A 72,089-nucleotide genomic window follows, 5' to 3' on the forward strand; every position below is an offset into this window, starting at 1 on the left:
ATTCGGAAGGCTGTCTTTTCACTTTGCTTATGTTTTCCTTTGTTGTGCAGAAGCTTTTAATTTTAATTAGATCCCATTTGTTTATTTTTGCTTTTATTTCCAGAATTCTGGGAGGTGGATCATAAAGGATCCTGCTGTGGTTTATGTAGGAGAGTGTTTTGCTTATGTTCTCCTCTAAGAGTTTTATAGTTTCTGGTCTTACATTTAGATCTTTAATCCATTTTGAGTTTATCTTTGTGTGCGGTGTTAGAAAGTGATCTAGTTTCATTCTTTTACAAGTGGTTGACCAGTTTTCCCAGCACCACTTGTTAAAGAGATTGTCTTTACTCCATTGTATATTCTTGCCTCCTTTGTCAAAGATAAGGTGTCCATATGTATGTGGATTTAACTCTGGGCTTTCTATTTTGTTCCATTGATCTATATGTCTGTCTTTGTGCCAATACCATACTGTCTTGATGACTGTGGCTTTGTAGTAGAGCCTGAAGTCAGGCAAATTGATTCCTCCATTTCCATTCTTATTCTTGCCACCTCTTCTTCATACCTTCTGCTTCTGTTAGGTCCATACCATTTCTGTCCTTTATCGAGCCCATCTTTGCATAAAATGTTCCCTTGATATCTCTAATTTTCTTGAAGTGATCTCTAGTCTTCCCCATTCTGTTGTTTTCCTGTATTTCTTTGTATTGATTGCTGAGGAAGGCTTTCTTATCTCTCCTTGCTATTCTTTGGAACTCTGCATTCAGACACTTATATCTTTCCTTTTCTCCTTTGCTTTTCACTTCTCTTCTTTTCACAGCTATTTGTAAGGCCTCTCCAGACAGCCATTTTGCTTTTTTTGCATTTCTTTTCCATGGGGATGATCTTGATCCTTGTTTCCTGTACAATGTCATGAAGCTCCATCCATAGTTCATCAGGCACTCTGTCTATCAGATCTAGTCCCTTAAATCTATTTCTCACTTCCACTGTATAATCATAAGCAATTTGATTTAGGTCATACCTGAATGGTCTAGTGGTTTTCCCTTCTTTCTTCAATTTCAGTCTGAATTTGCAATAAGAAGTTCATGATCTGAGCCACAGTCAGCTCCTGGTCTTGTTTTTGTTGACTGTATACAGCTTCTCCATCTTTGGCTGCAAAGAATATAATCAATCTGATTTTGGTGTTGACCATCTGGTGATGTCCATGTGTAGACTCTTCTCTTGTGTTGTTGGAAGAGGATGTTTGCTAAGACCAGTGCCATCTCTTGGCAAAACTCTATTAGCCTTTGCCCTGCTTCATTCCGTATTCCAAGGCCAAATTTGCCTGTTACCCCAGGTGTTTCTTGACTTCCTACTTTTGCATTTCAGTCCCCTATAATGAAAAGGACATCTTTTTTGGGTGTTAGTTCTAAAAGGTCTTGTAGGTCTTCATAGAACCGTTCAACTTCAGCTTCTTCAGCGTTACTGGTTAGGGCATAGACTTGGATTACTATGATATTGAATGGTTTGCCTTCAAAACGAACAGAGATCATTCTGTCGTTTTTGAGATACACACACACACATATATATATGAATACACACACACACACACACACACACACAGAGAAAAAGAGGGAGAAAGACAGAAAACTTTTAAAGCTGTACTTGATGAAGAAGGAAAATTATCCTAGACAGATCAGAGAGGGGTGCAAAAGCAGCTCTCCTGGCTCTAATTCCAGAAATTCTCAACATGAGTCACTTATTTGTGAAGATGTTGGCAATCACTGTTAATATATGAATGTGTAACTTGGGAGGGACTGTCTGTTAAACTGGGCCAATAGCTTTGTTCCATTTCTCAAGGTAACGAGAAACTTTGTGAGAGAATGATTGGTCCAACCCTGGACTGCTCCAACTGGACATCATGGGAAAGCACTGATTACCTTGAAAAAGGAAAGGACTTGGACTTCAGAAGGATGAGGTCACAGAGTGCACAAAGGAGCGACTCCCAAACCTAACTGTCTTCTTCATGGCTTTGCTAAAGGTTCTTGATTTCCCAACAGACTTTCTCCTGGAAGGGACACCTGGTTGATACTGTGATGGGTCTCCCATATGCTCCTACACTGACGGATATGCTGCCTTCCTCCTGGGGACCACTGTTGGCAGAGAATCTTCAGTTTATCTCCGCAGCCACCACCACACTTTCTGGAGTTTCATGGATCCATTATCATGCCCCTCCCAGGGCTGCTCATGCATGTTGATGACCCATATTGCCTTGTCGTTGTTTAGTCGAAAAGTTGTGTCTGACTCTTTGCAACCCCTAAACTGCAGCATGCCAGGCTTCCCTGTCTTCACTATCTCCCAGACTTTGCTCAAACTCATGTCCATTGAGTCGGAGATGCCATCCAACCATCTCATCCTCTGTCATCCCCTTCTCCTCCTGCCCTCAGTCTTTTCCAGCATCATGGTCTTTTCCAGTAAGTCCACTCTTTGCATCAAGTGGCCAAAATAGTGGAGCTTCAGCTTCATCATCAGCATATTGCCTGGTTCAGGGCAATTGTTATGGGCACTGGCCAAGATTGGCATTGGGCCTGCACTGCAGCTGGACCTGTCTCTCTCTGCCCAGTCTTGCTCTCTTCCCTTTAGCAAGAGTTGGTCCCTAGAATATTCTTGCACGGGATATTCAGAATTTCCTTCCTAGAGGACCAAATTTGCAATAGGGCTCAAGTATGGGGGAAAGAAATTATATTTGGAAGCCATTTCTTCCAAAAGAAAGATCAAAGCTCTTGACATTTCTGTAAGGGTACAGGAAGCGACTTAGCAGCAGCAGCAGCAGCAGCAGATGAAACCTCCCCTTCAGAGGTGCTATAACCCAAAGAAGTATAATAGGCTTTGAGAAAGGCTCTTTAAGTCAGAAAGTCCTTTGTCCTCATTCTTAGGCAAAGGTAGCTAAGCTAGCAGTGCCAGTTCCTGTAACGGGAGAGGGAAAGAGCCTGCCTCTGCTCACATCAGTCAATGATGTTAAGCTGGTTCTTTCTCAAAATTGCGCTGAGTATTCTGCCTCTGTAGCTGTACTTGAGATAAAAATAATCCCTAGCCCTTCTCCCAATTTTCCAAAAGCTGAAGCTATTCTGAGGTTAAGTGTTTCTGATTTATGTTGTACCATCTCCCATAAACAAGGCCAAGAATACCAGCTCCCAATCGTCAACATTGTTTTATGAAGGGATTAATGATACCTACTGAGGGTTAAGTCTGTCTCATCAGCCCCGAAGACCTAGCCTCTCTTGTTTACAACACAGTTCTCCCTAAGTGTACTTTTATTACAAAGGATAAGGCAGCTATTTTTCCCTTTAAAAGGTAATTTTTTTCCCAGAAAGAAGTGGGCAAAACTGGGCTTAGATAGAATGTTCTGAATGTTTGCATCTCCCTCAAATTTGTATGTTGAAACCCCAAACTCTAATGTGATGTTTTAGGAGGTGGGACTTCTGGGAGGTAATTAGGTCATGCGGGTGATATCTTCTTAAATGGAGTTAGTGCCTTCATAGTGGGAACCCCAGAGAGCTCTCTCACTCTCTTTCTGCCATGTGAGGTTATAAGAAATAAGTGATAGAAAGACAGGTGGAAGGAAGTTTTCTCACTGTACAAATTTTTTGTACTTGGAATTTTGACCCATGGGGATAAATAACCTATTTTTTAAATGAATAATTATGTCCCATTAGATCTAATTTAAAACTTCAATTGTATGCCTCGTTCAAAGCTTCCTCCGCCTTTCGGGTCTGGCATGAACTATGGACCCCCAGACTTCAGCTAGATGGAGTAAGGTCTCTTTTCTTCTCTATTTACTCCTCCCCCCTTCACTCCCTTGCTCTTGGCCTGCAGGGGTGGGGCGCAGTTTGGATAAAATCTCTTTGAATGTGCTGTTTGTGGTTCTCTCCTGATGGTCCACATGCTCTAGGTTTCTGGCTCTTTGTGGATTTTTCAGTAGCTCCTCTCCTTTCCTGACTAGGGAATTCCATCTGGACAGCATCCTGATGTGAGTTTTATGCTCTTTGGCTGAACTCCGGTAATTCCCTCTGCTCCCTCTTGCTCCTGGGGGTGGGGAGAGGGGGTTCTTCCATGGTCTTTTATCCTAAGGTTCTTTGTTCCTGTAGATCCTCTTAGGGGGAAGCTCAGCTTTCTTTCCTAACGTCCATTTCACCGATGGGACTTTTACGCATTTTGCCCCATCAGATACTTCCCTGCCTGCCAATGAGGGCTGCTCCAGCTGGCCTGTATGGAATTATCCAATCAGGAAGCAGACGTTAGTCTCTAGGTTGCTGCTGCTGCTAAGTCGCTTCAGTCTTGTCCGACTCTGTGCGACCCCATAGACGGCAGCTCACCAGGCTCCCCGGTCCCTGGGATTCTCCAGGCAAGAACACTGGAGTGGGTTGCCATTTCCTCCTCCAATGCATGAAAGTGAAAAGTGAAAGTGACGTCACTCAGTCGTGTCTGACTCTTAGCGACCCCATGGACTGCAGCCCACCAGGGTCCTCCATCCATGGGATTTTCCAGGCAAGAGTACTGGAGTGGGGTGCCACTGCCTTCTTCGTCTCAACAAAACTCAAGTTTTCCTGAGCATTCTTTGACCAGGTCTACTTTAAGGCACTGTGAAGGGCTCATGAGTTTCTGCCTTGGATTTAATGTCATATTTTTGTCTGTTTGCTTAGGAGCCCTCTCCCACTAATTTGTCTGGGAGTGGGGAAAAAATAAAACAAAACAAAACACACATCAAACTGACAACTCATGACTCAGAAGAATTCCCTCACTGAATGAATTCCTGTCCTTTGCTTATTGGAGCTGCTGGACAGTGACAGTGAAAATCCAAAGACAAGTTTGGCCACCTCTTACTGAAGTCAGGAGAGAGGTAGCCTCTAGGCTCCCTTCCTTAGAATGTGGAGGTACTTATGTCTTGTTATCAAATGAAATGTCCTGTTCCACATCCAGTTACTAATATTAGTAAAAACCTCACGATATTATCCTACCACGTGAAGAAGAAAGTTCCTATTTTTAATAACTACCATTTTTTGAAGGTTTACAAGGTACTAAAAACTTTACATACTAATACATTAACTGTTCATAACCTTATGATGAGTTAGGGAGTTTCATCCCCTTCTTGGTGAGAAAACCTGAGACCCAGAGGTCATATAGTCAGTGGCAGAGTTGGAATTTGAATCCAGATCTGTCTGACTCCAAAAACAATCTGCATACAAAGATAAACGGTATAGATCATGTCTAGTGTAGTAGCCTCTTATTAACGAGCTGTGGACTTGAGGTGGTGGTGTAGTTATTAGGAGGGGTTGAAATATCTTTAGGAACATCAACCACTGTGGGTGAACTCAATAAACAATGTAAATGGTATTTCTCTTACATGTTAAGTCAGTAAATAATGAGTTCTCTCTTTGTGCCTGGCATTGTTCTAGGTGCTGGAGAGACATCAGTTTAAAAAAAAAAACAACCACCCTTTCTTTGTGGAGATGAAAATTCATTAAAATCATACCAAAGTTATATATTTCATCATCATCATCCATTTTAGTAATTAAATGAAACAAAAATATAAGTATTATTATGTAAAACTTTGCTCTTTAAAATGAGTCTTTATTCTGGACCTATCTGGAAACTACTGGTAATATTTAAATGATAGCAAAGACATGATCCATTAGATGAGGGAGGAATTTGGGGTTCAAATCCAAGCAGGGACTTGTAATATCTGGGTCACAGAGCAAATACTGGGCAACCTCCATGGGTAATCCTACTCCTACTTTATACGTATCTCTGTATAAATTATGATGATTACTTAAGTAAGTTAGGGTTATAATTTCATTGATGATAAAGATGAGGACTAACAATCAAGGTCAAAGGCAGAGAGGTGGGTTACTTTATTTCTTGCTAACCCTTTGACTCTAAGACTCTATCTAGGAGGTCCCTTCTAAAGCTCTTACAGAGGAGTGAACGCTTTGTTCAAACAAGGCATGGTCTCATTTGATCTAGAGCTTCCCTAATGGCTCAGATCCCAAGAAAGGCAATGCTAAAGAATGCTCAAACTACCGCACAGTTGCACTCATCTCACATGCTAGTAAAGTAATGCTCAAAATTCTCCAAGCCAGGCTTCAGTAATACATGAACTGTGAACTTCCAGATGTTCAAGCTGGATTTAGAAAAGGCAGAGGAACCAGAGATTAAGTTGCCAACATCCACTGGATCATGGAAAAAGCAAGAGAGTTCCAGAAAAAAAACATCTATTTCTGCTTTATTGACTATGCCAAAGCCTTTGTGTGGATCACAATAAACTGTGGAAAATTCTGAAAGAGATGGGAAAACCAGACCATGTGACCTGCCTCTTGAAAACATGAATGCAGGTTAGGAAGCAAGAGTTAGAAGTGGACATGGAACAACAGACTGGTTCCAAATAGGAAAAGGAGTACGTTAAGGCTGTATATTGTCACCCTGCTTATTTAACTTATATGTAGAGTACATCATGGGAAATGCTGGGCTGGAGGAAGCACAAACTGGCATCAAGACTGCTGGGAGAAATATCAATAACCTCAGATATGCAGATGACACTACCCTTATTGCAGAAAGTGAAGAGGAACTAAAAAGCCTCTTGATGAAAGTAAAAGAGGAGAGTGAAAAGTTGGCTTAAAGCTCAACATTCAGAAAACGAAGATCATGGCATCTGGTCCCATCACTTCATGGGAAATAGATGGGGAAACAGTGGAAACAGTGACAGACTTTATTTTTTGGGCTCCAAAATCACTGCAGATGGTGATGCAGCCATGAAATTAAAAGATGCTTACTCCTTGGAAGAAAAGTTATGACCAACCTAGACAGCATATTCAAAAGCAGAGACATTACTTTGCCAACAAAAGTCCATCTAGTCAAGGCTATGGTTTTTCCAGTGGTCATGTATGGATGTGAGTTGGACTGTGAAGAAAGCTGAGCGTCGAAGAATTGATGCTTTTGAGCTGTGGTGTTGGAGAAGACTCTTGAGAGTTTTGAGAGTTCCTTGTACTGCAGGGAGATCCAACCAGTCCATCCTAAAGGAGACCGGTCCCGGGTGTTCATTGTAAGGACTGATACTAAAGCTGAAACTTCAATACTTTGGCCACCTCATGCGAAGAGTTGACTCATTGGAAAAGACTCTGATGCTAGGAGGGATTGGGGGCAGGAGAAGGGGACGACAGAGGATGAGATGGCTGGATGGCATCACCTACTCGATGGACATGAGTTTGAGTAAATTCTGGGAGTTGGTGATGGACAGGGAAGCCTGGCGTGCTGCAATTCATGGGGTCACAAAGAGTCGGACACGACTGAGCGACTGAACTGAACTGAATGGCTCCTAAAGAATCTGCCCACAACGCCGGAGACCCGGGTTTGATCCCTGGGTCGGGAAGATCCGCTGGAGAAGGAAATGCCAGTATTCTTGCCTGGAGAATCCCATGGGTTGGGGAGCCGGGCGGGCTACAGTCCATGGGGTCCTAAAGAGTCGAACACGGCTGAGTCACTTAGTTCGACTGAATGACTAACACTCATTTGATCTTTCACTTCAGTCCTCCGGGATCTCCAGGAGAGGCACTCTATAGGCTTCATAATAGCCTGTTTAACCAAAAGCTTCATATTCCAAGAAGTTAGGTGCCAGGAAGGTAGCGTTTGGTCTTTCTCGTCACATCGTCGTCTTCACTGCACGAGTTCAGATTCATCGTTCCCTTTGGTAACGATGGTCCTCGCAAGGGTAACACCCTCTCCATATGGTAGATGGGGAAATGAAGGAAGTCTGCACCTTGGCCTTGAAAGGGCCTGGAAAGGTTCTGCATTGCTCTTTGCACCTCGTTTCACTGTTTCCTCACTCCTTTTGACACCGTGCCGGTGGCTTTGACTCCCTCTTTTCTCTTTCGCTTCCCTTTCCGCAGGCCTCCACCCAAACTTCCCACAAACTGCGGCCATTGAACTACATTTCCCACAATGCCCCGCGCCGACCGGCATCGGTGGGGTGTCCCCTGAGCTGCCAGTTGTAATTATTGTCGGGCCAAAGCCACGTTTCCGGGGAAAAGCCAAGCTATTGGCCATTTTTCCGTTAAGAAGACTTTTTCTTCTCTACCTGCGAGGACCAATGTTGCGTGAAGAAGCCTCTGTGTAGGGAAATTCATACCGGCGAACGCTCTGGCCACCCGTTTCCTCCTTGCACCTCGGCCCCCGCCAGTTTCCCCGGGGGCCTGGGAGTGTCATTGGCGGATGACCGCAGCCCTCGCCGCTGCCCGTGCCGGTGCGACCATGGCCTCTGGCAGCAGCGGCCTCGCCGCCGCCCGCCTCCTGTCCCGCGCCTTCCTCTGTGAGTCCGCCCGGGACTCTGTCCTCCGAGCCTCCGCGAGTTCCCGGCCTCACCTGGCCCGGCGCCGCGGTCCAGGCCGCGGCTGGGCCCTCCGGGGCGGGATTTCGGGGGAGGGCCCAAGCTTGGGACCCCCGGGGACGGAGGAAGCTTTACTCGATATGTGGGGCGGGGACCTGTTGGTCTGCTGGCGAGTGGGGAAGTAGAGCGACTCAGCCAGGATTCGGGTCTGGGAGCCCTGCAGACGCGGTGTCTGGCTCTTGCACGCCCTTGATCCTCCGGCGATGAATGGGGGATGGGGGTGGCATCTGGACAGGCTCTTTAGGAAAGTGAGAAGTGATGTGGCCCAGGATGAAGTCTCTGGGAGGGTGAGTGGGTTGAGAAGTACGGGCAAGAAATCGGTAGGAAATTGGAGGATCAAGCTGAGCCTTGTACAGGACGGTCCTATAGTTTTAAATTGTCCTTTCCTTAGATTGTAAGGTGAATCTGCAGGAGGCTGTATTTAGAGTCAGCACAGCCCAGAAAACTGCATGCTTAGGGTTGGCTAGGACCTTAACCAACTTACTTGTAGTGTCTTCACCAGGCTGTGTGAATTCTTCAGTTCCTGAAAACTTAACACCCAAGGTTGCTAATAACGCTGACTGTTGAAAATTCTTGCTATGTTCAAAGTCTCTGTGTTTGTTAGATAGGTTGTGTAGGAAAAGACTTTGGAATCAGCCACATCAGAATTTGAAGTCTGCCTGGTTCTGTACAGTCTAGGTAATAACTCTGGGGGGTGTTTCTAAATCTGTTTCTCAATTTCTGTTCACATTCCATGAAATCATTACCATATTTTAATCAATCTGAGACACTTGTAAGATGTACTGCTGTTTTGTCTGCCACTAACAGTGGGAAATGATTGTTAATTAAAATTGTGACACACCATTAGTTGTCAGTCTCATCCTGATTTAAGAAATGTAAAAAAAAGAAAAATTGGAAAAAAAAAAAAGGGCATCCTAAAAATGATGAAGTCCAGGATTCACCATGCAGAATAAAGGGAACAATTTATATAAAGCACCTTGGATGAAATAGGTACTCAACCAAAGTTAATTTTTTCTATCTCCCTTTTTTCTGCTTTGCTGCTAGTTCTGCTGCTGGTACTGAATATTGGATGAGATGATTCATTTCTTGAGAAAATTACATTTTAAGAGTATACAACAATGATTGTACACTCTGTTGCTACACTTAGCTACCAGATCACCTGAGGACAAACTTTGGCAAGTAGGAAGAAGTTGGGTTTCTTTGGAAGAGTTTTCTGGAGATTTTTATTACATAATTTAAAGGATAATCAAGGGTGTTTTAGGCAGAAAGGAAAAAGGAATTAGTTATACCCATGTCTTTCTTGCTTTTCTGAATTTCTGAAAAATCCTTGCCTCAGATAGGTTTGCTATCTTAGGAGCAGAGTCTTTAAGAAGAAAGTGTCTGAAAGATTAAGAGCTTGAATCCACCCTTAGCGATACTTAACGATCCTGTTCTCACAGAACTTGAGCTTCTTTATTCTTTATTCCTAGACTTCAGGATCCTGAGGCCTTAAGAGGTCATCTAGTTTAGCTTCCTGTTGCTGGCATGGCCTGGAATTATCCTAGTCATGTGATTACCTTGTCACTAAAGGTCTGAGATCTAAACCACGGTATCTTTTATATTAGAGAGGTTACAAACAACAGGGTTGTTATTTCAGAGGTAGGAACCTCTGAATCTCCCACATCTTTTGCCCTGTCACATTCCTCTTACTAGAAAAATCACAGTCACAACAATAGCACCTTGCAAACTTTTGTTTAAAGACAGACACAAATTATTTAGGCTCTGAGGTTAGTAGTAGAACTAGAGTTACTGTGGAGTTTTGTCCCCTTTATTCTCTTAAGTTTTAATGCACGCTTTGTGCTGAAGGTCATAAGTGTTGCAATGTTGATTTGAGTTAGGAAAAAACTCCAAACGCTTGTCGATGCTGCTGAGAGACCTGTTGAGGGCAGCCTAGAATATTTAGAAATTCTTGAGCCAAAAGAACAGTCCTTAGGGAGAGAAAAAAGAACTCAGTTGAAGTGTGGAGAGAAAATAAAGTGAAAAATAAGGATTTCTCTCATGAGAATGCTTAAGGATTTTATTAGCACCTTTGAAATTGAAATAGTGAAAGCTTTCAAGAAGTATAAGGTAGTGCAAAATTGTTTTAAACACAAGCCAGTAGTTCCTATAAGTTGGGTCTTTGAGAAGTAAATAGGGAACAAGAGCTAGTATTTTTTTATCTTTATTATGGTATAATCAACACGAAACATTATGTTAGTTTTAGGTGTACAACCTAATGTTTTGATATTTGTATATATTGTGATGTCTGTCTACTGTGATATGTGTCTATCACCATGCATAATTTCCCATTTTTGTTTCTTGTGATGAGAACTTTTCAGCTACTTTCAAATGTGCAATATAGTATTATCAACTGTAGTCACCATGCTGTACATTACATAGCCATGACTTATTTTATAAGTGGAAATTTGTGTCTTTTGACCCCCTTTCCTCACTTGCCCTTTCACCTTCCAACTCTGGCAACCACCAGTCTGTTTACTCAGTCTGTTAGCTCAGGTTTTGTGTCTGCTTTTTTCTTTAAGATTGCGCATGTAATGAGATCATCTGGTATTTGTCTTTCTCTGTCTGACTTATTTTACTTTGTGTAATGCCCCCCAGTTTCATGTGTGTTGTCACAAATGGCAAGATTTTCTTTTTTAAGGCTGAATAGTATTACATGCTGTGTGTCTGTGTGCATATTAACATACAGACCACGTTTTCTTTATCCACTCTTCTGTCGATGGACACTTAGGTTGTTTCTATATCTTGGTAATTGTAAACAGTACTGCAGTGAATATGGGGCTTCCTTTCAGTTTAGTGGTTTTCGTTTCCTTCAGGTAAATACTTAGAAGTGGAATTGCTGGGTCATATGACAGTTCTATTTTTAATATTTTGAGGAGCCTCAATTGTGTTTTCCATAGTGTCTGCACCAATAACCTTCCTAGTAAAGGCACACAAGGGTTCCCTTTTTCCAGATTCTCATCAACACTTATTATTTCTTGTCTTTTTGGTGATAGCCACTGTAACAGGGGTGAGGTGAAATCTCACTGTGGTTTTGATTTGTGTGTTTCCCAGACAATTAGTGATGTTGAACACCTCTTCACGTTACCTGTTTTCCATCTGTATATATTCTTTGGAAAAATGTCTATTCAAGAGCCAGTATTTTTTAACTTCAGAAGTAAGGCGTTTTGATGCCAAAAAGTGAACCGTACAGCCAAACTGGTCCCGTTCCTTTATTTGGCAGATATGGAAATAAACTCCAGTGTTTCCTCGCCAGTATCAGAATGGGTACCAGAGCTCAGGTCTTCTGACTCTGCAGCAGCCTTTCTAGTACATGCATGCTGGGTGATACACCGAGCCTCCTTTTTTGAAGTTCTGATTTTTCTTTTTCTTTGGCAACCTCACTGGTTTGTTGAGAAGGTTACTACTCTACTTAGAGGTGTCATCTGCCTTTTCCACGTATTTGCCAAGTTGTACAGTCCTGTTTCAGGAATTGGGAAGATATTTAGAAGTGTAGTTTGGAAAAGGGGACCCTCAACAGTGCTGTTTCTGGTAACTAGTACCTGTTGTTATTGCATCTAAGAACCAGATCTTTATTTCAGAAATACAATATGGCCTTGATCTAAATGTATCAATGTAGCCATGAGAAGGTGACTTGATTATCTGACCTTAAACTTGTTTTTCCATAAAACTTAGTTGAGGATATTAAAATAATTTCTCCAAATATAGGGGAAGGCAGGCATTTTGTTGTCATAAACCCGCATTTTTTAATATATTAATAACATTCCTAAAATTGGGATGTCTTATAATTGATGGTATCTTACAGTAAATTGACAGCATTTTCTTCACGTTAGTTCTTAATAGCACTTCTTAAAATTGGTAGTGTTTTAGATTTGATGAAATATAGTACTTAGAGCCCATTATACTTCATCTGTAAGTAAATACTAAATGAATATATAATTTCACATCTGAATAGTAGATTGGGGTTTAGAAATAAGTGGCTGCTGAGCTACTCTGCTATACTTTAAGGCCCTATAGGTCGGGACCCCAGTAGTCTGCATATTATAGATGCATAATACATATGATTAGTAAGTATACATTTGTTAAAATCAGGAATACATACCTGAATAAGTGAGCAAGCAACAAGAGCATAGTTTGAGAGAGCAGTTGGAGTGGGAATATTTTCATGAATAGGCTACTGGGTAGGAGCACAGTACTGGTCACATAGCACCATCCATGGTCTTAGTCCCATGTGGGCAGCTGCTTTTGGCCACACTTGCATCCACACCACAGCCATCTTGTGGATGGTGTGGTCATTCTGGTGGGGAGAGGATTTGCATGTGGCTGGCTGATACACATTTTTTTCAGATTACTTAGTCTCTTTCGTTCATAGCCTTTATTACAGTTGGCACTGTTGGGGTTTTGTGTTTCTTTGTTTAATGTTTATATCTCAGGAAACTTCATGAGGGCCTCAGTCTATCTTGTTACCCCTGAATCTCTAGTATCTGGGAGAGAGCGTGGCACAATGAGTATCTCAAAGCAGTCTGGTCTTTTCATTTTCTGTCAGTAATAAATAGCCAGTAGTGAAATCACATTTTCTTTACCCTAGTTATTAGGCTGCATGCTCTCTATATTAGAAAAGTAAAGATAGTGAAGTCACTCAGTCATGTCCGACTCTTTGCGACCCCATGGACAGTAGCCTGCACCAGGCTTCTCTGTCCATGGGATTTTCTAGGCAAGAATATTGGAGTGGGTTGCCATTTCCTTCTCCAGGGAATCTTCCTGACCCAGGGATTGAACCCAGGTTTCCCGCATTGTAGACAGACGCTTTACCGTCTGAGCCACCAGGGAAGTCCTCTCTATATTATTATCTCATCTAATTCTCATGTTGCCTGTGAGGTGTGTAATATTATCCCCATTTTTACAATATGGCTGTATCTTTAAAAATATTTCAGATGGTAAAAATTTACTAGTACATGTCTGCCTACTGAATGTTTTATGTAGACATGGATTAGTATATTTACATATAAGCATATATAGGTTATACATGAGAATGTAAAACCCTTCTGACTTACTTGATTTTAAAATATGAATTGTATGTTCTCTCTTTTTAGGAAATGATTGGCCTTTGTGCTCATGTAGGATGTGAACCCAGTTTAGGGAGGACCAGGCACTTCACCACCCAGTTTATAGGCGTCATCTCCCATCAGCATCACAGCCTCGTGAGCAGCTGTTGTTCCACTTACAGAAGGGAAGACTGAGGCCAGGGGAGATCAAAAGACCTGCCTCAGGTCACCGAGTTGGTGAGCGGCAGGCCATAAATTCAAGCCCAAGCCTGTCTGATTCCTGGCTGTGCTTTCAGCTGCTTTGAGAGGCAGTCCCAAGGTTAGGTTGGCCCATTTCTGAGAACCTGGAGAGAAGGTGACTCCACCACATTCCCTGGAGATGTCCCAAGGCCTCCACCACTGGGAAATTCTGCCTGGTGGCCGACTTTAGGCCTTCCTGCTGCCCTAATGTTTAATTAAAAATACTCACTTCCATAACATTAGTTGAGTCATTGTCTTCTCATAGGCTGATTTATGATTTGTCTGTCACCAGTTGTGTTTCTTGTTTATGGCCTTTGTCCATTTTTCTATTGGGCTTTCGTCCCCTCCTTCCTGTTGGCCCCTGGGTTGCTCAGGTTGCTATGATCTTCCTCCTTGCCTGTCACATGTTATGAAACCACTCTCCTGGTGGGTCATTGCCTTTAACTCTGCCTGTGCTGTTTTGCTTTAGGTTTTCTCTTTTTTCCTGTAGTGGAATAGTCAATTTGTATTACATTACTGCTTCCTGGACTTCATTTGTTAAAAACAAAACAAAACTGGTTAGCATGGAATTTGTACTAGATTGTAACGGCATTGAGGACTGCTAGTAGTATTTTGGAGAAGGAAATGGCAACCCACTCCAGTGTTCTTGCCTGGAGAATCCCAGGGACAGGGGAGCCTGGTGGGCTGCCGTCTCTGGGGTCGCACAGAGTCGGACAAGACTGAAGCGACTTAGTAGCAGCAGCAGCAGTAGTATTTAGGACTGGATTTTTTATACAAACTATTGGGAAACCAATGATCTTTGCATGTACAAAAATAGATATAGGATTTTACCCCCTCTTTTCCTGATAATGGATTGACATTTTTCTAGTTCACACAAAAAGAGATGGAACTTTTGACATTTAGTTCTATATGTGTTTCTTTTCATAGATCCCATCTCTTGTCCTGAAATTCAAACATTCCCTGTACATGTGCTTTGTACAGCCCTGTACCATATGCCATGGGAGATGCCAGGTACAAGACATGGTCCTTATACTCATGGAATTTATAGTTAGAAGTTCTGAAGATATTTAGACGATACTGAAAGGAACTTGTGCGTGTGCTCAGTCACTCGGTCGGGTCTGACTCAGTCGTGTCCGACTCTTTGCGATCCAGGGATTGTAGCCTGTCAGGATCCTCTGTCAGTGGAGTTGTCCAGGCAGGAATACTGGAGTGGCTTGCCATTTCGTACTCCAGGGGCTCTTCCTGACTCAGAATTTGAACCCACATCTCCTAGTTCTCCTGCATTGGCAGGTGGATTCTCTACCACTGTGCTACCCGGGAAGCCCCACAAGAAATGTAGCCAGGAATAATTTTGCTTAGAAATAATGCAGTAAAGAAAGTAACAAAATGTGTGCACCCTTTAGCCTGCAGGTGTGGTGCTTATCATTAGACACCACATGAAAGTATTTCGTTTCCATTCTTCTTAATCTCAGATCCCCTCCAAACACCCCATTGTATTCACAAGTCACAAATGTCATGTGAAAATTCAGATTCCTCACCACATAACATTTTATTTAAATGTGAACTTACATGAATCAATGCATGTGAAATTCTCAGGAGAATGAGTACATTGACTCGTCAAAAGGTGAGAAATACTTGTCAGATAGTTTGACTAAAGTATGCCCCATGTTCTAGATTTATTTTTAGGAAATAGGGTACTCTATTATAGAGATCAGGTTTGTATTTAAAACCAAAATATGATTAGGCCTCTTGAAGCAATGGACAGACCATTGAAGACAGCAGAAATAGAATAAGCTTTTTTTTTTTTTTTAAATTGTCATTACTTAGGACATTTGATTGAGAATTTGGATGGAGAAGAAATCAAGTAGGGAAAGAAAATGACCAGTCTGACAGGTTTAATGTTTCTAGCAGCTAGTAGCTTGCATTCTCCACCAGTCCAAATTAGAGAGCTGTGGAATTGTTGGGAGGAAAGGTGAAGAGGTATAGTAGTGGTGAGGAAAAGGAGAAACTGCTTTCCTTGGGGAGTCTGCAGCTTGTGATTCTGAGCTTGGATTGTCTATGGTGGGGAAGAATTAGGAAAATGACATTGTTGTTCAGTCCCTAAGTCATGTCTGACTCTGCGATCCCATGGACTGTAGCCTGCCAGGATCATCTGTCCATGGGATTTCCCAGGTAAGAATACTGGAATGAGTTCTCCAGGTTTCCTTCTCCAAGGAAAATGGCATATGCAACTTAAAATTTGGTGAGATTTACTAGGAATATAAGTATATTTTGCATTATGTCCCTCTGAATGCAAACAAATGGCAAAAGCAGAAGAATTTCCTTGATTCTCTGATGTCACCAGTGGTAAGATTTATCATTGATTTTATTATGATTCTGCCTTAAATAGAGCCGCCTGTCTTTACCTGTGTCATGGTGGCTTGGGGTGGTGGAAGTCTGGGGTCCTCCTCACAACTGTGGCAGTTGGGTAAGTGCGACTGGTGTAAAGGGCCAGCGAAGGGGGCAGGTTCGTCTTCTGTTTTCTCAAATTAAAAAGGCATTTTTAATGATTATGGAACATCATGGCTTGTTGGGCAACACAAGGTTTTCCTTTGAGTTTCATAAATGCTTGATTATTCTCGCTTCCTCATTTCAGTATGAGTGATACCTTGTCTGGCATTGTACAGGTTTCTTGTTGAGGCAGATTGTGGTCAGAATTTCATTTCCTTATCTTTGAACATGTATTTTGGGGTTGGCTCAAAGGTGACGATAGTCTGTTGGTTCCAGCTTACCTGAAGCCTTAGTATCAGCTCATACAGTGGAAGGGGAGAGTTCATGTACCCACATGTACATGATAGATCTCCCAAGATCCACTTCTCTAGATGCTGTAGAATGGTAGGGTCATCACATAGGCTGAGCAATACTAAAGGGCTCCAAGGTTATCTGGGAGGTGAGCTGCTGTTCATCACACTCGCAGATGTAGTTTTTATAAGCACTGGTTATGTGAATTCTTGGGCTCCATAAAGCTGATCTTAGAGATTTGGAGTAGAAGAAAAAGTAGGAGAGGGTAATGATCGGAGTTGTACTGATATTGAAGCCGTGCTTTACAAATGTAGGCTGACCTGTCCTTTCTCAGGGTGACAGGGCCACTCCTGCCTCATGGAAGGGGAAGTGAACTGCCTTTGTTAAGGTGGAGTGTAAGAGTACTTGTGGAGGACAAAACTGTACCTTCAGAAAGCAAGTGTGTGCTCCAGATACCCTCATCTTATTTGCTCTTGGAATCAGATCTTGTACTTTTCCTCACTGAAAACTCCTGACAGATGGGCTGTGTGTTGAATATTCCAGGAGTGGGAGGGACTGTTGGGCAAGTTCTGCCAGGCATAGCAGAGGGGAGGAAAGCTCTTCTACAAGTTCTGTGGTTCTGCGTCTCCAGCTGGGAGAACCAAGGGCAAGCACTGGTAAGGGTGGGCTCTCAGGCCACAGTTCCTGTTTACTGTCCCGGGTTCAGGTGCTTAGCTATGCTCACTGGGCCAGGACTGACCCTCAGCACTCCCTTGGGGCCCCTAGTCTAGTCCAAGAATGCAGCTCATCTGTGTGCACACAGAATACTTCTCTCCGGGTTGGTCAGGGCGAATTCCAGGCCTCTCTCTTCCCTCAAGATACAGGGGACTCCAGAATTCAGTTGTTGGAAGCTGAGATCAGTATGGGCTTCCCAGTTGGCTCAGTGGTAAAGAATCTGCCTGCCGATGCAGGAGACACAGGTTTGATCCCTGGGTCAGGAAGATCCTCTGGAGGAGGGCATGGTAACCCACTCCAATATTCTTGCCTGGGAAATCCCTCGGACAGAGGAGCCTGGTAGGCTATATGTGAGGTCACTTAAGATGAATCAAGGGGTGCTCAAAGGGCCATAAGCAGATCAGTTGTGCAATCTGAGGTCTGAGGGCTTAGGAGGATATGAGCTGTGATTCAGGACAAAAAGCGGTGAGTGGACTCTGGACAAATGTATGATGAGATAGATGTCCTTTTCTAGACCTGACTTTCATGGGCTACCTCAGTGGTAGGTGCTAGCAATTCAAAAGGGCCAAGGTGGACCACGGAAACAGAATTTTGGGGCTCCGATGGGGATTTAGAAGATAGCCCACAATTTTTAATTCGTCTGTGCTCTGCTTCCTACTGATTTTTGAAATACAGGGAGCTGGCTCTGGGAGCTACTTAAGTTTCTCAGTTTCACTGAGGTGTAATTAACTCAGGTGAAAATAGCTCAGGTGTTTTTTACATGTTTCTCCCTCATCTCCCTTTCCTATTTATTTTATTTTCCCAATTTCTTTTAGATGTGAAGTCTTGAATCTTATATCAGAAGAGACCAAATTTAAGTAATTTTTGGATTATGTTTTAGACACATTTTATTCTATGGAAGTGAAAGTCTCTCAGTCGTGTCTGACTCTTTGCATAGTCCATGGAATTCTCCAGGCCAGGATACTGGAGTGGGTAGCCTTTCCCTTCTCCAGGGTTCTTCCCAATCCAGGGATCGAACCCAAGTCTCCTGCATTGCAGGTGGTTTCTTTACCAGCTGATCCACAAGGGAAACCCTTATTCTATGACTTAACATTAATGTTAATATTATTACCAGGGAATGAGTTGCAGAGTAGTTCTTAGTAGTTCTGACAAAGCTGGCCTGTTAGCTCATCTTTTGTTTAGAGATGTTGGGCTTAAAAATGGTGGGTCAAATAGGGAAAGCATATGGCTGTTTAGTAAAGAGTATTAGAGTGATACCTCATTTTTAATTTGAGCTATTTATCTGAGCACCAGATTTCTTTCTGAGGAATAAAAATTATAAACTTAACCTCTCCTTTCTTCATTGAGAAAAAGTTACAAGATTGGGCTTCTCAGTAGAAAGGGGATTCTGAAAAACAGTGTCTCTTTTTTGTTTCTTTAATCAATTTTTATATTTAATATGTCTTATTTAAAAAGTGACATTGAAAGCTGCTGCCATCATGTGATAGCTTCCTCTTTAGAAGATTTTTTTTTTTGTCACTAGGTTAAGTCCGTAGTCCAAAAGTTTGGAAAAAATTGTAATGTGTCATATTTTCTTTACTTTTCAGTGCAACAGAATGGAATTCGGCATTGCTCTTATACAGCTTCCCGGAAGCATCTCTATGTTGATAGAAATACGAAGATTATTTGCCAGGGTTTCACTGGTAAGCAGGTATGTATATCAAGATTTTTGGTTTTTTAAATGTATATTAGAGATATAGAAACATTGAAGTATTGTCCGTTTTTTGGGTTTTCTTTTAATATCACAAAAGTCATAATACATGTTTGTAGCAGAAAGGGGTGTACTACAGCAGTGGGGTTGTATCTCAGAAGGGGATTAGGTGCTATAGTCAGGTAAAAATTGTATCTGTTACCTCGAAAATCCCTCCCTAGGAGTATAGTATTTTGTTGGAAACCCACATGTTTTCTTTCAGCAAGTACAACACAACTGATTTTTCTCCAACATTGGAACAGGTCACTGTTTCTTTAATTAAGCACTCAGTAAGGTAGATAGACATGAACTTGAGCAAACTCCGGGAGATAGTGGCAGACAGGGAAGCCACGTGTGTCCATGGGTCACAAAGAGTCAGACATGACTTAGCAACTGAATAGCAACAACAAGGTAGATGGCTTGTGTTTAGGCCTTGCTGCCTCCCTATCCTCTGCATACATCATAGAATTTGCATAAGTTTAAATATATCTGTGATGTGATTCCACATTAAAGTGCGACCTAAGACTCTCCTTTCCCTCCTTCCTACCATTCTACTCCCCTGGAAGTCTTTCTGATAACAAGTTAACATGTATCCTTCTAGATACTTTTCTTACTCATACAAAACCCTTACATAATAGGCGTTCTACAAAGTTTATTCTATAGGATGTGCTCTCTTTCTCTGGGTATATGTGTATATATATATTGAAAATGTATTACACAGTATATAATATATGTCATACATATATGTCTGTTAAATAAGTTCCTGAAAGTAAAATTGGGTGTCAGAGGTCCTGAATATTTAAAATTTTAGCAGCTGCTACCAAGTTGCCTTTTAAAACATTTGTACACATTGATAGTTCTACTCTAGTAGATGCACAGATTTTTTTTTAAAAAGGAATGCTACCAAATTTATTAGAAGATAATCCCTAACCTTAACCCAGAGTGTCTCTTCCTTGGTTATCAAGGGACACATGGCAGAATAAAAGTGATGAATGATTTTTGTGTAATTTAAAGTTAATGATTTTTCTGTGATTAAAAGAACTATATATTCATTCTGCAATATTTTGGTGATCTAGCATTGGCAAGTTTATTCTGTAAAGACCAGATTGTAAACATTTTAGGCTTAGTAGGCCATGCAGTCTTTGTTACAACTACTCCATAGCATTGGAACAGCAAAAGCAGCCACAGATAATATGTCAGTGAGTGGACATGGTTGTATGCCAGTGAAACTTAATTCACGAAACCAGTGGCTGGCCAGATCCCTCAGGCCACACTTTACCAACTCCTGATCTAGAGGAGGATACTCAAATATCCAAACTTCTATAACTTTTTTTTTTAAGTACTTAAGAATTGCTTTAAACTTATTTCTCTTTTTTTGAAAAATGAATTTTGATTAGAAGTTGTTTCATGTGAAATGTCATTCTGCTTTTTGACTTTTCTGGGCACAGAACTGTGAATTGCAGTGGACCGTTCTTCTTTTTCTCCCATTCTTCTACTATTTTTAAAAAATAGCCACTGCCAACAAATAAAGAAACACCCAAAACCTTGAAATTTTGTTCATAGATAAATTGGTTCACTTATTCTGAGAGCCATGTATTTTATGAATACCACTTCCACATACATACCTTCTAAAGAAAGTTAATGCTTCATGCTCATGAAGTACAGTTTATCATTCTTCTGCCAATTAAAATCATATTCAGTCCCTTTGGGGATATGTATTAATTTTATTGGCATATAATTAAATGTTTGATTAACCCAAATTCCACACATAAATTTATTATATAGAATGTTGTTTTTCTATTTGCTAAGCTTTATATGACCCTTTGACATTTTACCTGGAGGAGGGCATGGCAACCATCTCCAGTATTCTTGCCGGGAGAATCCCCATGGACGGAGGAGCCTAGGGGGCTGCAGTCCATGGTGTTGCAAGTTGCAAAGAGTCCGACATGGCTGAGTGACTAAACAGAGAACATGACATTTTAACATTTGCCCTTTTTTAAAGAACCATTGTCTGTGCTGTAAGCACTGTTTGTAACTGTCTCTGCTTCTTAAATTAGATGATGATTTACCTAAATATTGAAATCCAAGGTTTGTTTCAGTGTCTTAGTTACTGGCAAATTCATTGTTTCTCATTCACTGAGAACCTTAGTTGTCTATTTGTTGGTTAAGTTTCTGCTTCTAGAGAATGATGAAGTCTGAAATTTAGAGTTTATCTCCATAGAAAATGTAAATTTTGTCTCATTAGTTCTTTTTTTTTCCACTGTGCACATTGTTGCACATATGAATGAGGAATATTTGTATTTCAGAGCAGATTCCAACAATGCCGTTCTCCCAAGGGGTGATATTTCTTGTATTGGCTGTTATGAGCGACTAAAACTATTCTTATTTTAACCATACACTGGATGGTAATAAAGAGAAAACTAATGGAAACAAGGACATTAATAGGAAATGTCACCCCTGTTCAGCACTACATTAGGACTAAAAAGTGTGACCATTTAAATTTATTTAGCAGTGTAGTAGTCTAGCACAGTGCTTCTTTAACTGTCTGGAGTGAAGGACCAGTTTGGGTGTGTGTTTTTATTTATACTCTATTGCAGAGCAGTACTTTTTGCAAAATACAGTAAGTCATAGCAATGTCATATTGCTATAAAAATTTGCAGACATTTTCACTTAATTTTTTATTAGATTTTTCTTGTTTTTTTTCTTTCTCCTTTTTTGTCATTTTTTCCCCCTCTTTTTGCATTTACCTCACTGCACACCCATAAGAGTCTACAGATAACACTTTGAATGGTACTGCTTTAACGAGATCACTGCCCTGTGGTCCTTTACAAAACTCCATCATCGACTGGATAAGTCAGTTAATGTGCTTGGGATTAGGTTTCCTGTTTTGAAGAATGAAGACTTTGAAATCAGAAAATTTCTGAAGTCCCTCTTAAAGCCCCAATTTTTATGCTTTTAACAGAACTTGAGTAGTTGACTCAGCATTTTTTGGTCCTCATAGAATGACCGCGTAGATCCATTTGATTTTCAACAACTATTTACTGAGTGCCTACTATATGTAACTGCTTTGGGTGCCATTTCTCAGTGAACAAAGTAGATAGAAATCACTGCCTTTATGGAGTGCTGAGTAGAAGGGGGATGTGAGGACATCAGGGGTTGAGGAGCAGTGAGAAGGAGGTGTTCTTTTCAGATCAACACCAGGGAGTTTCTGATCACCAGCTAAATTTGAAAACAGAGTGAAAAGAGACCTTCTATGAAAACAGTGATTTTGGCTCTGCAGAGATCTGTTTTGCTTCAAGGTTGAAAGCTGTGTTCAGAAAGTTGATGAGGATGCTTGGAATTATGGCTCTTCCTACCCTGTGGCTCAGTGGTAAAGAATCTTTCCAATGAAGGAGACGCGGGTTCGATCCCTGGATTGTGAAGATCCTGGAGAAGGGGATGATACGTATTCTTGCCTGGGAAATTCCATGGACAGAGGAGCCTGGTGTGCTATAGTCCATGGGGTTGCAAAAGAGCTGGACACGACCTAGCAACTGACTGAACAACAACAAACAGCAGATACTTGACATATTTGTTTTTCTTTTCCAAGTTGCTGAAGATTGCCTTTCAGCTCCCCAGCCAGCCTTTCTCACTAGTCTTGTGCTTTTCCTTCTCAGGGCACCTTTCACAGCCAGCAGGCACTGGAATATGGCACCAAACTAGTTGGAGGAACGACTCCAGGGAAAGGAGGCAAGACACACCTGGGCTTACCAGTCTTTAACACTGTGAAGGAGGTAATTAATGGTACCTGAGTTTGGCAAGAAGAAAAAACCAAGGGAAGAGTTAGCACACCTTGGCTCAAGATCTTAACTGTGCCCCTTTTGGAAGAGTCACTTGCCTTCTAAAATTCCAGCAACCTAGAGAAGTTTGAACCGTGGTAAAAACGAGTGGGTTCACTTTAGTCACGTAGGCTCAGGATGTCCTCTCCGCAGCCTGGGTCACTTTTGCTTATAGGCGTACATCTGTTCTTCAGGGAAGAAGTGCCGTGGCTTGACTTCTGTTTGGCTTATTTTTCTTTCCTTACCATTTCTTCTGGGCTGTTAGAAGTGCGCATGTCAGCATCCATGCTCGACCCCATCGCTCAGTGTCAGTGGGAGCTTTGCCAGGCACTGTGCCAGGTGCTTCATCTTCAGGGCCTCATTCAAGCCTCACCACAAGCCCCCAGGTAGGGGCTGTTATCATCCCTATTTTAAAGACAAGGGTATGGCAGTTACAGAGGTTGAGGGTCCTGTACATAGTCTCACAGCTGATCAGTGGCAGACTTAACCTGGCTCAGAGTAAGTAAGTAGTGGGTGGTGTTCTGTGTGGAATAGAGTCCAACGGGCAACTCATAGAGGCCTGGTCTCTTCCTCAGCTTGCTGATTTCTCAATACTTTTAGAATGACATTAAGCTAAAGTTTCTTTGTTACAAGGCTAATACGTGCTTATGGCACAAAGTCAGATGATATGAAGGTATGTACAGTTAAGTTTTATATGGTGTTTTCCACTTCTTGGATTTTGCTTTCATAGAGAACTTATTTCAGCTCAGTGTATACTCTTTCATTCTCTTTCTACACTTACGTGAATATATACAAAAATAATAGTATTATGAAAGAAGCCATAGTATATATTCTTGGCTATTTAATTTTTAAAAAAATCAAAGAAATAAACTTAGTACGTTGGATTGATGTATTGAGGTTAAAAAATAAAAATGTAGCACTCCCCTTCTTCTTAAATATACTTTTAAGGCATGTTTTAAAGACTTTCATTTTTTTTAAAGTACAAATTTATAGATTTACTCTCTTTTTGGAATACTAACTTCAAATTGAGGTAATTTGAATTTTTAATGTAAATTAAGATAAAGGATAAAACAAATATTCAAATTTGGAATTTTACTTGAAACTTGAAAATAGGATATTTATATATGTGTATGTGTGTTTTGAGTGTATCATATTTTAGAGAGTAAAAAATTCATAAATTCTATAGAATAATCATTTAAAGTTTTGCTTTGCATTTTTTAAAACTTCCTAGTTAAATTTGACTTTTGTCATGAGCCTTTTTTTTGCTTTCCTTTAAAAAAAAAGTTTTTGTTCCTAGCAGTTTATTTATTATTCATTTTGATACAAATAAATATGGCTTTTGGAAGATAATGTAAGTTCTTTGACAGATGCTGTTTATTTCTCACCTGTTCTGCTCTTACAAAGAGATTTCTGAGTGAGTGGAATGGTTACCTTTGATGTAGTATTACTTGCGGACACAGACCCTGTGGTCATAGTCCACCTTCTGAAAGTCTTTGTATCCTTAAGAGGTAGGAACCCATGGGATATATTTTCCATAAAATACCTGCACATCTATGATGTCATTTCTGTTGGTTCCAACCTAGTTTTTTCCTTTGGTCCCCACTTCCCTGTTATCATCTTGAACATAGTTTTTAAAACATTGCTTTCAAGTATTTTTAACCCTTAGCAAGTCGGCATCCTTTGACTTGTTCATCTGTCACTGTTAAGATGCCTCTCTTTATTAGGGATGTGGTAGAGAAAGCTCCTCGGCCTCTGGGAACATGGGCAGTCAGTTTGGGATGATTCTCAAAGACACTGTCTTTTACTTCTGCCCCTTCCAGCTGTACCTGTACGTTCTGTAACTTGGTATTTGTATCCATTTAAAATCTCATGGCACAGCCTTCTAAAATGTTTTGATTTATATCTTAATTAAGCTACATTTTGACATTTATAGGGAGGTAGCCTGCTGTAGCTGAAAAGAACTGACAGTGTGGAATCAGATATACTTAGGTTTGACTCTTGGCTTTGCCACTTCCGAGCTCTGTGACCTCATGCAAGTTATTTAATATTTCTTGGCCTCTACATCTTGATTTGTAGATGGGGTAGTAAGCAGGCAGGGTTACATAGTCTTTCTCAGGGCCTCTCACAGAATAGGTGCTGCCTCTCTTGGAGAGTCAGAGACACTGACCGTCTCTGTCTTCAAGGAGCTTCCGTTATAGGAGAAGAGTCACGGCCACATGTGCAAGTAGGTGGAAGGCTACATCTGTATTGATACATGTACAAAATATATAGAAGATCACAGAGAGAACAGTGGTCACATTGGTGGTCTTTGAGTGCCTTGCATTGTGAGGGGTGAGGTAGCGTAGACTCTTAACCTTATATGACCGATTCTTGTTCTGTGGCTATTTATGCATGTGTATTTTAGTTTATTTCTAGTCAGCATGCCTTAGAGTAAAAATTGGCAGCTGGGAATAAAACCACTTCATTTTGCTTCCTCTTGATAATATTTATTCTTTGATCTATTTTTATTTTTTTAATTTAAAAAATTTTATCTGTTTTGGCTGCATTGGGTCTTAGTCGCAGCCTGCGGACTCCGTGGTTTTGGTGCATGGGCCCAGAGGTGTAGCACATGGGCTTAGTTCTAGCCCCGTGGCATGTGTGATCTTAGTTCTCTGACCAGGGATTGAACCCGAGTCCCCTGCATTGGAAGGCAGATTCTTAACCACCATAGAAGTTCCATGGTTTGATAATATTTTTAAAAACATGTTTGAGAGCTGAGTTCCAAGGTTTGGGGCTCACTAGTCCTTTTCTCCTGAGGAGATACAGGGCCTTTTGTACTGAATAAGTGCCTTGCAGAAGAACAGAAATAAATGTGGCCCAGGAATGAGGGGACCTAAACGCCAGTCAGTGCTTTCATGTGTGCTGACAGGCTGTCACATCACCTGAAGGAAGGGGAGGTCACAGAACCTTCCATTTTCGAGGGGTGTCCCATTGGGGCAGAGAGGAGGCCACACTTAACTTTGCTGTTTGCTGACAGCAGAGTGAACTAGTTAATGGGAAGAATGAAGACATCGAGTGTCTCCTGGTGATGTCCTTTCCTGATCCCGTGGTATCATTAAAACCATGGTATTGAGTTTGTTTTACAAAGTGTTTGACTGAACCCATAGTAAAGTGCTTTGTATTAATGTTTCAGGCCAAAGAACAGACTGGGGCAACAGCATCTGTCATTTATGTCCCTCCTCCCTTTGCTGCTGCTGCCATCGATGAAGCTATCGAGGCGGAAGTGCCCCTGGTCGTGTGCATCACTGAAGGTATCCCGCAGCAGGACATGGTGCGGGTCAAGCACAAACTGCTGCGCCAGGGAAAGACCAGGCTGGTCGGGCCGAACTGCCCTGGAGTCATCAATGTGAGTGTACAAAACGAAGCAAGCCCGATTTAGCCTCTGAAGGCTAACTAACTGTGAGTCAGTCCAGGTATATTTGTGTGTATGATCTTGGAGTTAAAAATTTTTTTTCACTTTTCTGATACTGTCAATTACTTTCCTTTAGCCTGGAGAATGCAAAATTGGCATCATGCCTGGCCATATTCACAAGAAAGGAAGAGTCGGTGAGTATGTATTTCTTATAGATTAAAGAACAAAATTTCTTGCCCCTATGCTCAAAACTCACAAAGAGATTTGATGGTACAAATCCAATTCATTTTAATTCATTCAATTTTAAGAGAGTTTACCTTGAAAGTTTTATAGTGAATTGATTCTGTGTCCTGAATTAATGTTTGAGGAATACTAATTCTACAGAATCAAGATATTTTCGGGTTTTTTGAAAAGATTCTTTTCCTTCTCAAGCACACTATGGATTCTTCCATGTATTTGCATGTATCTATAATTTTAGCACTTAGTAATATTTTATTGAGTGATTATATCACAATTTGTTTGTCCATTCTCCCATTGATGAACATTTCTGTTATTTCCAGGTTTGAGTCATGAATAAGGTTTAAGTAAACTTTTGTGTACAGGCCTTTTTGTGGGTACATTTTCCTTTCTTTTGGGTACAATGCCTACAGGTAGAATTGCTAAGTCATAGGGTCAAAGTATGTTCAACTCTTTAAGAAGTTACCAAATAGATCTGTAAAGTGACTGTGTTCTAAACTCCCACTATCAATGTATGAATGTTCCAGTCACTCTGTACTTAGGCTGTATGGGCCCTGTGCTGAGTTGCCTTTCTGATCACTATCCTGCTTTCTGAGGGGCCCATAAACCTCAAAAACAACTAAGAGAAGTTTAGGAAAGTTCTTTAGACCTTGGTCCTCAAGATGGCCATAACACATTGATGAAGAAGTCCTCTGGGAGACTGCCTTTAACTTAAAGGACTTTAAAAAAACTTTCACCTGAAAGAAATACATGACACTACAAGATTTTCAAGGAGGTAATAGAGAAAAGATAACTTTTTTTTGTACTAACTTTTCCTATTTTGATACCAGTACTATTATTCTTAGAAGCCTCATTAACTTCCAGTCCTTAAGCTAAGCGTTTAGGAAAAGGAAGGAATTTTCAGTCCCTTGGGTATTTCTGATTGGGACATCATGTAATATAATAGCAGTGCAATAGTATAGTGGCTTTCTAGTTTATGTTAATGATAACTAAAATTGTATAACAGCTAAAGCTAATTGAGTATAATTGTAGAAAGTGATTAGATTCCAAATTGATATTTAATGATGCAGTATTTTTGTATTTATGTTAGAATTTTTACTCTCAACCTCATGTGACATACTGGACTCCTACATCTTTAAAAAATTTTTACTTTAATTAAACTTTTTATATTTAGATAATTATAAATTCATATGTAATCATCATACAGACAGATCTCTGTGTACCCTTTATTCACTGTCCCCCAATGATAACGTCTTGCAAAACGATAAAGCCATGTCACAATTAGTATATTGACATTATGACAGACATGGGGAATTTTTCCATCACTACAGGAGTCCCTCATCTTAACGTTTTATAGCTATATCCACTTCCTACTCCTACTCCCTTTTTAATCCTTGGAAACTAATAATCCTCTTTTTTTTTTCTAAATTTTTTAAATTTCAGGAATGCTATATAAATGAGAGCATATAGTATGTAGCCTTTGGAGATTGGCTATTTACACTCGGTATAATTCTCTGGAGATTCATTCAGATTATTGCATCAGTAGTTCATTGCTTTTTATGACTGAGTAGTATTCTAGGGTACAAATGTTTGTTGAACCAATCGCGTGTTGAAAGATGCTGGGATTGTTTCCAGTTTGAGGCTATTAAAAGTAAGTCTGTTATAAACATTTGTGTACAATTGTTTATATAACACAAAAAAATCTTCATTTCTTTGGGATAAATGCCCAGGAGTGCAATTGCTGGGTTGGATAACAGTTGTGTGTTATTTAAGAAACTGCCAAATTATTACCTATCATGGCTATACTGTTTTACCTTTCCATCACCAGTATACCCGTGATCCAGTTTTTCTGCATCCATGCCAGCATTTATAGTCACTGTTTTTATATTAGGCATTCTGATAAGTGTTCAGTGATACCTCATGGTGGTTTTAGTGTACATTCCCCTAATGGCTAACGGTATTGAACATTTTCTCGGGTATTTGTTTGTCACCTGTATATCTTCTTCCCTGGTGGCTCAGACGGTAAAGTGTCTGCCTACAATACAGGAGACCCAGGTTCAATCCCTGGTCAGGAAGATCTGGAGAAGGAAATGGCAACCCACTCCAATATTCTTGCCTGGAAAATCCTGTGGACAGAGGAACCTGGTAGGCTACAGTCCATGGGGCTGCAAAGAGGCAGGCAAGACTGAGCCACTTCACTGTATCTTCTTCAGTGAAATGTTTCTTTGTGTTTTTTTGCCCCTGGTCTAATTGGTTACTGTTGAGTTTTGAGAGTTCTTTCTATATTCTAGATTCTAGTACTTTGTTGGATATGTGGCTTGCAAATATTTTGTCCCAATCTGTAGCTTGTGTTTTCATGCTTTTAACAGGATCTTTTGGAGAGCAAAAGTTTTTTCATTTTGATGAAATCTTACTTAACTGACTTTTTTCTTTTGTGAAGTATGCTTTTGACCTCAAGTCTAATAACTCTTTGCTTAGCCTTAAGTACCTATTTTTTCCTGAAAGTTTTATAGTTTTATGTATTTTTATTTGCTTGCCTGTGCTGCACAGCAGCTTGTGGGATTTTATTAATAGTTCCCAGACTAGGGATTTTACCCAGGCCCTCAGCAATGAGACTGCAGAGTCCTAACCACTGGACTGCCAGTGAATTCCTGAATGTTTTGTAGTTTTACGCTTAAGTCCCATAGTCCAATTCAAATAATTTTTCTAGGTGTGAGATTTAGATCAAAATTCCTTTTGTCTATTTGTTTTTAGTTGCTTCAGCACCATTTATTAAAAAGATCATCTTTCTTTCATTGAATTGCTTTTATATTTTTGTCAGTAAACATCTTATTTGTGTTGATCTATTTCTGGGTTTCATCAGTACCGCACAACTTTAATACTATGTTGAAATAATAACTCTTAAAATTGGATGGATTGCTTTTTTGAACTTTACTCTTCTAAAAATTATTTTAGCCTTTTCTAGTTTACTTTTTCATATAATTTCAAGGTAATCTTTTCTATCTACAGAAATTATTGTCGGGATTTTTATGTAAATTGTGTTAAATCTGTATGTCAATCTCAGGTGTTTACTTTGTTGAATATTCCAGTCCATGAATGCAGTATATCTTCATTTACTAAGATTGCCTCTGATTTCTTTCATGAGCATTGTATAGTTTTTAACATAAAAGTCCACTGTGTGTTTTGTTAGATTTACACTAGGTATTTCTTTTTATTGAAAACCATTGTAAATTTGATTGTATTTTATTAGCCATTCTTTTATGATGGAACTGTTGGCAACAAATTCTTTACTTTCCCCTCATTTGAAAATGTTTTTATTTCCCCTTCATTCATAAAGACTAACATCACTGGGTATAGGATTTAGGGTTGACAGTTCTTTTAGCAGTTAAAAAATGTTGACCCATTTCTTGATTCCATGGGTTCTGATGAGAAAACTGATATCATTTGAGTTGTTTTTTCATGTATAGGAAGGTGTTATTTTTCACTTGCTGCTTTCAAGATTTTTTTTTTTTTTTGAGGAGGGAGTCTTTGATTTTCTGAAGTATATTAGAAGTTTTGGTGTGAATTTCTTTGGATTTATCCTGTTTTTAGTTTGCTCACTTTCTCACATGTAGATTTAAGTTTCATGAAATTTTGAATTTGGTAAAACATTATTTCTTCAAGCACTGTTTCAGCCCCATGTTCTTTTTTCTCTCCTTCCAGGACTGTGATACAGGAATATTCAATCTTTTGTTACAGTTCCATAGGTCCCTGAGGTTCTGCTCATTGTTTCTTCCTAGTTTGTTCTCTCTGCCATTCAGGTGGGGTAATTTCCATTGTTTTATCTTTCATTTCACTGATTTTTGATTTTTTTCCTCTCTACTCTCCATTATGCTATTTAACTCATCCACTGAGCTTTTAGCTTTGGTTATAGTATTTTTCAGTTCTAAAATTTCCATTTGGTCCCTCTATATCTTCTTTTTCTTTCTTTTTTTTAAAGTGAGGCTTCCTTCATATTTCTTTGATAAAGCTTCTATTTTTTTAATTTATTTCAAGCATGTTCATAATTATTGAAAGTGTTTTTATCATGACTTCTTCAAATTTCTTGTCAGATAATTCTAACATCCACTCATCTTGTGATTAGCATCTATTGATTTTTTTTTTTTTTTAATTCAGTTTGAGATCTTCCTGATTTTTGGTAGGTCAGATGATCTTTGGTTGAAACCTGAAAGTGTGGGCTATTGTATTATGAGGTCTGGGTTTTATGTGAACCTTCTGTTTTAGCTGACTTAATTCACACTGCTTCAGCAGGGAATGTGGGGGAGGTACCTTGTTCCTGCCAGGTGGAGGTAGAAGTCCAAGTTCCCTTCTTGCTTCTATAGCCCGAGTGAGTGGGCTTCTACTCACTGGGGATAACAGTTCCAGCTCCTTACTTGGTCTCCCCTGACGCTAGTGAGGATGGAGTTGTTATTGCTGGGCAGTAGTAAAAGCCCTGATTTTCCACTAGCCCTTTCCTGATCCCAGGAAATGGAGAGGCCTCACTGCTGCCAGATGAGGATGGACATCCATGCTTCTCACCTGGTTCCCACTGGCACCGTGGGGGTGGGGCGGGACTCAGTACCAGTTTGTGTAGATGAAAGTCTGGTTCTGTACATGCTGGTGGGCGTGCTGCCAGGGTGCCTCATTTCAGCCTTGTAAATGTAAAGTCTAGGTTTCTTTTTTGGCCTTTGCTTATGTGAGTAGAGGGAGAGCCACAGTTTTTTCTGTAGTGCATAGTTGGTATGGAGTGGTTATTGTCTGAAAGTTTTCTGTTTTGCTAGACTGTCCTTGGTTCTTTTGCTAAAGAAAGCTGCTGTTTGGGTGGGGATTTCTGTGCCTTTGTGTGTTTCTAGGATGCGGGCTTCTTTATCTTTGTATCTGGGACACATGAGGCAAAAGGAAACTCAGAAACACTTCATTGTTCTACTCGAGTCTCAAGGTCTCTAGGACTCTACCTTCTATCTAACTTTCAGAGATTTCTTGTATTTGTTTTATATGTAGTGTCCAGGACTTTTACTTGTATTTAGCAGGAAGAATATAGGAAAATACCTCTGCTTTTTGGAAGCAGAAGTATCCCTATGGTAGATATTTTTAAGTGATGGTCTCTTTTACTATATATATACTTCAAGGATGGCAGGAGTAATCTACCCTAAAAACATTCCTTTCATTACCTTAAATGTGTGTACTTTGCATTTATATAAATTATATGTCATTTTTATGTGTATATAAATTATATATCACTTTCATTTTAGATGAAATCCCCTTAAAAGAATGGTAAAATCCTAGTACTGCTATTCACTGATTATTATATTGATCATCAAAAGGCTAGAATAGATAACATAGTTGTGCTTCCCAGTAATCGAGGGTGTTGCATTAACAGGAACATGATTCTATCATAAGAATCAAGTAGGAATGTAAAGGAGACTAGGTAATTACATACAAAGAAATACAACTAAGTTACTTATTGTCTTTGATTTAAAAGCTAAATGCACCAAATGTACATAGGTGTTACCTACCTACCCTTCTCATTTATGAAAGGTCTCATAAAGGAAGGACTGTGTTGGAGAGAGAGGTTATAGACAGGAAGCTCTTGAGAGTAGGGAAAAACTGATGAGTGACACACGTGGGATATGGTGTTATTGGTTGTCATTTGTCGTGAGATAGGGTCCAGCTAGTGATTGGTCTTAAAACTATCACCAGTTAGATTTTAAGAGGGTGATTGTACTCCATCAATTTTCAGTTTTGACCTATTTGGTACACATTTACTGAATTCCTTTTGTGCCTGAACTGTGCTCCATATGGGGAACTCGGGGGTGGGGAAAACAGTCTCATTTACTAAGTTACAAGTTACAAGTAACCTGGAAGTAACCTGGAAGTTACAAGTCAACAGAAAAGATAATCACTGCAGAATCACTGCAGAATCTCCAACAACATTGGTGGTCTCTACTGATCAATGTAGGAAAGCAGGGTTCTGACTTGAGGAATCTGTTTGGTCAGGAGACAGGAAGCCTAACTATGAATGTGTTTTCTGAAACCAGGGTTATTAACCAAAGGTTAATACTTTAAATACTTTGGCCACCTCATGCAAAGATTTGACTCATTGGAAAAGACCCTGATGCTGGGAGGGATTGGGGGCAGGAGGAGAAGGGGACAACAGAGGATGAGATGGCTGGATGGCATCACCGACTTGATGGACATGAGTCTGAGTAAACTCCGGGAGTTGGTGATGGACAGGGAGGCCTGGCATGCTGCGATTCATGGGGTCGCGAAGAGTCAGACACGACTGAGCAACTGAACTGAACCCGAATACTTGAAATTTATGCCTTCTTTTTTTCCATGTGGACCTTTATATAGATTTATTGTTCCATTTTACTTTGTCTGCACCAGAAGGTCATTTTTTGTGGAAGACTTCAGGTATCTCTTAACTGCTTTTGTAGTCATAAAACAACCCTAACTAGCTGAATCTCGTGCATGCAGATGGCATCATCTGGAACTTTAGAAGCCACACAAGGGTCTTGGAGGCCCGATGAAGGACAACCACCAGGAACAGACTAAAAGGGCAGAAGTCCAGGAATGTATTCCACGTGGCCAGCCAAAAAAACTTCAGGGTTCAAAAATAAAGTGAAACCAGTTATCACTAATCTTAAGAAGATAAACATTGTGAATGATTAAAAAGTTAAAAGAGTGAATCAAACTCTTGTAGATACACAGAAGGAACTTGCAAACTTCTCAAAAAGCCTTTCCATTGAACCTCTGAAGAAACAGTTGATTTCTCAGCAGTGTCAAGAAAAGGCTACAAAACTAGTGGCTCAGTTGTAATACACTGGTGATGCATCAAAAAAACCAATAAATTAAATGTTTTATACATTAAAAAACCCTAACTAATAAAATCCTTTCTTTTTCTAACTTTTAAAACCTCCCTGCTATAATTTAGGGCTTTTCTCCTTATTCCATGACCTGATGGTGGTGTTTGTTTGGAGGACAAATTGTGGAATGGGTTCTTTATATACATGTGTTTGTGATTTATTTTACTGTATGAAAGTCACATGAGCACTCTCTAATATTTCTGAGTTCTCCTTCTTTAAGGTATCGTGTCTAGATCCGGCACCCTGACTTACGAAGCGGTTCACCAGACAACACAAGTTGGATTGGGGCAGTCTTTGTGTGTTGGTGAGGACTTTTTCTAAACTCGTTTTATCGGAGTTCAGTGTCTTCACTGAATAAATGTAATAATAATTATTGGTTTGACTATTTGTGAGAGATTTTGATGTCATTTTATGAAAAAGCTGTTATGATCTTGAGTTTAATTTGCTTATACATGAAGCTGGCTGTTAACATTTTCAAGATTCACAGTCCAGGATTTAACTCCCATGTTTTAGAACAAACATCCTGGGGTGTAGTCCCTGAAAAAAGGACTCAACGTTGCTTGTTGTGAAGCAGTGGTCCTTCAAGATAGGACTTTGGTCGCTGTATTGGCACTGTGTTATCAATGCCAGCTGTCATTCAGTGCTTCACAGTTACCGAATTCTTTGCCAATCATTGTCTCACTCTTCAAGGGCAACCCTGTGAGGCACCGCTGAGCTGGCACAGAGTCCTGTGGTAACTTCATTGGTGGATGGAGGAGGGTTGAGCTCCCTGGACCCTCTCTCTTTGCCCCATCATACTGCCTCCCATTTACAAAAGAGTTTTTACATTTTAAAATAATTTTGATATTTTTTGCCAAAAGCCAGGCAAATTTCTCATTTTTATAACAATTCCTTCATGTTTTTAGACCATCTTTTAAAAGCTTTTCAAAGGCAGCTTTTGATGATTAAAAAAATTATGAAATATAACCTTGGAGTATTTTTATTGTCACATTGATAAAATCAATATTGAACATTAAACAAGCTTTTCTATGTGCAAAAGCACAATCTTTAAGACAAGGTAACTTAACGTGATAGAACATAAAAGGTTTTGTAATAGAATGGCCAGTTCCATCTTCTCTAGCCTCTGTTTTTAATCTGTAAATTGAGAGTGGTAATTCCCCTCTCACAGAGAGTATAACGGTTAGGAAATGGCAGGTCTGATGTGTGCTAAGGCACAGACCTGACACCTGGTTTAAACTCAGTCGTTAGGAAATGGCAGGTCTGATGTGTGCTAAGGCACAGACCTGACACCTGGTTTAAACTCAGTCAATGCTGCTCCCCTTCCTCAGCTTCATTCCTGAGCCATGCCTTCAAGGGTAGGAAGCCAGTCCTGCCTTCAGTAAGTTTATAACTTAAAAATGTAGAAAGTGGCCCCCAGTGGAGGGAATCTCGACTTGAATCCGATCTGAGTACTTGTGCTGAAAGCCGTGTGCTTGTGGCAGAGCCGCTGTGTGTGCTCTCTGTCACCTCCCACTCCAGGCTAGAGGGAAGAGGGGTCAGGACACTGACCCCACCCACTGCAGGGACATGTGTCTTACCTTGTGAGTGGTTCCTCTGCAGTGGCCCTCATCAGACAGTTAGTTAGTGCAAAGAAATTTTTTTTTCTTTTTTTGCTGTAGAAGAAATACAAATATCCAGTATTTCTAATATGGCATTAAGTCTCCAGTATGGTAGTAAGGTTTGTGGTTCATGTGAGCAATAACAAATCACAACTGCCACAGTGAAGGTAATAGCATACAGATGTGCATGCGCACGCATGCACACACACGCACACGCATGTGCACACACGCACACACGCACACACACACACACACCCCCAGATGAGCTAATCAAGATACTATTATACTTCATTAACCTTTTGTGCTAGGAGATGATAAAGGGAACTTTTTGATTATAATATTAAGTAGTATAATTATTTTTAATTTCAGAATTAATTGCCTATTATATACAAAGTACTGATACTGAGCTACTCACCAGAAGTCAGTGGTTAAAAGTTATAACTTACTAAAGAGTGACTGTATTCCTGAAAAAGCTAATGTGTATTCAAAAGTAATGTTCTTCTAATTAGGGAAACTATATAGAGTGCTCATTATTAAAGAGCTATGTAGGAGTAATTTGGGGGGGGAGGGAAGGGTCTTGATAAGGAGCCAAAGAAAAAGATGGCTCTTTTTGTGACTAACAAGACCCAACCACCATTTAACATTCATGTAATATTATAAGCAGAAATAAGTCTAGCATTTTATGATTTTTTAAATGTTACATGCAAGAGTGATGACACATTTAAAAATATTTGTAAGAAGGGCATAGGCAAAATAAGAAACCCGTTGAAACAATATTTCCTGACTTAATTTTCGGAGGGTGTTGATATTCTTGACTTTTCCAGGCATTGGAGGCGATCCTTTCAATGGAACAGACTTTACAGACTGCCTTGAAATCTTTCTGAATGATCCAGCCACAGAAGGCATCATATTGATAGGTGAAATTGGTGGTAATGCCGAAGAAAATGCTGCAGAATTTTTGAAGCAACATAATTCTGTAAGTTTGGCTGTGGAAAGATACAGCTCTTTGCTCTTGAATAATATCACAGGTTTGCTTTAGAAGTTGTTTTTGTTTAAGGATGAATTTTTTAAGCAAACATGAAAGGTAAAATTAAATCTTATTGAGCTGAGCCTGGAACACTGACCACTCAGGGAATGTGGGACTCTTTCTGGGTTGATTCTCCTCCCCATTTCCCTTGATGCCCTTCTCTGATGAATCCTCCCTCCAGGCATCTCCTTTTATTTCCTGGTAGGTCGTCTGCTAAACAGAACTTTCAGGCCATCAGCCTGAAAGCTCTCACTTGACCTGCGCATGTCCATTTTCACCTGTCATTGATGTCCTTTCTCCCGACCTCAGGGGATGTGTGTTCTTTCTCTTCGTCAAGGCTGGCTGTCTAGTGATCCTGTCCTTTGTACCCTTTTCCAGGATCTTGTCTCCCTCTAGCTTCAGTCTTTCCTCATAGAGTAGCACTTTGCTTCAAAGGTCAAATGGAGAAGCTTTATTGACTGTCCTATGAAGGCTTTCCATGTTGCCTCTCCCTTTGATAAACAAAAAAGAATAGTGAGTGTTGTATCATTATTTCATTTAACTCAAGGGAATTAAACTCTGTTTCTGGGGTAAAGGAGGGTGGTAGGAAGAGATCAGGGGGCATAGTAAAGACAGAAGCAGCTTGGTGCCGGACAGTCCCCTCCCCCCCATCATTGAGCGTGTGTGCTCTGCATTACTGTGGCCAAAGCCTGAATGCAGATGGTTTCCAGGGTGTCCCTGACCCTGACGAATGAGTGAAGAGCGAAGGTGAATCTTCAGGGGGCCGGGCAAGAGGGCAGAGAGAACTTGTGTCTATGCTTATGAAAGAGATTGAGAGTAAGTGTGTCAAAATTAAATGCCACAGAAAATGAATACTGGACAGTTAAAGGAAAAGATGATATCACCTGCAGAATAGCCTGTGCAAAACGATGCATATTTAGGTATTGCTGTTTAGTCGCTCAGTCGTGTCTGACTCTTTGCAACCCCATGGATTGTAGCCCCCCAACCAGGCTCCTTTGTCCATGGAGTTTTCCAGGCAAGAATACTGGAGCAGGTTGCCATTTCCTTCTCCATATGTATATGTAATTGAAGGAATTTTCAAAGGCTCTTTTTAATCTACGTGTTTTTCTTCAGTGGTAATTTTAAGAGTTCCTCTTATTCTGGTGAACTTTCCTGGTGGTTCAGAAGGAAAAGAATCTGCCTGTAGTGCAGGAGACCCGGGTTCAATCCCTGGGTCGGAAAGATCCCCCGGAGAAAGGAATGGCTACCCACACCAGTATTCTCGCCTGGAGAATTGCATGGATGGAGAGGCCTAGTGGTCTACAGTCCATGGGGTTGCAAAGAGCCGGGCATGACAGAGCAACTGATGCTTTTACTTTACTCTCCGGATCTCTTTCTTTCTTTTCTATTCACTCTCTAATCCTCAGCAATTAGGTTTTGTCTGCCACTTAGACGCTCTGTGACCTTGGGCACGTTCCTTAACTTCACTGTGCCTCAGTTTCCTCACTGGCTAAATAGGGATACAGTAGAGCTGCCCTCGGTGCTGTCGTAGGGCTGTGGAGATACATGGCACAGAGCTGCCCCGGGCATGTGGTAAGCACTTTTGGTGGGCTGCTGTGGCGTCTGCTCTCCACGCTGGCACTGCTTTGGCTGAAGTCAGCTGTGGCCTCCATTCATCCTGCTGGCCCTTCTCGTCTTTATCCTTTCCCAGATTTACCCTTTGTGCTTATCCCCTAAGTGTAACTGTTCATGGTGTATAAACAACGTTGTACTTCATGCAGAAATAAAAGTCGTCTTTTATTTCTCTCGCAGCTCTTGCTTCCCCTCAGTTACTGAGATCTGTCTCTGAGATCTTAGTAGTTTGTGGAGATTTAAAGTATCATCATCTGTAATTAGACCCTCTGCTCCAGTTCAGCCTCTTATCTTATCTCACCTGGACCATCTCAGTAATTTTTTTTCCTGATATCTCTGCTCCTTTCCCTCCCGCCTGGCCAACCTGCTGTTTGCCATCCATGTGGGATAAAGGGCAGACTTAGCGTGGCTTTCCAGCTCCCTACACGCTACCCTGACACTCCTTTTCAGATCCATGTGCTGCTTGTTTTCATCCTTGCTTGCCTTCGCTTGTTCCTTCTGCAAGGCATGCTGAACACCTGACTCGTGCTCTTGTGGACAGCAAACAACTGCTATAGCCTTGCTGCCCAGCTCAGTCCTCTGGTGTATTAGGAGGCAATAAGTGGTAAATAATGAAAGAGTAGGTAAATTGGTAGGAGACTGGAGTAAACAGTATAGAATTTGCATATAACCTACATATACTCTCCTGTATACTGTAAATCATCTCTGGATTACCTACAATACCTAATAAAATGTAAATGCTGTGTACATAGTTGTTAGTTTGGCAGATTTAAATTTCGCTTTTTGAAACTTTCTGGGATTCCTCCCCTGCCCCACCAGACGTTTTCTTTGTGTGGTTGGTTGAATTCTCCAGTGTTCAGACCTCGTGGATAATGGAGGGCCAACTGTACACTATGTTCAAATGAATTTTAAAATGTGTTTAGAATACACAAATCCCTTGATGGGAAAAGCTAAACTTTACATTTTGTTTCATTTGCCATGTTTTCCTATTACTGATTGGTCTCATGGAGCTAAATTTTACTGAGGACCTACTGTGTACAAGCTTCTAGGTTGAACGGGGCAGGTGACACCCTAAACGCTTAGCATGGTACCTGACACAGAGTGAACGCTCGGTAGTCTTGTGTCCTGTGAGGACTGTGTTATCATCATTATAATGACAGTAGTTATCTGCAGGAGTAATGTTTTTAACCTTTATCTTGATACTTTGAGTAGATGCTTTTGTCTTTTTTTGAGTAAGGAAACTGGTAATTTGCCAGTGGTAAGTACTTCAGAGCTGAGGTTCCCTCCAGGTGGGCCTGACTTCTCCATTACACCAGCAGGGGTCAGGAGGCAGGTCGCAGGGCTCAGGGACACGACACACAGTCCTGGCCATCTTTCAGATTCCGCTCGTGCCATCCTGACTCATCTTTTTGTTTTTAGTCTTTCACACTTCACATTTCTGTGTCCTGTTCTCACACTACATTTCCTCATAGTCTTTTCTATTGTATTTTTCAGGCCTTAAAAAAAAAATTTCAAGTGACTCTTCTTTGACAATAGGACAGATATACATTTGTCAGACATTCTAGGTTCACGCTAATCATGTTTCCTTCTAATATAACATTCTCACTATTTGAATATGGGACAGAGGGATCCAGTGGAAAGTGGTGCCACTCAAGTATCAGATGCTCATATTCTTTGCAAAGCACCCAGTGAATAAATGATTTAGCTTTCTCTTTTTAATTCTCTCCTATAGTAGATGCTGGGCATACAGAAGTAAATGAAAACATAGTCTTGGCATTCAAAGGGTCATCGTCTAGGAGGGGACTCTGGGGGGAATAGGTCACAACCAGTGTGCTGCGGGTCATGATAGAAAGTGTCAAAGGCACAGCAGAGGCGCTGAACAAAGATGAGCAACTGAAGGGCATTTATGGAGAGAGTGGGAGGAAGAATCAGAAGGGTTAGCGGGGAAGAAGAGGCTCGAGCCACATCTTAAAAGGTATCAGGATTTGCCAAGTATCCAAGGAGGATGGAGAACTTTCTCAGCAGAGGCCCCAGAGGCAGAACAGTCTGGCATTACTGGAGTAAGCTGGCGTCAGAGGCTGGAGTCAGCAGCGTCAGACCATGTAGAACCTGTAGAATCTGGCATGCTGGCGCCTTCACGAGAGTCAAGCTAGTGGAAGCAAACTGTGCCAGTGAACGTGCACTGCCATGCACTTAAAAAAAGTCAGTTTTATTTAAGAATGTCCTTAATGAAGTAGTAAAGATTATTATTTTATAAAGTCTTGACCCTCAAGTCAGTAGTTTTGTGGTGAAATGGAAAGTAAAGCACTGTCCTAGTTGAATTGTGAGCTAAATTAGCTGCTTTTTTTGAGGACCACCAGTTTTACTGGAAAGAATGACTCCCAGGCACACTGGTTATTGGGTATTTCTTTGGTGAATCTTTTCTCAACAGTGAACAAAGCAGTCCTGCTGTGTTTGTGTGTGTTGTCAAGGAAAACAACTCATTGCATTTGTTGACAGTGATTAAGCTTGAACTTTCAAATGAATATTCTTAAAATACTTGTTTCTGCCACCATGAACTTGACAACTTCCCCCTACTAAAGACTTCTCTAATGAGGCTGGAGGTAATAATGAAGAATGATTTGTTGATATTAAATGATGAAATGTGTCAGCATTTAGAAGATCTCCATAACTTAGTGAACCTATATTTTCCTTCTGACCAATGAATGTTACACAATCATTATAGGTAAAAGATCCAAAAAGATGAATGGATTTTAAAATAACAAAGGACTGCGGTTCCAGATTCCAGCATTGCCTCATCATCATCATCTTTAGTCATTCAGTCATGTCTGACTCTTTGTGACCTCATGGACTATATAGCCCACCAGGCGTCTCTGTCCATGGGATTTCCCAGGCAAGAATACTGGAGTGGGTTTCCATTGCATGTAACCATTAAGAAATTACCACTTGAAGAGGTTTGTTTCAGTGTCAAAGAATATCCTCAGTTATCTGACAGATATTAAAATATTTCTCCCCTTTTTCAAGTACATATGTGTGTGAGGCCAGATTTTCTCTTGTACTTCAGCCAAAATAACATCTAACGTAAAAGCAGATATCAGAATTCATTTCCCTCTTATTAGACACTTAAGATTGACAAAAATGTAAAATAATGCCACTCTCACTAAAATGTTTTTAAAAAACAGTTTTAAAAAATTATTATTTTAAGGGAATTAATAAATACTTATAAAATTTCTCAGCTTTAATTTCTAATACTGTAAATATCAGATATAATCTACATTAAAAAAAGTTCTTTGGGATCCACAGTCATTTTTGTAAGTGTGAGGGGTCTCAAGACCAAGTGATTTGAGATCTGCTGGTCTGGCAGAAGATAATAGTGCCTGAAGGCACCCAGATTGCACTTGTGCTCGGGTTCTGCTTTCTGTGGGCCGCTCTGTTTTACCTGGATGTCTTACTGCCTCTGAGTTACTTCACTCACTGTGAAACATAACTGTATGTTCATATGTTGCTCCATGACATCTATTAACTGATTGACATCTATTAACTGATTGAGATATATATGTATTTTATATTATTTCTTCAACAACATTATAAGTCTAGAGCACAGGAATTCTTTTTTTCCTCCCGCAGGAATTCTTACATTTCCTGTGTGTTGGGTTTTTATTTTAAACCTCAGACTCTACTGTTATGCTGTGCTGTTTATGCATGTAGCAGTTGGGCATTAGAATGGATTTTTATTGAATGAGACCAGTCCTGATCTGCCTTCTTACCCACCCTATAATGTCAGGAGAAAGGACCCTCAGCTCCCAATCTAATTTAGCTATTTCGTTTCATAGGTGAGGCAGCAGAGGTCTAGAGGTGATGGGCCTTGTCCAAGGTCCCGTCACTTTGGTCAAGTGGAGATTGAGACTGGAGACTCCCACTCCTCAGTCCTTTCCAATCCGCTATCTTTTTCCTTTAGACAAATTTATTAAAGGTAAACTAGTAATGAATTAAGACAAAACAACCTGATCTGTGTCTTAATTTGTTATCCTCACAAATCATATAACTTAGGTATTTTCAATTTTTTTTTCAAATGGAAGAGTCACATGTGTATGTGGAAATGAGCTTGTGCCAGTGAAGTTGAAGTTTAATATCTAAATAGTTAACAGTTTTGCTTCAGGATTGTTTTTATGAGTTTGGAGGAAAAGCTGAGTCATCTTAAAGGAGAATGAAATAGTTTCAGTCACAGCTCAATATTTCTGTTGGTTTTCTTAGTGATGATGAGTGACTGGCCCCAACCATTTGTCATTTTCTGGCAGTCATGAATTGGAGGTCCAGTTTTGATCAACTTCTTCATCAGTACGTTTAAAATCCCACTTTCCAGGGTCCCAAGGCCAAGCCTGTGGTGTCCTTCATTGCTGGTTTAACTGCTCCTCCCGGCAGAAGAATGGGTCACGCAGGGGCAATCATTGCTGGAGGAAAAGGTGGAGCTAAAGAGAAGATCGCAGCCCTGCAGAGTGCTGGGGTTGTGGTCAGCATGTCCCCGGCACAGCTGGGAACCACCATCTACAAGGTGAGCTGGAGCAGTGGCCTGAGTGCTTGGAGGTTATGGGCCTTAAAGTGGGAGGCCACAAGGGTGGCCTGGGAGCCATGGTCTTGTCTTCTGAGTCTCTTCTGTTTCTTTCATGCTGGTCTGCAGCTTAACGGTCTCTAGCAACCCCACCAAGACCCTAATATCCTGATTGGGCATGACCAGGAATAAGGTTCTGATTCAAGACCTTGATTCATTAAACGTTTCCCTTTGCTGTTTTGTGAGTAGTGAGATAAGATATACAAGAAAGGGTTTCAGAGTCCGTAAGTGCTGTGAATTCCATTTTAGGAGTGGTGCAGAAAATTGCCTTGTGTTTTGTATTTTTCCATGGAGAGCCTTTGGGGTATAGTTGTGCTGACTCCATAGGTATTTTTCCAGGGGGAGAGGCTGAAAACTGACTAAGAAGAAATGAAAACTGGGAGTCAGGATGGATGAGAGACTAAAGACGAGGTTGGGGATTTTTAGTTGGTGTCTTCCATAATCTCTGCAGTGATTTTTGGCAGCCTATCTCTTTGACTGATCATTTAAGGCTCTCTCTCTTTACTTTTATGATGATTATAGACTTTACCAAAATAAAAAAAAAAAAACAAACAAAAGCCAAAGTGTTGTACACATGCTGAAAACAGGCCCATATTGTCTTCCCAGGAGGGAACATGTTTTGGCATAGTCTTCTTTGGCACTGTCCTAATGATAATAAAATAAACTCCTAGTTTATTGAATCTTTGCATGATCCTGTCTTATGGCACTGTGTGCCGTAGTGTTTAAAAGAAATCTAGGTAGGTAGTGAGTATTGTGAGGAAGAATCTTTATTTGAGAGAACAGGGAGGAAGGGAAAACGCAAATGCTTTAATTATTGAAGATATGTATTACCATTTTATTCCAGCAGGTGGCAGCAGGCACCTACACATCCTGTTGTATTCTAGTTCTCACAATGTAGAGAAATTATTACAATCTAGAGAAACTGATTTTCAGTATTGTTGCCTTTTCCTATATTTCTGAGGTTCTTGATGTTTTGTTTAAATCTGCACTAAATCTGTCTTTAGTTTTATTCTCTGAGAAACTAGACAAAGTTGTTTCCATTGCCTTATTAAAAGGGCTGTTGTGGCTCACACATAGCATTACATGTTTGGATAAGCACAATCAAGTTTGTCAGCTCCTAACTATAATACTGCAGTAGAAAATAAGCATAATTTAAAACCTCTCAGCCTCTGGATTTAGGAGACATAGTCTTAAGTTCTGAATCTAACTTAGTGAAATCAGACTGACACGGACTCATTTGAAAACTGTCATTTTGCGTTCAAGCCCCTCATCCTGGTGCATTTTACCTCTATAATTTTTGGTTGCTCAAGGGATCCTAAAGACAAGAGGTTTCAGAATCACTTTGACCATGAATGTAATTTGAGGCTTTAATCTTTTTTATCCCCTCTCTCTTCTCCTGTTCTTCTGTTCCTGAAGGAGTTTGAAAAGAGGAAGATGCTCTGAAAGAAAAACAGACAGAAGATTCCTTCAGCCTATGATGAATCATTGTAGCAATGGGAGCGGTGGCTGTTTGCTTCTGATGTCCACTGACCGTCTGCCCGCCCACCTGTTGCTGGTCTTTTCGAGCACAACAGGAAGCCAAAACAAGGTTTAGAGTGTCCTACACTGAGGTGTTTTCACCTCACTAAATAAGAGAAGCAGCCAATAAATCTACCACTTGATTTGAATATGGTTTTAGAGACTTTTTACTGTTCCACTGTGGGGATGGGGAAAGGGGGAGAATTGGAGGGGGCTGTGTGTGCACGTGTATGCCTGTGTGCATGTATGTGTCTTTCATTGGGCTCTGTAGAGGACATTCTAATGAAAACTTTTGAGAGAATGAGGATAAACATTTCAGTTTGGCATTTATCATAGATCCAGAGTGACTGAGTTTCTCTGAATTACAGTTTTCTCATATCTACGTATATAATAGTCTTCATCTTACAGGATAGTTTTGAGGATTGGAGATAAATATATGAAGTCCTTGGCATGTGATAAGGCAACCTAATTGTTCCAGTGCCACCGTCATTATCACTAGGATTATAGGTAGGAGCTCATCCAAGTTTCAGTTTTTGCCTAACAGGGAAGTGGAGTCTTCAGTAATGCTTTGTTTTTCTGTGGTTCTGCAGAGGGCTGTTTCCTTCCCCACCCAGAGCCTACATTTCTTTGCTTGAGGTTTCAGACATTTCACTTTGAGAAAGCAATTAGCCATTCTCTTGTTTGAAACGGAGCTTGTTAACAATTCCAGTGGAGAAGCAAGAAAATATTCTTACATTGTGTAGCTGCCCTGAAGGAAACAAGAACTTCTGAAAATAGTAGTAGAAGACCCTCAAGAAGGCTGTCTGGGGAGGCCTTTCCAGGGAGGAGTGATGAGTAGGTACTTAAGGGCTGGGAAGGTAGCAGCCATGCAAAAAGGAGGACACATACTCAGGCAAAGGCAGGGAGTAGGAAAGAACTCGTTTTGGGAAGGTGCCTGGGGGAGTGATCCTGAGAGGGGCTGGAGGAGGTTTGGAAGACTGGGGAAACAGGTATTCTGGGAGCTCCCATGACTTTGCACAGGCTGCTGTGGGTGCAAAGAGCAGGTGTTGGGGGATGGATTCAGCCCAAGTATTCTGCCTGGGCCAAGGATGGTGTCTTGATGGGCTTTGGGTCAAGAAGACTTTGGTTCCTGTTCAGTTGTTTCCTCATCTTGAAAGTGGGGCTCATGATCCCCATCCCACAGGGTACCTGGGTGGAATATACATTATGCATATGTGAAGGTGGACTCCACCAGGGCTTTATGTCACTTCATAACACTTTTGTGGGGGGTTATTTTTTTTTAATTATTTTTCTTACTTTTTTATTATGTAAACTTTTTTTTAAAGGCATTGTAAACACTTTTATTTAAAATCCAGATTTCTGAAACAACTGTACAACACCTAAGAATGGCATCGTATGTCTTTAGCTAAATAAGACATAGCACGAGAATAATAGTAATTTTAACTTTTGAAGGTTCTTTTAAAAGCACCACTTAAAAGGTACATGTTCCCCCCCAAATGAAATACAGAAAAAGTGTTCTATCTCAGGAATGAGTTTGAAAATGCACAAGGAAAGAAGAGAGACAGTTTTTTAACCTCTGGTTATTGATTGAGGGGGGGCGGTGCTAAATTCAAAAGGATTTTGAGATTTTCCTACGTTGTTCATTTAAAGGTCAACGGGTACAGAGCTCTCAAGAATTTCCGGGTAAATAAGGGCTACAGCTTTTCACAAATATGGTGACTGGCCAGGTTTCTAAAGTCGTCACCCCTAAAAAGTAAAGGATAGACAAGTATGTTTCTGTTTTGAGAAATTCCGAGAAAAGACCACAAGTGCAGCATATCAATAAACAAAAACAAAAACTGGAACTGGTTTTAATAATCTCCAAAAACTTGTAAGTTCTAGATTTATTTTGAAACCAACTTCCAAACAAGATAGAAGAAAACCCAGACGAATGTATATTACACTGCCGAAGCCGCTTAAACCTGCCGGGAGTTGCTGTGCTCCTTCCTTCGTGGAGCCTCGGGTGACTGTCCGCCGTCAGGACGGAGGCCCTGCTGTAAACCCATCCTGGTGTCTCCGCACCACCCCAGGCCCGGGCCCCGGGAGGGTCTCGCTGGGCCCCGGGTCCCTACCTCACCGCTTGCTGGACCATGTCTGCGACTTCTCGTGGCCGCCCCGCTTTCCCCGCTTCCCGGGCGGCGAGCGCCGGGCGTGGACGCTGTGCTTGTACGGGTGAGACTGGTGCTTCTGGCGCCCTTCCTCCTTCTGGCTCTGGCTTTTCGCCGGTTCCTTGCTGTCCTCTTTTTGTTCGTGGTCTTGCTCTTTGTGGGAGGGCAGGGTGTTCTTAATTGTGTTAAATAGAAGTGTCCTCTTGTCCCGGCAAGAGGACACTTCATCCAGCCCATTGGTCCCATTGTTTCTGCTCTTGTTTTCCCACGTTTTGCCTCTTTCAGCAGCTCTCCTATTGCTTTCCTCTCCAGCTCCTGGTCCTCTTCCATGGCGGGGGCGGCTTCCGGGATCCTCAGGTGGCACGGGCCGGCCGGAGGCTCTGCCCCATGCCTCGAAGCGTGCGGGCGCGGCAGGCAGGCTACTCTGTAAACTCTTGAACTTGCCTCATGCTTATGCTCAGGGCAGCGCAGCTGACATGATGGCCAGGGAGGAAGTCACTTCCAGTCTCCCTGGTTGGCACCTCCAAGATCCTTCCAGGGCAGACAAGTCCTCCTTTTGTCTAAGGCTTTGTGACAAGTACACAATCCAGATGAGAGGCCAGTGACCTCAACATCCTTTTGAGGGTCCCAGATTCCAGGCTCAGCCTCCTGTTCTGTCCCCCAAACACCCATCTCAAGATGATCCCTCTCTTCTCACACCTCTGGTCCTAAACCAGGAAGTTCAGTGCCCTCTTGACCCCTTCTCTCTCCCACCTGCCATCTTTCCTTTCTACTTCCCTTCGTCTTTGCTTCCCCTCTCCAACCCCTGCAGCATCTTGAGAATTCACCCAACTCCTCACCTCTCACTTCTCTCCCCTCCTACAACTACTGCTCTGAGCAATTCAAACATACCTGAGCAGGATATTTGGTTCTGGTTTTTTTGATTTCATATTTACAAGCAAAAGGTAAAAGTTTAACTCATAACCCCAGTGCATTAAAAAAATTTTTTATTACAGAAACTTTCAAACATTTACAAAATGATTATGGTAATATAATGAACTCCTGTGCACCCGTCACCCAGCTATGACAATGAGTAACATTTTGCTATTACTGTAGGATGTCTACCTCCAACCCATTCCTGCCAATGTTTTTATTGTGATAGGTGTTTTGTCAGGGTAAAATTTATATTTGCTGAAATGCATAAATCTTAGCTGTGCATATTTAACAAATGGACAAAGGTATGTAACCACACCCTAATGAGGATATACAACATTTCCTTCATATGAGAAAGTTCCATCCTATTCCCCCAATAGATAATCTGTATTTTTATTCATCTTAAATTAGCTTTTATCTGTTTTAGAAATGTATATGAAAGGATTGCTATAGTATGTAGTCTTTTTTTTAATTTTTATTTTTAAGTGGAGAATAATTGCTTTACAATGTTGTGTTGGTTTCTGCTGTACAACATGAATCAGCTCTAAGTATACATATATCCTCTTCATCTTGGGCCTCCCTCCCCATCTCACCACTCTAGGTTGTCAGAGTGCCAGGCTGAGCTCCCTGTGTTATGCAGCAACTTCCCACTAGCTATCTATTTTACATATGGTAGCTTTTGAACTGTGGTGTTGGAGAAGACTCTTGAGAGTCCCTTGGACTGCAAGAAGATCCAACCAGTCCATTGTTAAGGAGATCAGCCCTGGGATTTCTTTGGAAGGAATGATGCTAAAGCTGAAACTCCAGTACTTTGGCCACCTCATGCAAAGAGTTGACTCATTGGAAAAGACTCTGATGCTTGGAGGGATTGGGGGCAGGAGAAGGGGACGACAGAGGATGAGATGGCTGGATGGCATCACAGACTTGATGGACATGAGTCTGAGTGAACTCCGGGAGTTGGTGATGGACAGGGAGGCCTGGCGTGCTGCGATTCATGGGATTGCAAAGAGTCTGACATGACTGAGTGACTGAACTGAACTGAACTGACTGAATGTATGTTTTTCAGTGCTACTTTCTCAGTTCATCCCACCCGCTCCTTCCCCAGCTGTGTCTCTATTCCTGCCCTGCAAATAAGTTCATCAAGACACGTGTACCCCAGTGTTCATTGCAACACTATTTACAGTAGCTAGGACACGGAAGCAACCTAGATGTCCACTGGCAGATGAGTGGATAAAGAAGTTGTACATACATATATGTACATTCATATAGTGGAGTATTGCTGCTGTCCTGTGTGCTGCATGCTCGGTTGCTCAGTCGTGTCTGAGACTTTGTGACCCCATGGACTATAGCCCGGCAGACTCCTTTGTCCGTGGGATTCTCCAGGCAAGAATATAAGGTGGGTTGCCCTTTCCTTCTCCAGGAGATCTTCCCAACCCAGGAATCAAACCTGTGTCTCCTGCATCTCCTGTGTCTCCTGCGTTGGCAGGCAGATTCTTTTCCCATTGAACCACCTGGGAAGCCCCTACAGTGGAATGTTACCCATCCATAAAAAGGAATGAATTTGAGTTAGTTGAACTGAGGTGGATGAACCTACAGTAGTTAATACAGAGTGAAGTAAGAAAGAGAAGCAAATATATGAACATATATGTATGGAATCTAGGGAAAAAAAGATATAGTGTTTTATGTTTGGTTTCTTTCACTCTGCGTGATTTCTGTGATATTCTTCTGTCAGAGCTTATATGCTTGTGTCAGAGCTTATTCCTTTTCATTGCTGAGTTCTGTTCCATTGTATGGATATACCACAGTGTGTTTACCCTTTCTCTGGTTGCTGGCCCTTGAGTTGTTTCTAGCTTTCGGCCCTGGTAGATTAAGCTGCTGTGATCCTTTATGTGCAAGTCTTTTTCTGAACATAGACCGTTTTTTTTCTTGGAGAGATATTGGGAGTGGAATTGCTAGAAGACATGTTCTCCCCAGCAAAATGAGTCTGGCTTTGTACATCTTCATCAACATTTGGTATTTTTGATCTTTCAAATTTTTGCCATTTCTAATAAAGAGTCCCTGGTGGCTCAGATGGTAAAGCGTCTGCCTACAATGCAGGAGACCTGGGTTCGATCCCTGGGTCGGGAAGATCCCCTGGAGAAGGAAATGGCAACCCACTCTAGCATTCTTGCCTCAAAAATCCTGGGAACGGAGGAGCCTAGTAGGCTACAGTCTGCAGGGTCTCAAAGAATCGGACACGACTGAGCAACTTCACTGCTGTGATCCTTTATGTGCAAATCTTTTTCTGAACATAGACTTTTTTCTGGAGAGATACTGGGAGTGGAATTGCTAGAAGACACGTTCTCCCCAACAAAATGAGTCTGGTTTTGTATATCTTCATCAATATTTGGTATTTTTGATCTTTAAAATTTTTGCCATTTCTAATAAGAGATGTGAAGGGTATCTCGTGTTTTAATTAGCATTTCTCTGGAGAGTAATGATGTTGAACATTTTTTAATATGTTTATGCTTTTGGTATTTCTTCCTTTATGAAGTATCTTTTCACGTCTTTTGCCTATATTCTATTTCACTGGATTTTTTATTTCTGAGTTCTGATAATTCTTTATATATCCTAGATAAGAGACCTTTCTCAGATATATACCAATAGCTTATGAACATTTTCTTACACTGTCTGACTTGTTCACTCATTTTATTGCTGGTATCTTGGTTAATGAAAGTTTTTAATAAAGAACAAGATATTTTTTTTTCCTTTTAATTCACTGCTTTCTGATCCTGACATGTTTAACTACCTCAAATTTTGTAGCATCATAAAAATTTTAGAATAAATTTGTTCATTTCTATACGATGATGGTTGGGATTGAGTTGATTAAGTTTTATAAACTGTTTTGGAAAGAGTTGCCAGTTAACCTTATTGACTGATTCATATTCCAGTTTTCTTTCTTGCAAAAATATACAAACATAAATTGATTTTTGTACATTGACCTTCTATCCTAAAATGAATTTATTAGACCTGGCAGTTTAAAAAATTTTTCCTTTTAGCTTTTTTAATATAAAAATTCATGTGAACTCTGAGTAGAGTTTTGCTCCTGTTCCAGTTGTCATGCCTAGTTTCTCTTTTTTCTTGATGTGTTGTACTTACTCAACTACAGTGTTGAATCAGTGTGAGAATGGATGTTTGTCTAGTTTTTCAATCTTGAGGTTGTTTTTCCATATTTCACCATTAAAGTGATGCTAGTTTGAGGATATTCATAAATGTCCTTCCTTTATCCCATGGGGAAAATTTCCCTCTATTCTAAGTTAGCTGAATGTTTTTGTTGTTGTTTGTTTTTTAATCGTGAATGGGTGATGAAGTTTGTCTACTGTTTTTTCTGAATCTATTGAAATGACTAATTCCCACCTCCTTTATTTGATCATTTTAAATGTTTCTTTCTGGGAAATTCCTGGCAGTCTAGTGGTTAAGACTCCATGCTCTCAATGCTGAGGTTCCAGTTTCAGTCCCTGGTCGGGAAACTAAAATCCTACATCCTGTGTGGCATGGCTAAAAAAATATTTGGTTTTTTGACGTTAACTTGTATTCCTGTTCACAAATGCCACTTGATTATGAGCCTTCCCTTGTCGCATGTTGCTGGAATACTTTGCTGATATTTTGTTAAGGATATTTGTCAAAACTTTGTTTCTTTGTAATATCTTTGCCAGGCTTGGTACCAGGATAATATTGACTTTATACAGTAATTGGGAAATTTTCCTTTTTTCCTCTATTTTCTGAAAGAGTTGGTGTAAAATTGGTACTGTGTCTTCCTTAAATTTAATAGGATTCTCCTTGAATTCTTCACACCCTGTTCAGGAGGCTGGGTGTGTGGTAGCCTCTTGCTGAGAGAAACAGCAGGGCGCTGTCAACCCAAGAGTAAGATTCGGTCACACATTTTCTGGAGTCCTGCCAAAGCCTCAGAGAAATCCTCACCAGGAATCTTGTCTCTTCAGTTCCCACTCCAACCCTTACCCCTTAGGCAGAGATGCGGCTTCTCCTGCCCTCCCAACACTCCTGCTGTAGTTCTTTTTTTTTTTTAATTGGAAGATTCCATTCATATGAAATGTCCAGAAATGGCAAATGTATAGAAACAGAAAGTAGATTAGTGATTGCCTGGATCTAGGGGTGATAACTGTAAATGGGCATGAGGAATCTTTTCCCCCCCATTCAAGCATTTCAGTGTTTTATTTTTTTAATTCATTTTTAGTTGGAGGATAATTGCTTTAGTATATTGTGTTGGTTTCTGCCATACATCAACATGAATCAGCCATTAGTATACATGTGTCCGTCCCCTCCCTATTCTCCCACCTCCCACCCTATCCTACACTCTAGATAGGATGAGAGCTCCCAGTATCATACAGCAAATTGCCACTGGCTATTTTACATACGGTAATGAATATGTTTTCATGCCACTCAGCATGAGGGAGCTTACTGGAAGGATTAGAATGTTCTAAAGGCAGTTTATGGTGATGATTGCATCATTTGGTAAAGTTATTAACAAGCATTGAATAGTTACCAATATGAAAAATTCAAGTTAGGGGGAAGATAATGGGAGTAATGCAATGCATGCAAAGCATTTTGCACCATATCAGGCATATAGTGAAAAGGTCATTAAACCTTAGGTAATGGTAAATATTTAAATAGTAATTTTTCAAAAATTCTTGTCAGTCTTTGATTTCTGATCAGGTCACATTTGCCTTCCCATCTATAAGGTTTGTAATTTTTCTATATTTTCACAATGAAATGAGTGGTTTGAAATAATAAACGAAAACTCTTGGCTAATGGTAAATTTTTAGATGTTTTCGATATTTATTTAAAATTTTTCTTTTAATTTTGGGAGAAGGCAATGGCAACCCGCTCCAGTACTCTTGCCTGGAAAATCCCATGGATGGAGGAGCCTGGTGGGCTGCAGTCCATGGGGTCTCGAAGAGTCGGACACGACTGAGCGACTTCACTTTCACTTTTCACTTTCATGCATTGGAGAAGGAAATGGCAACCCACTCCAGTGTTCTTGCCTGGAGAATCCCAAGGATGGGGGAGCCTGGTGGGTTGCCGTCTGTGGGGTCGCACAGAGTCAGACACGACTGACGTGACTTAGCAGTAACATAGTTGATTTACAATATTCTGTTAGTTTCAGGTGTACAGCAAAGTGATTTAGTTATACATATACATATATCTGGGCTTCCTAGGTGGCGCTAGTGGCAAAGAACCCGCTTGCCAATGCAGGAGACATAAGAGACATGGGTTTGATCCATTTGGGGAAGACCCCCTGGAGGAGGGGATGGCAATCCACTCCAATATTCTTACCTGGAGAGTCCCTAGGACAGAGGAGTCTGGTGGGCCATAGTCCACAGGGTCGCAAAGAGTTGGACACGACTGAAGCAACTTAGCATGCATGCATGTATCTCTTCTTTTTCAGATTCTTTCCCATGTAGATTATTGCAGCATACTGAGTAGAGTTCCCTGTGCTTTAGTGTAGGCCCTTGTTGGCTACCTATTTTATATATAGTGGTGTGCACCCACTGTTGTAGTTCTGCTCTGCCCACTGCTCCAGCTGTAGCTGTTGCTAGCTCTGAAACCTGCTCTGCATGGACCCAGCACAACCCAGTTCTTCAGGGAAGGCCTGGTCTTCATAATCATTCACATTAGCAGCCTTCAAATAATGTTCTAAACAGCCAAAATGACAACCCATGGGAGGAATTCTGGGCTCAGTACAAAATGGGATTCTCTTTTTGCCCTGCTTCACAATTCCCAGCCTTTAATCTGGCTGATTCCGTTCCCACATTGCATTCCAAAATCAATTAGCTGTTGAACAATTTAATTCAATTCTGACATATAGCTACTAGGAATTAACTCAGACCTCATGGGTTGGGGATCTCAATCCCAAAAGACTGTCCTCACTTCAGAGACCAGCCGCAAGTCCTGGCTGTCCCCAGGCCACTCATCCTTCTGTTCTGTGTGACTGCAAATTTGGAGCATCCCGCAAAGCCCTCAGGTTCAATAATTTGGTAGAATGAGTCACAGAATTCTCTAAAAGCAATATACTTGTGATGACATTTTTATTATGAAGGATGCAACTCAAGAACAGCCAAATGGAAGAGATAAATAGGAAGGTCTGAGTGTGGGGTGCAAGAGCTTCTGTCCCTATAATGTTGGGTTGCATCACCCTCTTGGTACATCAGTATGTTCCTTAACCAGGAAATCCCCTGAATGCCACTGTCCAGAGTGGTCCTGATATTTCATTACATAGGTGCAATTGAGTCAATCAATGGCTACATGATTGAACTCATCTCCAGTCCTCCTCCCCTCCCTAGAGATCTTCAGGGGACCCTGAAAATGTCAACCCTCTAACCACATGCTTCGTCTTTGTGGCCTGCCCAGCTTCTCCCTTGAAAGTATCCAAGATCTTACCATGAGTTGCCATCAACTCAGGTGTGGCCTAAAAGGGCTCATTTTAAATACAGGCAGTCTGTAGTGAATTTGGTCCCAGAATACTGCAATAAAGCTAAAATCACAATAACGGGAGTCACACAAATTTTTTGGTTTCCCGGTGCATGTAAAAGCTATGTTACCTTATACTATATTAAGTGGTAATAGAATTATGTGTTTAAAAAAATGTACATACCTCAATTAAAAAATCCTTATTGCTAAAAATACTCACTGTCATCTAAGCTTTCAGGGAATAGCTGTAGCCTTTTTGCTGGTGGAGGGTCTTGCTTCAATGTTGGAGACTGCTGACTGATCAGGGTGGTGGTTGCTGAACACTGGGGGCCATTGCAGCAATTTCTTCATTCAAATATGACAGCAAGAAAATCTACCAGATGGATTGACTCTTCCTTTCAAGAATGATTTCTCTGTAGCATGCAATGCTATTTGGTAGCATTTACCCACAGGTAAAACTTCTTTCAAAACTGGAGTCGATCCTATTAAAACCTGCCCCTGCTTTATCAGCTAAATTTATGGAATATTCAAAATCATTTGTTGTCATTTCAGCAATCTTCACAGCATCTTCACCAGGAGTAGATTTCATCTCAAGGGATCACTTTCTTTGTTCATCCATGAGAAGCAGCTCCTCAGCCATTAAAGTTTTGTCATGAGTCTGCAGCAATTGAGTCACATCTAAAGGCTCCACTTCCAGTTCTAGTTCCCTTGTTATTTCTGCAGTTACTTCCTCCTCTGGAGTCTTCAATCCCTCCAAGCCATCCATGAGGGTTGGAATCATCTTTCAAACTCCTGCTTGTAGTGCTATTCAGACCTCTTCCCATGAATCACAAGCATTAATGGCATCTAGAATGGTTCTTTCCTGTGGACTTGGGTGTGGATTATCTTTCAGCATGCTGGGCCATCCCTTGTAGGTGTCTGACACTGTTCCTGAGATGAGGAACAATGAGAAGCCCTCACCACCTTTGGCTCTATGTTGGCAAGAGGAGGAGGCTTTTTCCAAAGCTGAGAGCAGAAGCTGTGCCAGGACGGGGGGTTGGGGCTGACAGCAGCTGTGGTCCTGCATGGAGGAGCACAAGCACTGCCCAAGTCAAGACCCGACACGGAGGAAGTGAGGGGAATCAATCCTCTGACCTCACATCCCTCTGGTCTGATCTCCTGCCACAGGACTGGCAGAACCCAGCGGAAAGGCAGAGGGTGGGGAGCCCAGGGAATGCTGTGCATAATGAAGCCTCCTGGGGACACAGAGCAGGGCAGATCAGAACAGAGGTGGGTAGAGAAAGGATCCAGAAGGGTGCATGGAGGGAGAGACACAATTCCATTCATCTTGACTCTCAACATTTGGGCAACACCCAACCAGGAGAGCGCAGGTCCCTTTGTAGAAGAAGCTGGGGAGAAGGCAGCTTTCATGTAGGTTAGCATGGGCACATTCGGGGCAATACCTGATGACATCCTTAGGGGGGTATTGCATTGCACCCTATGCTAAGTGGTATTCCCCAGGAAAAAGTAGTTAATTGTTGATGTGCTCTCTGGGCTTCCCAGGTGGCCCTGGTGGTAAAGAACTCACTTGCCAGTGCAGGAGACATAAGAGATGGGTTTGATCCCTGGGTTGGGAAGATCCCCTGGGCATGGCAACCCACTCCAGTGTTCTTGCCTGGAGAATCCTGTGAACAGCCTGGCGGGCTATGGTCCATGGAGTCACAGAGTCAGACACAACTGAAGTGACTTAGCACGCACGCACGCACATGATCTCTGAAGTGTTGAAAGATAAAAGGACCACTGTAGGTGAGTATAGTTTTGTATTAGTGTTCCATGGGATGATGAAGATGAAATGGAGAATGTTAAGGGGATTAGGGCTGCAGCTACAGATGGGTACCCTGGGGTCCAGGAGGTGAAGGGCCTGAGACCCAGGAGGGGTGGGCTCAAGAGGCTGGGCCAACTTGACATCTTTGGAGAGTCTAGGACCCATGCTCTGTAGTTTTTCAAAGTCTTGGTGGTGACTAGGCAGTTGTGAGCTCCACTCTCTGGCTGGCTTTTCAAAGTGGTTCTTGGAAAGTCACCCAGCATTTTGCCCAGGGCACAGAGGACAGGATGGACTTGTACCTGAGGCTCACACATGGGTAGCACTGGCCCAGGAATCTCTTTGTGTGATTTCTAGACAGTTTGCCTTTGTCTCTTGTTTCTGGGATGGACACAGAGAAGCTATAACGGAGATGATCTGAAGATTGATCTAACCTCACTTTTGAGGTTGGAGAGCTAAGACTCCTAGAGGTGAAGGCCAAGTTGGCTGTAAAGCTGAAATTTGAATCCAAGTTGCCTGTCCTGGCCCCCAGACCTGTGTCTCACTTAAGAGTCATAAGGAGGACATGGCATCTGGTCCTCACCAAGAAGTGATGGGAGGTATGTGGAATAGACAGCTTTTTCATGATTATTGAAGGCACAGAAAAATTATTCAAATATAGGGAACAAACATATGGACACCAAAGGGGAAAGTAGGGGTGGGATAAATTGGGAGATTGGGATTGACATATATACACTACCTTGTGTAAACCAGACAACTAATGGGAACCTACTGGATAGCACAGGCGACTTCACTCAGTGTGATGGCCTAAATGGGAAGGAAATCCAAAAAAGAGTGGATGTATGTATACATATAGCTGATTCACTTTGCTGTACAGCAGAAACTAACACAATATTGTAAAGCAATTAAACCTAAATAAAAAAAAACTTATGCAAACAGTATGAATTATGACTGTGACACACTCTCCTTGAATTTTGCAAACAAGAGAGATAGGTTTGCCCTGGTGGGAGGCATGGTCAGAGTAAGGTCTACAAGAGATGCAGGGGAGCTGGAGGCCCAGACACAGTTCAGTTTAGTTCAGTCTCTCAGTGATGTCTGACTCTTTGTGACCCGATGAACTGCAGCACGGCAGGCTTCCCTGTCCATCATCAACTCCCACAGCTTGCTCAAACTCATGTCCATTGAGTTGGTGATGCCATCCAACCATCTCATCCTCTGTCATCCCCTTCTCCTCCTGCCTTCAATCTTTCCCAGCATCAGGGTCTTTTCTAATGAGTCAGTTCTTCGCATCAGGTGGCCAAAGTATTGCAGTTTAAGCTTCAGCATCAGTCCTTCCAATGAATATTCAGGATTGATTTCCTTTAGGATGGACTGGTTGGATCTCCTTGCAGTCCAAGGGACTCTCAAGAGTCTTCTATGACACCACAGTTCAAAAGCATCAGTTCTTCAGTGCTCAGCTTTCTTTATAGTCCCAACTCTCACATCCATACATGTCTACTGGAAAAACCATAGCTTTGACTAGACAGACCTTTGCTGACAAAGTAATGTCTCTGCTTTTTAATATGCTGTCTAGGTTGGTCATAACTTTTCTTCCAAGGAGCAAGCATCTTTTAATTTCATGGCTGCAGTCACCTTCTGCAGTGATTTTGGAGCCCCCCCCCCCAAAATAAAGTCTGTCACTGTTTCTACTGTTTCCCCATCTATTTCCCATGAAGTGATGGGACCAGATGCCATGATCTTAGTTTTCTGAATTTTGAGTTTTAAGCCAAATTTTTCACTCTCCTCTTTCACTTTCATCAAGAAGCTCTTTAGTTCTTCTTCCCTTTCTGCCATAAGGGTGGTGTCATCTGCATATCTGAGGTGATTGATATGTCTCCTGGCAATCTTGATTCCAGCTTGTGCTTCATCTCACCCAGCATTTCTCATGATGTACTCTGAATATAAGTTAAATAAGCAGAGTGACAATATATAGCCTTGAAGTACTCCTTTTCCTATTTGGAACCAGTCTGTTGTTCCATGTTGAATTCTAACTGTTGCTTCCTGAACTGAATATATATTTCTTAAGAGGCAGGTCAGGTGTCTGGTATTCCCATCTCTTGAAGAATTTTCCACAGTTTATTGTGATCCACACAGTCAAAGGCATAAGTCAATAAAGCAGAAATAGATGTTTTTCTGGAACTCTTTTTCTTCCTCCTTTTATTCAAATGAAGATGTCATATCTTTTAATAACTTTTTAGTTCATTAGGATTCTGAACTGGAAAGGAAAGCAGCTCAGTTGCTGATTTAAAGGTGGTTCAATATGAAAATACTTTAATTTTGACCTCAGGGTGTGTAGGGAGGCCTCTGAAATCCTAAAGGAAATCAGTCCTGAATGTTCATTGGAAGGACTGATGCTAAAGCTGAAACTCCAGTACTTTGGCCACCTGATGGAAAGAGCTGACTCACTGGAAAAGACCCTGATACTGAGAAAGATTGAGGGCAGGAGGAGAAGGGAGTGACAGAAGATGAGATGGTTGGATGGCATCATTAACTCAATGGACATGAGTTTGAGCAAACTCTGGGAGATGGTGAAGGACAGGGAAGCCTGCCGTGCTGCAGTCCATGGGGTCACAAAGAGTCAGACAGGACTGAGCCACTGAACAACAACAGTAAGATCAAAAGACTGGTTAGGTATGCTGTACCCTAAGGGAAAACTGAGCTAAGAATGTGAAGGTCAGCACTCATGTCTTTTATTCAAATAAAGATGTCATATCTTTTACTAAATTTTTCACTCATTAGGATTCTGAACTGGAAAGGAAAGCAGCTCAGCTGCTGAATTAATGGTGGTTCAATATGAGAGAACTTTAATTTTGACGGCAGGGAGGGTAGGGAGGCCTCGGTCGTGTTATCTGGTGGGCCTTTGGTGATTCCCAGCAGCTGGAGATGAAACACGCAGTGATCTAGAGAAGAGAGTGTCACTTTAGCAAGGCATCTGGTGACAAATTTTCAGGGTGGGGTGAAGAGGAGGAGATGCTGAGTCCAAGAAAGTATCTAGGGAAGCAAGAATCATTCCCCAACACTACCCCCTTGTTGGCCATGTAAGAACTTTCCTCCTCTCTGGCTCCAATCCCAGAAGGGTGAGAAGAGCAGCTGACAAGTGAGGAAATGGTGATGGGGAATCTGACTCTGCCCCCACCACAGCAGCTGATTGACTTCCTTCCTAGAGCAGGCCCTGGACCTTGGCGGGGAGGGAAGTGGGGCTGGTGAGGGTCAGGAGCCTTACCCGGGAGTGGAAATGGTTGATTATAGCTTGGAATTGAAAATACTAAACTCTGACTCAAACTTCCCCTAGCTTTCAGGGAATGTTTTTTTTCTCTTAAAAAACAATTTTTTTTAATTGGTGGAAAATTGCTTTACAATGTCGTGTTGGCTTCTGCCACACAGCAATGCTGCTGCTGCTGCTGCTGCTGCTGCTAAGTCACTTCAGTCGTGTCCAACTTTGTGAGACCCCATAGACGGCAGCCCACTAGGCTCCTCTGTCCCTGGGATTCTCCAGGCAAGAATACTGGAGTGGGCTGCCATTTCCTTCTTCAATGCATGAAAGTGAAAAGTGAAAGTGAAGTTGCTCAGTCATGCCTGACTCTAAGCGACCCCATGGACTGCAGCCTACCAGGCTCCTCCGTCCATAGGACTTTCCAGGCAAGAGTACTGGAGTGGGTTGCCATTGCCTTATCTATCATAATTATATATATATATATATATATATATTTACCCTCTTTCTTGAGCATCCCTCCCCCCATTCCTCTCCTCTGATTCAACATGAAGGGCCAGGCTGGGCTCCCTGTGTTATACAGCAACTTCCCGCTAGCTATTTCTTTTGCATATGATAGTGTAGGTATGTTAATGATGCCTTCTCAATTCATCCCATCTGCACCTTCCCCTCCTGTGTCCACAGGAAAGTTTATTAAAGATAGGATGTGACTAGCTTGTGGACATGCTTCTGATTGGTTTGTGGTGAGGGAACCCCGGAGTCAACATCATCAAGCTGCTGGTTCCAATCGTTCTGGGATCTACATGCTTGAGGGCAGCATACAGTTAACTTCTACCTGGTGGGGATTTCAGTATCTGCAAAATAGCTCAAAGGATATGGCTCAGAATATTATCTATAGCTCTTGAGGAGGAAATAAAAGTCCTTGACTTTGTTTAATGGTTAAACTATGATTATTTTGTCTTACTTGACTGTTTTCCTTTGCTTCTACATTTTTCTCACTTCTCTGATGAAATGTATTCTTTGGAACTCAGGGAAGGCCTAGGAAGCTAAAGTTTTCTTACAAGAGGCAGGCAGAGGACACAGGGGAGGGGCCTGACCCTGGAAGTGTCCTGCTCAGTTACAAGGTCTGGGTTTGAACCCTATTCTGAAAGCCCCAGGTGTTGGGTCAGGCAGCTTTTCAGTGTAGCAGGAGGGAGACAAGACTCTGAGTCCATGGACACCATGTGGGAGGATGATGGGGTTGCTGTGTGTTTGTTTCTTCTTCCTTTTTCATATTTCTCAGTGAAATGTAGACAAGGTCATCAGCTAAAAGTGCAAGTTGGGGAGGGTTGTTGGAGGGTTGAAGAGGAAGGGCAGTGAGACTGTCCTCAGGAGAGCAGAGAAGAGACACAGTCCGGGTCCTGGTCTATTACACCTCCACTTCTGCTGCTGCTAGTCACTGCTGTGTCCGACCCTTTGTGACCCGACAGTCTGTAGCCCGCCAGGCTCCTCTGTCCATGGGATTTCTCCAGGCAAGAATACTAGAATGGGTTGCCATTTCCTTGTTCAGGGGATCTTCCTCACCTGGGGACTGAACCCACATCTCCTGCTTGGCAGCTGGATTATTTTTTTAAATTACTTTACAATATTGTATTGGTTTTGCCATACATCAACATGAATCCGCCACAGGTATACACATGTTCCCCATCCTGAACCCCCTCCCACCTTCCTCCCCGTACCATCCCTCTGGGTCATCTTAGTGCACCAGCCTCAAGCATCCAGTATCATGCATCAAACCTGGACTGGTGATTCGTTCCATATATGATATTATATATGTTTCAATGCCATTCTCCAAATCATCCCACCCTCTCCCTCTCCCACAGAGTCCAAAAGACTGTTCTATACATCTGTGTCTCTTTTGCTGTCTTGCATACAGGGTTATTGTTACCATCTTTCTAAATTCCATATATATGTGTTAGTATACTGTATTGGTGTTTTTCTTTCTGCCTTACTTCACTTTGTATAATAGGCTCCAGTTTCATCCACCTCATTAGAATGGATTCAAATGTATTCTTTTTAATGGCTGAGTAATACTCCATTGTGTATATGTACCACAGCTTTCTTATCCATTCATCTGCTGATGGACATCTAGGTTGCTTCCATGTCCTGGCTATTATAAACAGTGCTGTGATGAACATTGGGGTACATGTGTCTCTTTCAATTCTGGTTTCCTCTGTGTGTATGCCCAGCAGTGGGATTGCTGGGTCATAAGGCAGTTCTAATTCCAGTTATTTAAGGAATCTCCACACTGTTCTCCATAGTGGCTGTACTAGTTTGCATTCCCACCAACAGTGTAAGAGGGTTCCCTTTTCTCCACACCCTCTCCAGCATTTATTGCTTGCAGACTTTTGGATTGCAGCCATTCTGACTGGCATGAAATGGTACCTCATTGTGGTTTTGATTTGCATTTCTCTGATAATGAGTGATGTTGAGCATCTTTTCATGTGTTTGTTAGCCATCTGTATGTCTTCTTTGGAGAAATGTCTATTTAGTTCTTTGGCACATTTTTTGATTGGGTCGTTTATTTTTCTGGAGTTGAGCTGCAGGAGTCGCTTGTATATTTTTGAGATTAGTTGTTTGTCAGTTGCTTCATTTGCTATTATTTTCTCCCATTCTGAAGGCTGTCTTTTCACCTTGCTTATAGTTTCCTTTGTTGTGCAGAAGCTTTTAATTTTAATTAGGTTCCATTTGTTTATTTTTGCTTTTATTTCCAATATTCTGGGAGGTGGGTCATAGAGGCAGCTGGATTCTTTACCACTGAGCCATCTGGGAATCTCACACCTCCACTAAGTACTCACAATTGTTTCCCTGCCCCAAACTCTCCTCTGTCTTGATGTCACATCTTTCCCCGCTCTTACTCAAGAACATTCGGTGAGTCCCTATTAAGACAGTGAAGCTGACATTCCACAGCCTAATAAGCCCCACCAGGATCAGGGCCCTGACAGTTTCCCTGCTCTTTGATCTGTTCAAGGGATTGTTCCTCTGAGAAACCAGGGGTGGCACTTTTTCCTGTAAAGAGCCAGATAGTAAATATTTTAGGCTTTGCCAGCAGTAGTTCTACACAGTGAGCCCTTAATTCTGATGTTGCCGTGAGAAATCAGCCAGGGACAGTTCTAAGCAAGTAAAAATCTGTGTGCCCATCTAACTTGATCTGCTTGGAAATTTGAACTTCCACAATTTTCATGAATTATGAAATATTTTTTATTGTTTTCAACCACGAACAAATGTAAAAATTATTCTTAGCTTGCAGGCCTTGCAAACACATAGCAGGCTGGATGTGATCTATGAGCCATCAGTGGCCGAACACTGAGATAAACCACTTTTGTTCCACTCTGGCTACCCCGCCTGCCTAAGATCCATCTTATAAGTAGAATCTTCCCTAGTGGTTTAGTGGTAAAGAACCCGCCTGTCAGTGCAGAAGAGGATGACCCAGGAAATGGCACTTCACTATTCTAGCCTGGAAAATCCCACGTACTGAGGAGCCTGGTGGGCTACAGTCCACGGGGGTAGCAGAGAGTCAGACATGACTGAACATGAGTACAAACTGCTTATTGCTTGTCCTATACTTTAGCCTAAATGCTTCCTCCTCCTTTTCCATCAGTATTCTCAATCTCTTACCCTCCCCAGACTGCATGGGTACTCTGCTGGTGTTTGACTTCCTAGAGCCCAAATCATCTGAGTTTCTTTTCCTGTTCAACTGGACTTCTCTCTCTTTTTAAAATCTTTTCTATCATATGCTTCCCAAGCAGACTATCTGTTCTGAAGGGCAGACCTTGCATTTTATGTCTCTGCGTGTCTCCTGCAGTCATGCCCTATACCTACTTGGAGCTCAATAAATATTCCAGAAAAAAAAAAAGTGCTTCTTAAACCCTATTCTGCAGGGCTCAAAGGGATTATTTTATGTGCAAAGTTCAGAAATAAAAAAGCCAAACCCCAGCAAAATTGCTTCTTTTTGCATTCTTCATTTTGATGATGTCTCTAAGGTGTGGTTTTCCATATTCTTTATGCTCCTAATATACTCCAAATTACCTTATATTTCTGTTGTACCTAATAGAAAGGAGGTGACATGTAAGGGTACAGGGCCCCCGGTCACCTAGAGTCATATACCAAAACCTGTCTGAGTGATCTCCAAAACAGACTGCGCCAGACATTTTATTAAAGGCTTTTACCTTGTGCCATAAAGTTAATCCACACTGGAAGGAAGCAACAGGAATTTTGAGTGGGTTGATTGTAAATCAGCCAGTTGGGACAATGGTAATTGGGACTGCTGTGGGTGAAACGACACTATCTCATTCTGATCCAGGCATTATTTGAAGGTCATTGAACATATGTTATTGGAGATACTGTTACACTCAGGGAAGGGAGGAAAGGGAGAAAGTAGCAGAAGATTTTGAATGGTCTAAATTCTGTGCCTGAGGTATTTAAACCTATAACCTTTCCATCTCATCAGCACTGCAGAAACATTCAATGTCAGTCTGTAAAATCTTCAACTTGAATTCAAATTAGTCTACACACTATTTCTGCAAAGTAGATAATGACAATAGTTGAGGGTGTATCTCACTCTAAAAGCATTGTTTTAAAAAATGAGAGCTGACCCAACATTTTCCCTCTTCTCTCAGAGTCATTACCTGAGGTACTTTAGGGCAGTGGTTTACTCCAGATCAGCCATGGGAATCCAGCCTTCAATGCTGCAGCCAAATCCTGCTCTTGGACTTCAGCTGGGAAAGCCAAAGACCACACACCCAGAAACCCACGTGTGGAATTCGGCCTCTTCTTTTCTCACCAGTCTCTATCTCTGCCTACAAAACCTAATTAGTTGCTAAGTACAAAAATGTCTTACACAGAAGAGCAAAAAAAAAAAAAAATATATATATATATATATATATATATATATAAAATGCAGCAAGCAGCAGAAAGCTGGATCATACCCATTTATCTTACAAGGCAGTCTTTCTCTGAGACTCTTCAAGATTGGCTTTTTATAGAACTTGATACTCTCTGGGAAGTCATTAACTGTGGTGACCAGGTCACTGGTCTAGACTTACAAAGGAGACCTAAAATCTTCTCAAACTTGAAAATTCTTAAGGCAGATGTAAGGTGCTCCATCCTTGAGCTCCAAATTCTTAGGCTCTAAAATCACTGTGGATGGTGACTGCAGCCATGGAATTAAAAGATGCCTGCTCCTTGGAAGGAAAGCTCCTTGGAAGATGCTTCTTAAAAGATGGCTGCTCCTTGGAAGGTGGGTGCTAGACAAACCTAGACAGCATATTAAAAAGCAGAGCCATCATTTCACTGACAAAGGTCTGTATAGCCAAAGCTATGATTTTTCCTGTAGTTATGTACGGATGTGAGAGTTAGACCATAAAGAAGGTTGAGCGCCAAAGAACAGATGCTTTAAGATTGTGGTACTAGAGAAGACTTTGGAAAGTCCCTTGGACTGAAAGGATATCAAACCAGTCAATTCTAAAGGAATATTCATTGAAAGAGCTGATGCTGAAGCTCCAATACTTTGGCCACCTGGTGTGAAGAGTTGACTCATTGGAAAAGACCCTGACGCTGGGAAAGATCAAAGGCAAAAGGAGAAGGGAGGGGCAGAGGATGAGATGGTTAAACAGCATCACCAATTCAATGGACATGAATCTGAGCAAACTCTAGGAGATAGTGTAGGACAGAGAAGCCTGGCATGCTTCAATCCATAGGATCACAAAGAGTTGGACACAACTTAGTGACTGAACAACCACTGAAGATAGTTCTCTGTGCTATATGCTGGAGCTGTGTTGTTTATCTATCCTATGCATACTAGTTTGCACCTGCTAACCCCCAACTTCCAACCTTCCCCCCCATCTGTTGCTGCAAATGGCATTACTTCATTTATTTTTATGACCGAGTAGTATTCCATTCTATATATTAATGTTATACCACATCTTCTTTAACCATTTTTTTGTCAATGGACACTTAGGTGGTTTCCATGTCTGGGTGATCGTGAATAATATTGCTGTGGACATAGGGATGTGTGTATCTTTTTGAATTATAGTTGTTTTCTGGATATGTGTCCAGGAGTGAGATTGCTGGGTCATATGGTAGCTCTAGTTTTAGTTTTTTCTTAATTAATTGATTTAATTGATGGATAATTACATTGTGTTGGTTTCTGCCATACATCAACATGGATCAGCCATAGGGATACATATGCCCCCTCCCTCTTGAGCATCCCCTCCAATCTCCCTATTTTTAGTTTTTTAAGGAACCTCCACACTGCTTTCCATAGTGGTTATATCAATTTACATTCCCACCAACAATGGAAGAGGGTTCCCTTTTCTCCAGACCCTCTTCAGCGTTTATTGTTTGCAGACCTTTTAAGAATTACCATTTGGAGGAGTGTGAGGTGGCACCTCATTGTAGTTTTGATTTGCATTTCTCTAAGCAATGTTGAGTATCTTTTCATTTGTCTGGCTTAATTTTTATTTGTTTATTTTTACATTATGATTTCACTGTACATTCCTGCTCTAAGAGAAGAGACCATATGTTTTATATATCAGGCACATAGATAAGCACTTAAAAACGTAAGAAGTAAAAAACCAGTGCAGTCTACACAGTCCATATGCAGTGATTGCTGAGGTATCTGAAGCCTCGCTCATGTGCTTGGTTTGATTTCTGCTGGAGTAGAAACAGTAAGCCAGGGAGAGACTCAGAACCCTTCCTCTCCAGCTTTCTGCTCCTGTCCTTATAGGTGATGGGCTTTAAAAGCAGGAGGGCAAGGCACCCTTTTCTTTTTGTTGTCAGTTCTAAAGAGCATCTGAAACATTGGGGTAGCAATGCTCAAATTGGGCACCAGGAGGATTTCCGGGGAAGCTTTGAAAGAGCACTGCTGCTTGCATCTCACACTAGAGAGCAATCACAGCAGAATCTCTAAGGTAGGGTCCATCACCAAGCTCCCAGGTGAGAGAGAAAGACAGATACTGCATGACATCACTAATATGTGGAATCCAAAAACAAAGTCGTACTTAGGAACAGAGAGTAGGATGGTGGTTGCCCAGGGGCTAGTGGTGAGAAAGGGGAGTGTTGGTCAAGGGGTAGAAACTTCCAGTTAGAAGATGAGTAAGTTTTGAGGATCTAATATATAGCTTGTTGACTATAGGTAATATTCTGTATTGTATACTTGAAGTTTTCTAAGAGAGTAGATATTAAGTGTTCTCACCACACACATATACACCCCCACCACACACACACACACAAGGGTAACTATGCAACACGATGAATGTGAGTGTTAACTTGATTGTGGTAGATATTCTATAATATATACATATATCAATGCATCACATTGTACATTTTAAATTTACACATTTTTTATCAATTATATTTTAATAAAGTTGGAGAAAAAATAAAAGCTCCCAGGTCATTCTAATGTGCAGCAAGGTTTGAGAAGCACTGCCCTGGAGGACTAAACATGGCTGATGCATATGTCTGACTTTTTGTGACTCCATGGACTATATCCCGCCAGGCTCCTCTGTCCACGGAACTCTCTAGATAAGAATACTGTAGTGGGTTGCCATGCTCTTCTCCAGGGGATCTTCCTGACCCAAGAATCCACCCTGTATCTCCTGCATTGCAGCAGATTCTTGACTGAACTACCAGGATAGTGGCTGTAGTGATGACCAATTTAAGTTTTCTATGACAAGCAAGCTTTGTTCTCAGTTTTTTTCTTCACGCAAGTATGGAAGGAATGACCCTAGAGAGTCCCTCCCTGTGGCCTAGAAATAGGACTTTGGGACCTGGAATTTCTCATCTGATTTCCTACACTCCTTTTGTCAGTGGGGCAGGCAGGATTTATGAGATCTGTAGGCAGTGGGGCCATGGTGCTTTGAGGCTTATTATTTGGGGTGTCAGAGTATTCAAGAGAGAGATATCACTGGGAGAATCAGAGGTGCTAGGATTCTAGGTAGTCGTTCAATTTGTAGTCAGGAGGCCTGGGTTTTCTTCTCAACTTGGCTACTTACTGTGTGTGATTCTGGACAAGTCATTCAATGGCCTGAGCCTTGAAATTCTTCTTTGCTAAATGGGGATGATGGTACATATCTCACTGGGTTGTTGTGAGAATTAAACAGCTAATATTTGTAAAATACTTAGCATAGCAACAGATGCCTAGCAAATACCCAACAAAAGGGTACCTGTTGGTAAAAGGAAAAGCAAGTGCAAGGTTTCTGAACTCTACATGGCCAGGCTTGGGGTCCTTGATAGCAGGAATTATTTCACTTGTGTTTCTCTGTCCAGCCCCTACTGTGGGTCCTGATCGTGTGTGCGGGCTTCCCAGGTGGTGCTAGAGGTAAAGAACCTGCCTGCCAATGCAGGAGACATAAGAGACATGGGTTCGATCCCTGGGTTGGGAAGATCACCCTGGAAGAGGGCATCGCATCCCATTCCAGTATTCTTGCCTGGAGAATCCCTTGGACAGAGGAACCTGGTGGGCCAAGGTCCATAGGTTTGCATAAAGTCAGATACAACTGAAGTGACTTAGGAAACAAGCAAGCAAGCTATCATGTGTGCGGAACTGAAACGAGTGAGTTGCAATTCCCTGCCTGTGGTGAGGCTGGGGATGAAATGAGAAGTAAGGCTCTTCAGGAAGATTCCCCTGAGTGGAGACCTGTTTCTAGCCTAGACTAGTCATCTTAGACCTTAGTGTGTGTCTGAATCACCAGCAGGGCTGTTATAACAGATGTCTGGGTCCCATCCCAGACTTGCTGAGTCCATGGGTCTGATGGGTATCCTTTGAGATACCTGCTTAATGATCCCTCCTCCTGGTGTTCAAGCCTCTGTATGATCCCTTCCCCTTGAGTGTGGACTGGGTTTAGGGACTCACTTCTAATGAATAGAATATAGCAATGGTGGTCTAATATAATTTCTGTGATTAAGAGACTGTGGTTTCCATGATGTTCTACTTGTTGTGAACTGCCTGGTAGAGAGGACCCAAGTGGCAGGAAACTGACATCCCTGATAGCCAGGGAGGACAAGAGGCTGGCCACCAGCTCTGTGAGTGAGCTTGGAAACATCCTCCCCACTCCAGCCTTGGAATAACTGCAGCCCTGGGCAGCATCATCACTGCAACCTATGAGAGGCTCCAAGGCAGAGGCACCTGGCTAAGCCACACCCAGGTTTCTGACCCCACAGAAATGGTGAGATAATAAATATTAGCTGTTTTAAGCCACCAAAATTTGGGATAATTTGTACATAGCAATAGGTAACTAACATAGTAGCTCTGGAGTGAAGCCCCCAAATTACATTTTTATCAAACTCCCAGATGATGTTGATGCTGCTGACCTGGGAATCACATCTGGAAACCACTGGCTTATTATCCTAGGATTATTCTGGCTTTGACTTCTTAATTCCTGATCATTTTAGGCTAAATGAAGCATCATTTGAATGTATTTCTTAGAGGACAGTGCAGAATAATAGCATCCTGCTCTCTCTGCCTTGCTTCATCCTCTCTACCAGTTGCGTCCACCAGCTCAAGAGTTGCTTTCTTGGACCAGACTTCCCTGGTTATTAAATTCAAGCCCAGGACCAACTAGAGTGCTTGATGTGTGCTTTGGCTTGTAATTTTATTTCAGTAGATTTAAAAAATTTTCCCATTCAGTATCTCATATTATATATCTCATATAACTCTTTAGGAAATCAGATGGGACAGATGATATTATTCCCATTCTAGAGGTAAGAAAATGCAGTCATCAAGAGGTAAAGTGAATTGTTTAAGTACATAAGGAGATAGAATCAGAGCTAGGATTAAAAATCATGTCTCCTGAGTCCACTCTTTTCTAACTGTACACTTCACTCAAAAGCTATCTTTTGGCTCTTGTATTCAATGGCTATTTGCTATAATGGCATAATATAATGGCTGTATTATGACCTCTAATCAAAGCTCAATGGTTGCAAGGAACAGAAACTCCTTAACTTCAGTTAAGTATTATGGAAAATTATTACAAGTTAGAAAGGCAATCTTCTCTTGATCTGTAATTTTAAAGGATGTATATTTGGAAACATGGGCACTGAAACCAGAAGTGGTAGCATGAGACAAAATTACTTAACTTACATAGATTCCAGGTTCATCTGGAATAAAGTGCCTATTGCAACTGTGGTTGTTGGGATAGCATTACAAGGACCATGGGGATGGGCTTGCTTCTTCCTGTAGTATTTAAAAAATTTTATTATTTATTTACTTCGCTGCACTGGATCTTCACTGAGACATGAGGGATCTCTAGTTGTGATATGTAGGATCTAGTTCCCTGACCAGCGACTGAACCTGGGGCCCCTGCATTGGGAGTTTGGAGTCTTAGCCTCTGGACCACCATCGAATTCCCTCCAGCAGTATTTTTAAACCAACAAAAAAACCCTCTTGGATTTCTAATTTTTCATTTCAAGGCTCAGTCAGAGACCAAGTGAGTTTCTTTTGCCCTAAGAGAATCTCTTATCTCTTGTTGCCTCAGAGTTGATACAGTCAAAATCAGCTTCAGATTCTGATGAGAGCTGACCACACAGGTTGAGCTCATAGCCTCACTAGATCATTTACAAAGTTGGAACATATGTGGGAAGGAGGAGAAACTTAAAACTGGGAATGACCACATTTGGGAGGATTTCAATGTTTCAGATGGAGAAGGCAATGGCACCCCACTCCAGTACTCTTGCCTGGAAAATCCCATGGACGGAGGAGCCTGGTAGGCTGCAGTCCATGGGGTCGATAAGAGTTGGACACGACTGAGCAACTTCCCTTTCACTTTTCACTTTCATGCATTGGAGAAGGAAATGGCACCCACTCCAGTGTTCTTGCCTGGAGAGTCCCAGGGATGGTGGAGCCTGATAGGCTGCCGTCTGTGGGATCACACAGAGTCGGACACGACTGAAGCGACTTAGCAGCAGCAGCAGCAGCAGCAGCAGCAATGTTTCAGAGAACCAAGAGAGAGCTTACAGATACTATGGAGCTTCTCGTGCACACAAAGCCCACATTTCCTTGTATTTTGGGCTCTGCAAATGTCTTGGCTTCCACCAAGCAGACATCCCACTTTCCATGAGACTGGGAAGGTAGAGTGGACATAGGGAGGCAGATGCTTCCATTCTGTTCAAGCTTACCACATGCTTATCATGGGAGAGGCAGTGTGGTCCTGGAGCCAACAGATGTAATGGGAAGCTTCCTGTATTCTCAGCTTTCTTTCTGACATGGCTGAGGCTCCCTCAGAGGGTGAGTTCTGCTGTGTGGTTCTGAAAGTTGCTCCTAAAATCTCAGCCTAGAGCCTGCCTTCCAGGTATATCTTCCAGCCACCTAATAACACTTAACAAATTTCTTTCTGCTTAAAGCAGCTGGAGCAAATTCTGTCCTCTGCAACTGAACCTGGATACAGAGGGGTAATAAACTCATTATCAGTTTTTCTAGCCACTGTAGAAATGATTCATAACAATCATAAGAGGAAGACATATAAGCTCTGCTTAAAGCTCTCTAGGGACAAGTTTCTTAGGGATCTCTACGTTTTGAACAAATTCCCATTATTTAATAAAATAATTTTTTGGGTAGTTTTCTGAAATCAATTTGATACTTGAAGTCATTGATTTAGTTTCCTTTTAGTGAATTGATTTTGTTTCCTATTAGTTTCTTGGAGAAGAAAAAGTCCTACCCAAGCTAAAACCCCAAGTTCCTCTCCCTCTGTAAGATGGTTCTCAGTTTCCTTACCACTGTCTATAACTAGCTGAGAGAAAAAGAGAAGAAAGGAGGGGAGAGGATGGGGCTCAGAAAGTATTAGAGGGTAGGTTGAAGTATTTGAATGTGGCAGAATATGATGACATAAAACTATGTGGAAAAGAAAAGCAAAAAACAGAGGTTGGATGAGTATATGCAAATAAAAACTCTTGTATTTCATGAGTTCTGGTACCAGCTCATGTTTATTTTGTTAGCCTCACTGGAATATTTTATTTTTGCAGTAATTTATCTTTCATCTATTAGTCCATCTTTCTGTTGATGAATGAATGATTCTTGGGTCATCCACTTGATAGAATGAATTTTATTGTGTTGCCCAAAGCATACTTATCCACATTGAATAGAAACCAGAAAGGGGAATAGAAATTAAAAACAAAAGTAAAATTGGAGAGGATTAAGTAACATCCCCCTGGTGATTTTTATTTCTCAAACTACTTTTCAAAAAATAGTTTTTTTATATGCTTATCATCTGTCTTCCTTCACTAGAATGTACACTCCAAGAGAGCAAAGACTGTTTTGATCCTTGCTGTATCTTTGGAGTCTTGTCCAGGGCATTAAATGGAGTAAATTCTCAAAAATTTCACGAATAAATGAATGTTTGCAGACATAAGGACAGAAAGAAAAGGGAGAGGTGGTGGATCAGGAGAAGAGACCATTAGCTTCCTACTGTGGCATAACAAATTATCACAAATGTAGTCACTTAATGCATTTTTAAAAAAAAATCTCACTGTGTCCATGGGTGGAATCTGAAGGGCAATGCTTGACTGGGTCCTCTGCTCAGGGTCTCACCAGACTGCAGTTAACATACTGATTGGGCTGCATTCTCATCTGGAGGCCCATCAGAAAGATAGCCACTTTTGAGCTTACTCAGGTTATTGGCAGATCCCTGGGACTTACTGGTTACTGGCTGGAGATTGCTGTCAGATTTGAGAGGCTGCCCTGCAGTCCCCTGCCATGTGGTTCTCCCACAGTTCAAAACACAACATGGCTGTTTGCTTCTTCAAGGCCAGCAAAGAATGTCACTTTCCAGTCTGCTGACACAGAGTCTTATGTAATATAATACCACCATGGGAATGACATCACCTCTGTCATGTTCTATTTGCTAGAAGCATGTCTAGGCTTTGCCCACACTCAAAGGGAGTGGATTATACCAGGATGTTCATTCATTGAGAATCATCTTGTTGTTATTCAGTCACTCAGTCATGTCCAACTCTTTACAACCCCATGGACTGCAGCATGCCAGACTTCCCTGTTCTCCACTGTCTCCCAGAGTTTTCTCAAACTCATCTTCATTGAGTCAGTGATGCCATCCACCCATCTCGTCCTCTGTCACCCTCTTCTCTTCTTGCCCTCAGTCTTTCCCAGCACCAGGGCCTTTTCCAATAAGTCAGTTCACATCACGTGGCCAAAGTATTGGAACTTCAGCTTCAGCATCAGTCCTTCCAATGAATATTCAGGATTGATTTCTTTAGGATTGACTGGGTTTAATCTCCTTGCTGTCCAAGGGATTCTCAAATTTCTAGCACCATAGTTTGAAAGCATATATTTTGGTACTCAGCCTTCTTTATGATCCAACTGTCACATCCATGCACGACTAATGGAAAAACCACAGCTTTGTCAGCAAAGTGATGTCTCTGCTTTTAAATATGCTGTCTAGGTTTGTCATAGCTTTTCTTCCAGGGAGCAAGCATCTTTCTTCAGGTATGTGCATCACAGGAGCCCAGAAACGGCCAAAGAAAGAAAAAGTTGGGTTTTGTTTTTAAAACATTTCACCTTCTTGTGAAATTCACCATCCATTTCACAATCAGAATATAAGAGATTCAGCTTAGGTGGCCCCAGCTTTATTCATTTTAGAAACTTTCAGGGTCTGGAACTTTTGGATTGGTTAATGATTCACACTATTTGGAGTTCTTCCCTAGATTTTAGTTTCTCTTTTGGGAAGAGAAAATTACAAAACAAAAATTTAGACTGAATCTGGATCTATGTCTACTTAGGAAATAGAAGTCTCTTTGTGAACAAGAGGGGTAAAATTCCAAGCTGAGGGGTTAGGGTACCTGGCAATATCTTTGAAATATTTAATAGGCGGTGTCCCTTGGACAGCAAGGAGA

General features: G+C 41.4%; 1 protein-coding gene and 1 pseudogene across 1 annotated transcript; one reads left to right on the forward strand and one right to left on the reverse strand.

Annotated features, from left to right (window-relative positions):
- Window positions 1–8,122: 8,122 nt before the first annotated feature.
- SUCLG1 (succinate-CoA ligase GDP/ADP-forming subunit alpha) lies at window positions 8,123–43,779 on the forward strand. The gene is made up of 9 exons (XM_040224337.1): window positions 8,123–8,314; window positions 18,795–18,898; window positions 22,594–22,710; window positions 25,928–26,140; window positions 26,283–26,340; window positions 33,488–33,571; window positions 35,690–35,841; window positions 41,867–42,055; window positions 43,529–43,779. The coding sequence occupies exons 1-9, from the start codon at window positions 8,218–8,220 to the stop codon at window positions 43,553–43,555; spliced, it is 1,041 nt and encodes a 346-aa protein (XP_040080271.1). The 5' UTR covers window positions 8,123–8,217; the 3' UTR covers window positions 43,556–43,779.
- A 1,175-nt stretch (window positions 43,780–44,954) lies between these two features.
- LOC120851523 lies at window positions 44,955–46,191 on the reverse strand (annotated as a pseudogene).
- Window positions 46,192–72,089: the final 25,898 nt, after the last annotated feature.

The sequence above is a fragment of the Oryx dammah genome, unplaced genomic scaffold (genome assembly GCF_014754425.2).
Source record: "Oryx dammah isolate SB20612 unplaced genomic scaffold, SCBI_Odam_1.1 HiC_scaffold_25, whole genome shotgun sequence".
Taxonomy (NCBI): Eukaryota; Metazoa; Chordata; class Mammalia; order Artiodactyla; family Bovidae; genus Oryx; species Oryx dammah.

What these genes read in the sequence shown, in the direction of transcription:
- SUCLG1 (XM_040224337.1), top strand. Translation starts at nt 8,218, where the DNA reads ATGACCGCAGCCCTCGCCGCTGCCCGTGCCGGTGCGACCATGGCCTCT. An exon ending in AGGGTTTCACTGGTAAGCAG is followed by an intron (nt 18,899 to 22,593) that starts GTATGTATATCA and finishes TTTCCTTCTCAG; the next exon opens with GGCACCTTTCACAGCCAGCA. An exon ending in TCACAAGAAAGGAAGAGTCG is followed by an intron (nt 26,341 to 33,487) that starts GTGAGTATGTAT and finishes TCCTTCTTTAAG; the next exon opens with GTATCGTGTCTAGATCCGGC.